This window comes from Glycine soja, chromosome 4, assembly GCF_004193775.1.
Source record: "Glycine soja cultivar W05 chromosome 4, ASM419377v2, whole genome shotgun sequence".
NCBI lineage: Eukaryota > Viridiplantae > Streptophyta > Magnoliopsida > Fabales > Fabaceae > Glycine > Glycine soja.
In genome coordinates this window covers 6,916,470-6,977,479 of record NC_041005.1, presented here as the reverse complement: position 1 = coordinate 6,977,479, position 61,010 = coordinate 6,916,470, and the positions used below count along the sequence as shown (strand labels likewise).

The window sequence follows — 61,010 nt, the reverse complement described above, 5'->3', positions numbered from 1 at the left end:
CACTTATTCCTATCTTTATTATTTTTACTCATACTTACAAATTGATAAGTATTTGATAAAGTGCAATAAAATCCCTACGGAAACGATACTCGGACTTCCGAGTTTTACTACTTAAGAGCGATTTGGTGCACTTGCCAAAGTCTCAACAATACTCCCCCAAAGGAATGGAGGAAAAAACTCATTGAGATGGAAGCATGGCTTGATACAAAATTCATGAAAGATGCGGATCCTTATAGAGTAATTAAAGAATTTTGTTGTCGGATGACGGGAACCCTGAAGGAGTGGTATCACAATCTAGAAGTCGTTCATCAAAACCAATTCCATGAATTGGGATCTACTATAGGTGTTTTAGGAGCTCTCCATCGGGAATTTATTGGAGAAAGGAAAATCATTGAAAGAAAGATCAGACATGAATTCTTTGAGATGAGGTGTTGTTCATTAAAAATAAAAGATTTGGACAAACACTTTCAAAGAATGAATCAAAGATTTTATCTTCTCAATGGTCTCAATGATCCTAGTCTAAAGAATACTTATGTGACTTCATTACTAGAAGAAATACAACCAGAGTTAAATAAAATAGTAGCAACTACCCAAATGGATTTTTCTACCATGTCCATGGGACAAATCCATCAATTCACTCTAGAGGTCATTGACAAATTATGTAGACAACACCAGTATCTCTATGATATCATGAACAGAAAAGTCAAGTATAGCAAAGCATGCAAAAAGCCTTACTTAGATATCAAATGCAAAGAGAAGTCTTGCCACTACTCACCAAAGAAAAAGAAAATTCTGCCAGGTGACACCAAGGGGAAAAAGAGGCTTGCCAACAAACTCCAAATACATTCTACCGGGATCAAATTCAAAAGAGATTTCAAGCCTTTTTCAAAAATTATGAGGCTTTTTCTCTTTAGCAGAAGCCCCACCAGAAGTTTGAGAGAGTTTAAACAAAAGATTTCTTCCTTATGTGCAGACAATCATGAAAATTTCAAGCATCCATATCCTTTATGGAAAAATAAAGAATACTTTGTTGATTTACCATTTAGATTAAATGAAGATATCACTCCAACAAAGGCAACCCATACAGGGATGTCACCTTCAGATCCACAGGCAGCCAGACAAGAATGCCAAGATTTGCTAAGGCAAGGATTGATTGAGCCAACCCAGTCAAATTGGGCATGCCAAGCCTTTTATGTAGAAAAAATAGCTGAAAAATTAAGAGGAAAGAAAAGGTTGGTCATTGACTATAAGCCCCTCAATCATTTTCTCAAAGATGATAAGTTTCCAATCCCAAAGGCTTTTTCTCTCCCTACCTTGATCAGAGAATCAAACTTATTTTCAAAGTTTGATTTAAAATCAGGTTTTTGGCAACTTGACCTAAAACCAAAAGATCGGTATAAGACGGCCTTTTGTATTCTAAATGCAAAGTACCAATGGACAGTCCTTCCATTTGGTCTAAAAGTAGCACCTTCTCTTTTCCAGAAAACCATGACCAAGATTTTTGAACCTATTCTGGAAAACACCCTTGTTTACATAGATGACATCCTTCTCTTCTCAAAAGATATTCTCTCATAAAAACTTGTTGAATCAATTTTTTGAGATAGCCAATCAGCATGGGATCATGCTCTCAGAGAAAAAGATCCAGCTAGCTCAATCCCAAATTGATTTATTAGGGATGCATTTTTTCAGAGGTACCTGTCAGCCTCAACCTCAAATAGCTCAAGAGCTGTTAAATTTTCTTGATGAATTCCTCACAGTCAAACAAATCCAGCAATTCTTGGGAATTGTAAATTATATCAGAGATTTTATCCCTAGAGCAGCTCAATATACTAGCTCATTGTCCAAACTCTTGAAGAAAAATTCTTCTCCATGGTCAGAAGAACAGACAATAGCAGTTAAGGAGCTCAAAAAGGTTGCTCAAAATCCTCCGGCCTTGAAGATTCCTGGGACAGATCAAAAGATATTACAGACTGATACAAGTGACCATTACTGGGAAGTTATTTTGATGGAATAAGAAGGGGAGAAGAATTATTACTATGGTCATGCCAGTGGACAATTCAAGGAAGCTGAGAAACATTATCATACTACATTCAAAGAGGCATTGGCGGTAAAAAAAAATGGAATCAAGAAATTTGATTTTCATCTGAGAGGACATCAATTTCAAGTACACAAGGATAATTCTTCATTTCTTAAATTTTGGAATTCAAAAACAAGATGTCATTAGATCCTCAAATCTTAAGGCTCAAGGATTGGTTCTCTAGATATGATTTTTCTGTGAAACACATAAAAAGGAAGAATAATTTGATCCTTGATTTTTTTATCCAGACCAAGCAAGACTGTTAAGGTGATAACTTCTACTCACTCCTTCCCGCTGATATTCATGGTAAAACCCCTAGCTAAAACAGCCAAAACCATTAGGGTTTTCCCTCCAGGGTTAGTTACCCATACTCCAACACAAATTCTTGAATATGCTAAGTCTCATTACTTCCATTTCCTTCATGAAACCATGAGATTCAAATACACGTGTAAATATTTGACCCTAAGATACCCTTTGGAGCTATATTTGAACTCTTCTGAGAGATTGGATGGAATTTGTGTGAACCAACCATATGGGCTATTTGGTGTAATACAGTTCAATACTCTATCCCTGTTGCCTTAAAGCCTCTGATGACATACCACATCTTGATAAATCCATATAAAGATGAATATTTTCTATGGACAATGTTAGAATGGTTTTCTCCTTTAGCTTGGTGGCGTATGAAGCTGAAACAGATTCTAGACATTGAAAGACAAAGAGGAATCTTAGAAGATCACATAGGAAATTTGGTTTCTATTGTGATTATTCACTGTCCTTATTTTATGGAACAAGGAAAACTTTGATCTAGAAATGAAGCTCAAATCTGGGGAACGTTTGAAGCATATCCCTTAGAAGAAAGCTATCGGAACTAGCTAGCGAGACATCTCTATGAGATTAACAATTATTCACGCAGACCTTTGGACCCAGATCTACCAAGTTCATCCCAAAGACCAAAGGATTGTTATCCTACTGATAGGATAATACTTCAGAATGTTAAGGACAGTCAAATTCGCATAGAGATTTATGTTCCAGATCCTGAGTTTCAAAAAGTAGAAGATTTAGTTGATGACAATTCTGCTTTAGAACAAGACTTGGAAGACTACAATGCTTAATTGATAGAGGAATTGTTACACAAAAAGCGATATTCTTATCGTCACCCAGTGTATGGAAGTCTCACCCGGTCAAAAGTGCAACTTTACAACTTGTCAATATCCACCAGATCTGATTAGTGGACTGCTAAAGGAATCTTGTATAAAGGTGTGCAGTAGAGAGAGTAACTTTCAAGATAAGAATGATCGTAATCATATCCTTCTCATCGTGTGCCACGTGTCTGCTTTACGTATCAACCTTATCTTAAGTCTACACAACCTTATCTTGCTTTTAGATTCTATGTTATCTTCTTTTGTAATAATCTTATCCTTCACGGGATAAGACTTTGTATGTTAGTGTTCGTCCTCCTCCTATATGAAGGGGACTAGTCTGTATGTTTAGGCACACTGAATCCAATAATACTCTCTTTTTACTAAAATGACTTTTCTCTAAACTTCATCTTCTCTGAAACTTTGAGTTATATAATGGTTATCATCTGAACCTCTCACCAGCTAGTATGCTCTACACTCGCCTATTCTGAGGATCTTGTGTACCAGAACACCGAATATTGATATCAATTGGAGGGGTTATCTTTATGGTTTATAGAAATCTTGATTCAAAGTTATCATGAGATTCTTAATGCCTTGGGAATGGCTCGAAAGCATAATGGATATACTGAGATAATATATATATATATATATATATATATATATATATATATATATATATATATATATATATATATATATATATATATATATATATATCATCTAGAAGCAATTCAACCAAATGGTATACTATTTTATTTTATATATTATATATAATTATAATTTATAATAAATAGATTTAAATACATAAATGAGATTTTGGATTTATATATAGTCAATTTAAATTGTGATAGGAAATTATTTTTAAATATTATTTTTTAAAATATTAAAATTTAATTTAAAGATAGTTGATTGACAGAATAGACAATTGAGAATTTTAGTTATATAGATTAAAAAAAGGTTATTTGAAATGGTTGAAAGAAATTTCTAAACTAATTATTGGGATACTGTGCAAAATGTGTCATTCAAAACAGAAAAGAAAGAAAATATTAAGAATATTTAATTGAGATAATAATAAAAAAGAGTAGATCGATTTGTGGGGACAATAATATTATAAATTATTTTTTAAAATATTTTAAATTGTGAAAATAATTTATAATTATAAAATAATTATACTAAGAAAAGTTAAAATGTTTGTGGGTTAATTGCCCCCACACTGTATTATAAGTGGATTTGTCCCTGATAATAATTATAATTATATTTATACATTTATTTTCTATTTCTTTTTATTTTTCACCCAAATTCTTTCTCTCGGCAGTGACCTATAAAATGTCATAATTGCTTACGTATTGAATAAACCAAGACCAAGTTCATCAAACTCTTGGTTGATATATATTATTAATTTAGTGTGATTAAAATTTCTAAACTTAAATGCTGGTTAAATTAAAGTTTGTAAATTGTGTTTGTATAAGCAATTCAAGTCTTACTTCTATAAAATCAAGTCTAAAGACAAAATTTTAATATGTAAATATACTTTTGAGAGTAAATAAATGTCACAAAACTGAATTTATTCATCAAAAATACGTTCAGTACCAAAAAATTACAGTGATTTCAACTCGTCATCAATTCAAACACAACATGTTAAAGATGAGGTGGAGACAGTAGCACATGCTCTTTTTTCTCGTATATACAGTATATTATAGAAGTATAGCCAATTTGGTTTGCTTCAGTGCTTGGTGGTTAGCAATTTGGGTCTTCATGGTTAATGCTCCCTTCTGCTCATAAAGATGCATGCCCTTGTCAATTCATGGAGATCGAACTCCGTCCCAAGGAGTTGTTGAAGTTAATAACTTTAATATTGATAATGATGCTTTTGTCAGTCATGGCAATAGAATAGAACAACTGATCTAGGTGCAGTTTTCACAGATTGAGTTGCATATCCAAATTTATCCCTACGTACCTAGTTTCTACCCCATTATGCGGAGGCGATGGGAGTGCATTGGACTCTAAATTTGGCCAAGGAGTGTTGTGTTTTCACAACCTGCACATTCTTTTCAAGCTTAGAAGAGAAAATGAATTCAAGATTCTTAGTAAACATAAACATACCCCCTCTTTTCTGCGTTTCCAATAGTAGAAAGGGACATAAATAAACAACCTAACACGATATTGAGCATTGACAAGAGTGAAAGCAAAATTCATGAGCCTGAAAAGAATAATCAACGATTAGCTCCGCCGCATTTAAGAATGAATTAAATTATTTAATGGTTTCAAACTAATTTATTGCATATTTAAATTATTTTAAAATACAAAATTATAATTTTTCAAAAAGCTTGAAGAAAAAGCATTATTTTGAAGGGGGGGGGGGGGGGAACTAAATTTATGGCGTCTGTGTATGTTATGATTCAATTACAATATTTTTTATGGTAAGAAAATTATATACACTATTAATGTATAATAATGTTAATATTAACGCATAATATTTATACTAATAAATTAATTTTGGTTGGACATGTACTACAAGAATAATATGCGTAACAACTCGTGTGTCTATATACAGTTAGACACTCACGTTTATCTTGTCGTATTTAATTTGGTATAAACATCAGATCACAAAGACCACATTCAATAATTGAACATTTTTATGTCATTAAAACAACTAAACATGAATTTAATTTAATGTATATGTACTATATAAAATAATTTATACATATCACTACCACTTGTCTCAATTCCTTTTCTCAAATCTAAAGCAGAAGCCATTGAAATATATATTTATTCATTCATTCCTGTCCACAAAGTCTACACAGGGTGCCAGATCTCAACTAAATCGTTGATCTTATTTTGGGGAAGATCATTTAACGATATATTATACATAAATAGACCTTTTCAAACATACATAACACGCAAAAAGAAAGATTATTATTAGATTAAATTAACTACAATAATGCAGCATTTTTTAAGAAGGGATGAAAGTCCAAGTTGTCAATCCTATTGTTTAGTTTTCTTGATCACGAGGAAGTGGAACATGAGATCGGTCAATGAAGAAAGTCTCATAGATGTAACCAGCAAGGCCACCACCAATGAGAGGCCCAACCCAGTAAACCCAATGATCGGTCCAGTTTCCAGCGACCAAGGCAGGCCCAAAAGACCTTGCTGGGTTCATAGAAGCAGCAGAGTAAGCCCCACCTGCGAGGATGTTGGCCCCAACCACAAACCCAACCAGCGTTGGCCCAAGCCCAGCAAGTGCTCCCTTCTTGGGATCCACCATGGTCGCATACACAGTGAACAACAAAGAAAACGTCAACACAATCTCCCAAACTACTCCTTGACCATACCCCACTCCACTGGCCAGCGTATGAACTGGAGTTGCCTGCAAAACAAACAATACACATTGATGCATACCCTAATATACAAATAAGAAGCTAGAAGGATGAGATTGAACGGAATACTGCAACTTAAGTATGTTAATTTAATTCAAATGGAGTTGTAGTGTAAGGATTTTTTTATACAGTTATCTGATGATAAATTAATTGTCCTATACAATAAGTCTACTGTACTTTGAAAATCATAATTATTTGTTCAAATTAAACTCATTTTATAGGACACATTTGATTTGATAAATCCAGAATATTTCATAGTAGAAATTTGAAAATTAATTTTTTGAATTATTAAGATTAATTTATTTAAGAGGTAACAATATTTCTCACTATTTCATATACACGAACCTAGAGATTGAAGTCTTGACTGCGAGCTGATTAAGGGTAAATTTGATTTGAAAAGTATTATATATTTTGATTTTTTAACATATAATTACAAAAAAAAAAAGGTCATTTTTTTAACGAATATTATTACCTGTCCTCCTGAGAGGTAGTAAAGGAGATAAGAAGCTGTTGCGGCTGCTACTAATTGATCAATCCAATAGAGCATGGAACGAAAGATGGTGATGTGACCACCGGCGAGGAGGCCAAGGGTGACGGCGGGGTTGAGGTGGCCACCGGAAATGTGGGCGGCGGAGATCATTACAGCCACCACAAGTGCATGTGCCACGGCCACAGCAAACAATCCCACTAGTGCATCCCCACCAAGCTTGTCTAAAATTAAGGAAAAAGAACATGATCCAAAACCAAGGTAAGTAAGTCATAATAAATTATTCTATAAGATGGTGATGTAATATATTAGAAGTAATTAAGAAGGTGATTAGTAGATAGATACCAACGACCATGGAAGAACCAACGCCAACAAAGACAAAGAGGAAGGTGGCTATGAATTCAACGATGAGGGCCTGAATGCAGTCTGGCTGAGTGGCCTCTCGGGTGCTTCCAAGTGCGATTTTGGCCATGGCTCCTCTGCTCAATTGCAGAATTAATCAATGACCAAAATTACTTGGTTCCCACATTGAACATAAGTGGTACCATATGTTGCCAATTTATATGCAATAATGCAAAGAAAAAAGCATATTCATAATCACCTTTCACATCTCAGAAATGCAAGTGGACTTGAATGCTATTGGACACCCCCGTTGACTAATAGCTTTATACGCTAACAAAAAGGATATTGATAATTATGTCCAACCTTTCATGACTCGTAATTCACAAGTGCAAGTGACCTGAATGCTACTAGCTAGGTTTGCACATGGTGTCCAGCCTTGACTAATACCATTTTTTTTTTACTAATACCAATTACTATTGTTAGACACATGAATGATGAGAAATGTTAATAAGATAAGCATTAAAAATACTACTTTCTAACACACTTTTTTAGATGTATTTTTTATTAACTGAAATTTTTTAAAATTCATAAATTTGTGTAGGTTTCATTCTTCTTTATGTGAGATAATTTATGTACAATAGCGTTTTTCTTTTGAAAATGCCGAATTCGAGACAACTATTTAAGTTTAAAAAAATCATACTAATTAATCTATTCTTTTCTAATAATTACTAAATTTAATTTAAAAGAAAAGGTTAAATAAGATTTTTTTTTATTTTAAAAGTATCTCATCTTTGAGTTTTACAAGTGATTTCATATTCGAGTCTAAGATATGTGATTAGATATCTAGCTCAATTACTCTATAAAAAAATGAATAATATAACTTAAGATAAAATGAATAATAAATTTTATTAAAAAATGATTGATAAGACTTTGACAACTCTAACAGGAGTATATACATTTATTAAAAGTATATAAAAAAAGTGATCATTTATTTGATAGCTCAAAGGAGTATACATTTTATAATAGTATATTTTTATCAAATTTAAAATATATAATGTAGGGGGAAAAATCTTTTCAGCCTCAGTACTTCTTCAGTAGCACATGAGACTCCATGAGCATTCCACCGGTTCAGCTTCATCCACATCAATTAACTATATTATTTTGTCCGATACCATGAAAGCCACTTTTTTTCTTGGAATAAACAAGGTACACTAGCAAACAAACAAAAAAAGAAAGGAAAATATAACTTAATAACACAGACAATAGAAACTCCCCCGTAACATCATGCATAAACATACAAGAATTTGGGTCCTTAATATAAAGAGTGTATTCAAGAATTTTCTCAATAAAAAAAGTATAGCTAGCACCCAGTTTTTTATTTGCACTGATGCTTACAGATGCAACTACATCTCTATGTGTAGAACTGGGGGAGTGAAACCAAATGAAACATACTCTAGTATACAATTATATATATAATATGTATCAAAAAATAAAAAATGATCAATCCTTTGAATCTATAAAAAAAAAAGATATATATTTTGTTTGTCATTCAATTCCTTACTCAAATCTCACTTTCTCGTTCCATTTTTAAAAGATTATAGAAATAATCATTTTAAATTTTTCAGTAAAAACATGTAAAATAAACTAATTTAAAGATGCCTTAACTTTTTTTCAATGCCAAAATTACAAACCACGAATCATGTTCAGCTACTGACATTTGGATTCGTACACATATACTAGTGTATATTTTGTAAAAGAAATATTATATTTAAAGAAATAAATATTATTTTTATTATTTTTTTATAAATTCAATTGAAATATTATTATTTTAAAATAAATTAAACTAATAATAATACACAAAAATATTATCAATTCTGACTGTGAGGGAGGGGACTAGGGTTAGAACTTAGCCAGTGGGCCATGTAAAAGGGACGTCGTAGCGTTCATCAACTCTCTACTTTACTTCAACATAAAAATAAAAAGTTAAAAACAAAAACTGTCGACTTAATAATTAGTATTTTCACATGATGATGACGATGGTGCCATGCCACTACTTTCTCTTCTGATCTGTCATTACATGGTCACTGTACCCACATCAATTTTTAATGGACGAGTTTTTCTTTAAAATAAAGAATAATCTTTTCTTAATTAAGAATTTCAATTCTCCAACGCCAGGGCATCACCCTTAATTAGGTCAACGGAATTACAGGCAAAGTTAATTTCAGATACAGGACCGGTCCTTAGGTCTTTTAGGCTCTTAAATATATTTAATATTAAAAAATCTTAATTAGTTTATTAGTAATATATTACAAGTGATTTTTTTATAAAAAAAAATAATATATATCGCGATTTAATTTTTAATAAATAATTACTTTATTATCATATTAATTTTTTTCGTAATTAATTAAAGTGCGTGTTATTAATAATTTATAAATGTTAGGATAAATCATAGTCATCAAAATATTGATCCGTAACATTATAATACCTATAATACTTTTCAAATATTAAAATTTTTATTTTCCTTTCTAAACTTGAAATGAAGACTGGATTGAAAAAAATATATAGCTTACCCCTTTATTATAAATGTTTCCACTTCAAATTCGTAGACATCAATAAGATTTATGTATCTAAAGTATTATCGGCTTAGGTGTTTGATAGACAATTACAATTTTTTTTTCTTTATTAAAAGGCTTCTTTTAGGTTTAGAGAAAAAAATATTTATAAATAATTATTAGTCTTCATTTGATCTTAAATGATATGAAATGTTCTAGCTGGAATAAGCTCTTTAGTCCCGCCAATGTTTTTGTTTAAGTACACCCAACTTATGGGATTGAGTAACATCTCATCATAAAGAAATCGACCAATTATCTCCTTAAGTCACTTTGCATAACAATCGTGGCCTAGGAGGCTTGTGTACTGGCTAAATTCAGGGCAGATACAAAGTTGTTACTACTATATTGTGACAAGGAAAGAACGTTAATCGATTTGAAAGCTTTTCCTCGAAATCATTGATCATAATTACTTCATATAAATTAAAAGGTTGAAGTTACATTTGGTGCTAGTAATGATATATGAGGACAAGCCGCATTAAGATTCTACTTTCCTCCCTAGACTTTGAGCCAAAAATAATCAAGGAAAAGCAGCACTGACGCATAAACTACGTACAGCACATTATTGAAATTACTTTGCCCCCTCGACTTTGAGCAAAAATAATATAGGAAAAGCAGCAGACACGTAAACTACGTACGGCACATTATTGAGATATCGTGTACATATTTGGTTTTTCATTTAAAAAATCTCAATTAGGATTTTTTTTTTTACTTATATGTAAAATTTAATTAAATAAAATATTGTTAACTTAAAAGCAAAAACTTTGCATGGTCAATCATCGTGGCGGGCTAAGTTTCTTCATTACTTCAAATTTATTAATTAGAAACTGATTTAGAAACCAAAATTATTCAGTCACCATATAAACTAATTTAGAGACAATAATATACTATTTACTTAGCTAATAATCCAGCACATAAAATGTTATGCGAATAGTATCACTCTTTATATAATATTGATAAAATTGTATTTTTGGTTCCCTTAGTTATTTTTAATTTCTATTTTAGTTTCCCTTTAAATTTATTCGTGAATTTAGTCCCCAAATTATGTTAAATCCTATAAATGTAGTTTACAAATTCAGATTTGAACGTTGATGGTTATAAGGAAACATTGACGGTCACGATCACGTTCTGATTGGACAATGAATAGAAAAATATTAAAGTTGATTCTTAGACATACATTTTCATGTCCAATCAGAACGTGACACATGACAGTTGACCTTTATTTGTAACAGTCAACGTTCAAATATGAGCTTGAAGACCACATTTACACGATTTGACATAATTAAGGGACTAAATTCATGAATAAATTTAAATGGAGACTAAAATCAAAATTGAAAACAATTAAGAAGACCAAAAAATACAATTTTGCCTATAATATTCAGCACAACATCCATCACTCTTTAAATTGTGGTCAAAACTCATTTATGTCAAAACTAAGATTTATGACCATAAATATTTGAAGTGGTTAGAATTTGAATATGTCGTATCTATTTAAAAATGACATGTTTATCCAGCTAAACATATTAAAATCTTGTAGCTGAAATTTAATTTTAACCCAAGATAAAAAATAAAAAAATGAAGGATGTTTACACTATCTTTTCATCCTATAATCTATTGTATATTTTGGGTGGGGGTTGTTATTGGCCCCAACCACATTACTTTTAGTCCCTATCAACATTCTCAAATTCCAAAGATATTTTTCCCAACAATGCACAATAGAAACACACTTCCACTACACTAGTGGAGGTACGAAAAACATTGTACTCTTTTTTTACATCCCACTAGTTTAGCGGATGTATGTTTTCATTGTGTAGCTAGGTGTGCAAAAAAATTGCACCTTAAAATCATAATTATATTGTACAAGTGGAGATCAATTAAGAAAGTATAACAAAAGTATGATTTTGTTACATAGTATATAATGGAATCAAACTTCCGTTGTGCAACAAAATCATTTTTTTTGGAAAAAGAAGCACAACAAAAATATGATTCTACTACATAAATTGTTATACAATGGAACAATGATTCCATTTTGTCGGAATTCATGTTACATTCTGTTGTTACAATTTCAATATAACAGAATCGTGATTCTGTTGTGTAACAATTTATGTGACACGACAAAAATTGTGATTCTGTTGATTTGCCAGAAAGGGTGAGGTGGGTGCCAATATGGGAGGAAAGAAGCAAAAGGGTATTTTAGTATTTTGCACATTCATGATAGGGGCCAAAAGTAATTTTGGAGGGTTTAATATCAATTCCCATTTTGGGTTCGAGCAAAGGATAATAGGCGAAAGAGTATTGCTGGTGCACCCAGCAAAGCTCTTAAATGGCAAAATTGCCCCTACTTGTTTTCCTTCTTACGGATCAAGGTGATCCATACGTTGATCCGTAAGACACTTACGGATTAACTTGATCCGTAAAGTGTCTTACGGATCAACGTACGGATCACCTTGATCCGTAAGAAGAAAAACAATTTATTAATTAGTTTGTTATATATAGAAATCTATTTTTTTAGTTGAGATTCTTGTAATTGAAAACGATTATGCAATACATGAATTCAAACAGTACATTAACTTCAACATAGTCAAACGAAATTAAATTTCCATAAAATACTACAACTAACTAACTTATGCTAATTTTGCGACAAGGACAACTCGTCTTCCATTTGCGGTAAAGGTTTACTGAAAACAGTTAAAATTTCTATTGGCCCAATCTTTTTCCAGTAGTTAGACTCAATGAGCACCTTCATCACGTCCTCGTTGGTTTTGAGTTCAATTATTTCAAATTTTATAACTTTTTCTGAATACTCATGGTGACTTGGTTTTCGAAAAAACAATCGCGTTACCATTTGTGTTTCATCAACACCATAAGGGGGAATCCCACGAGGCGCAACTTGTTTGATCAAATCCTTCAGTTCATCCATGGTACATCCGGTGGGAATGTCAAAGTTTTTGGGATTTTTTCCTGTGAACGAGTAACCTACAAACTCATTTTGGCGTGACATGTTCAACCTCCCATTGTAATATAGCAGGGCATCATGAGTAGGGGTCATAGTAGTTTCAAGTAAGTTTAAAATACCATCTGGGGTTCTAGCAATGCTACATAATAACTCAATCGGACCAACAAACGAAAATTCATGATTACACATTAACATTGTGTTAACATCAGCATCATCTTTCAGTTGCATACATTGAAACCGAAATTGATTACCTGCATACGTGAAAGGCTGCCGGTAGTAAATTTCATCCAAAAATTGCTTGTCGATTAGCTTAAGGGTATTGTGTATTCTGGTTTTTAACGTTTGAAAATCACACCCGTTAGGTACTCGAATGGGAACTGAAGTGAAAGCTTGGAAGGAAACACCACTGTCGTTGTGAACAATGGATCCATTTGGAAAAATAAAACCTAATGTGGAGTTCACAACTGTCTGACTGCTTGTCTCTCCCAAGAATGCCATAGTTTTTTGTAAGACTTGGGTTGATACTGAAACTTGTGCTTTCTTACAAGGTTAGGTTGTGCCATATATATAGATGAGTTTTAATATTAGTGCTGCATTTTTTAAAGATTGAAAATACGCATGCACATGCTTTCTGTATGTGTTGTCAACTACACGAATGACATGACATGCTTTAGCTTGCATCAGATCTGCATGTGTAGTCATGCTGTGCAGGGTCCTTTCATGCGCTTTATGTTAATGCAGACAACAATTTATCAAACACGGTTTTTCACAATGTGCAGTCAAGTCAGACAACGATATATCATACATGCTTTTTTAGAATTAAGTAATAATTTTGTTATGGACGTAACAAATAAATTACATGTTCAAAACGATCAGGCATTTATAAATTACATGTTCAATCATCATTTAAGTCAACATAGTCTCTCTTGAACATCATGAAGCTCTTGTAATGCTGCATTCTGCTAATATATGGATTTGGCCATGACTTCGCCTGCGGATGACAATTGCTAAATCATAACAATGATACAGGCGGTAAGGGACAACGTTCTTTTAAATAAACTTGTTGTGTATGCGAAAAAAAATGTTAACTCAATCCTACAAAAGTCATTGCATAATCATAAAAAAAAACACTTTATATCTACAATGTACCTCAACAAAATGATTGTCATACACATGACCGATACAAATTATACGATGCAATGAAGAATTTGTCAGCGGTTGACTTCTAAGGGGAAAGAATGTCATGCTTTGTTGTTTAGACAAGGATACAACGATTACGTTATACCTTGATGCAATGACATGTCCCATGTCCGTTATATCCATCCACTTATCCGTTGTCACTTGAATAAAACAAATATGCACGTCAAACTTAATTTCAAACTAAAGTCTTAAAAATCAAATTCATAAATTAAATACCTTGGTTAACCCATCAACAAGTAGTGACATCCTTAATTCCTCAAATCTCTCCGTGCCACCAAAGAGCTTGACATAGTCTTCTGAGAAATTGGCAAGTTCTTTAAGCAGATGGTTGCGGACCACCGACCAAGAGTCTTGACCCATACCTAATAAACTGGTAACCAATCGATATCCACAGTTACCATCACCTTTGACATCAACAATCTTATCAATGAAGTCGTGCATAAATGGCTGAAACTGGTCCAACATGGGCATCATCGTTCTTCGAATCGGTTGCTCAAAGGATGATGCAGAACGTCTCACGGACGAATTGCTATTTTGTTGTGATTCAAAGGCATCTACATACTCCCAGTAAGATGGATCGCGCTTTGTTGACCTTGGGTTCCTACTCGTAGTTTTCTTCGGTGCCCCCTTTGTGTTAACCTTTGCTGGAGGAGGACACATCGAATTCTGATCAGGGTGTGCAATTTCCCAAAGTTTACTTCTTAGAATAAACTTGCCACAAACATCAAGTTCTTCGAATTTTTGGTATATTGTTTCCATTACGTCCTTGATGCCCACCTCGAGCTCAGATAACCCTTGGTCTGAAAAACTGAGTCTCCTCCAGAACATATGAATTGAATCAAGTGGGATGCAACCACCAACATATTTGGATAGCTCACAAGCACAAGGAATACCAAGCGTGGTTCTCACCACGCAACCACAACTTGAGGGATTCTTGCCAGCATAGTGAATACGCTCAAATTCAGCAGCAATCTGATTTAAAGCATACCTTGAAACCATTCCAAGCAGCCTCCTGTATAAGGTTTTTTGGAACACATGTCCAACGACATGTGTACTTGTTTCAAATAATGCTTTAATATGTGTGTGCTGCAACGTAATCATGTTGTTCACGGCATCCCACACACTACATAAGTCTCCAATGCTATTTTGTAACAATCTTTTTAAATACGAGTGAGCAGATTCAGCCCTACATTTCAAATACACAAATAAAAATAAACATATACAATAATACAATTCCATAAATTTTTCAACGTTAATAGAAATAGTTGAACAATTTCATACCTGTTTATTGTTGTGTTTCCTAAGTGCATCACCTTATTAGTCCAGGCAGAAACAAATTTTTCCTTGTGTGGTATTATCCATGTTTCCTTGACATAGTCAACAAATATTGGCCAAGGTGCGCAAGCTACTTCGAACTTCTTCAGGTATTCATCAAACTGCTGTTCTAAAGGACAATCAGTCAGAGATTCCCAGCAATCCATGACATAATCCCAAGCATTTTTTTGCGCAATTAGTGATTTACATTTAGCCTTCACATTCTTGTTTATGTGAAAGATGCACAACAAATTTGTGCATTCAGGGAATACATCTTTCGCTGCATTCATCAATGTTTGGTCTCTGTCAGTGACAATAACTCCAGGGAGGGCATCACGCTTTAAAAAAAGGCCTCGAAAGCGTTGTAAAGCCCATACCAAATTATTAACGCGTTCACCCTCCACATATGCAAAACCGGCAGAGAATGTCATCCCAGTCGGTGTCATCCCAACAAAATCGAGCAATGGGAGTCTATACTAGTTTGTTTTGTAGGTGTTGTCTATCAAAAACACCAAATTGCATGCGTTGACTAACTTCACTGAATCAGGGTGACACCAAAAGATATCACGAACCACGTCTTCATCCTTTATTCTGTGCCAATAAATATATTGATCACGTTCAAGAAGCTTCATCAGATGTTGCATTTCAAGATCGCTTCCTCTTATGGAAGAACGGAATGCACTTCTTGCATTGTATATCTGTTTAATAGTCGTACAGCTATTGGCATTGTGTTCCTTCAGAGTTAGCAAAATGTTTCTTGGCTTCACCATGGACTTCGTCATATCAGCAATAAGTGTCTTTTCAGCTTTAGTCAATCGCCCCGCATATGGATGTCCAACTAATGACTTGGCCAATTCATGATTATGCACTCCACAAATCAACTTCACCATCCAACCTTCTCCTCCAGCCACTGGCTTGCAACGAAGCTTGAAGGGACACCCACATTTCCTAGTCCCAGTGTCTCTTCTGATAAATTCTTTTTTCCTACACTTATACTCGCCACTCCTTTCACAGCCAATTAACACAAATGTACTTCTTCCTCTACTACCTGTGTTTGTGTCCGACCTTAAAATCACCGCCACAAATCTGTTTTCATGAGCCACGGATCGAGCCCACCGCAAAACATCCTCTCGGCACTCAAACACCTACAAAAACCACATAATTTAAGTTTTCTACCAATATTCATTTTATTAAATATGTGACAAGCATTAACATTATAACCTGAGAAGTCTTGAACGCTTCCGAACAATCAACATGTGGTTCATTCGCACCACATGATTTTGCATTTTCATAATCCATATCCGCTCGTTCAGACATTATTTCATACATCCACTCATCTTCATCCATCTAACCAAATCAAACAAAAAATGACCATACAAAAAAATTAGTAATTTAAAATAAAAAAGGAAAATTAATGGAAAAACAGATGCAAAAATAGCAAATACCAAAAATAAGACACATACGGATCAAGTTGATCCGGAACTTACGGATCAACTTGATCCGGAAGTTACGGATCAAGTTAATCCGTAACAATCTTCCGGATCAAGTTGATCCGTAAGCTTTTTACGGATCAACTTGATCCGGAAGCCATCCGTACGTCCGCGACGCACAAACGCCATCTGCGTACCTTGTTTGCCGCCACCGACCACCGCAAAGCTTCACGCCGGAAACTTCACCTTCACCGCTGCACTCAACCTTGCTACCCCCACGAACCAGAGACAATGCCGCAGGAAAAAGTGGAAAACGAGAAGAAAGCTCTTTGAAAATGGAGTAAGAAGCTGTTCCGAAAAAAAATTTGGCATTTTAAGGAAGAAAGCTGATAGGGGCAATTTTGGCATTTTATATTTTTGCTGGGTGCACCAGCAAAAATGCTGGTGCACCTAGCAACACTCTAGGCGAAATCCCACGAAAGTCTGTAATTTGTAGCAGGCCAACAGTCCAATCCAACATGGACCAATAAAAAAAACAGTCCAATACAATGAAAGTCTGTAAATTGTGGCTCTTACATACCTGCACATGCAGAATGGATTTGGATATAGCAATAGCCAATAAGAAAATAGTACACCATATTACAACAACTCACATAGGAGAGACACAGATGTTGAAGGTGTACACTGTGACTTACTGAGAAAAGGAACAACATTATTTGATTAGCTATGTCATCATCCTTAATGTTACCAGCTGCTTCAATGCTGAGACCATGTACCACTTCATCATCATCATGTACTTCATCAAGAAGACTTGCTCTCTTTCACCTTGTCTCCACTGGTAGCATTGGTAAGCTAATGCACCTTTCTTGTCCATTTTACTCACAAAGACTGAAATAGCATTAGTTATAACTTGGTTCTCTGCTACATCATTTGGTTATTCAGCTCTCCCACAAGCTCAGTTATTTGGTGCAAAAGGACCAGAGTTGTTAAGAGTAGTAGAGGCTTCTGCTGCAGAAAAACTAGCCCAACCAGAGAAAGATTTGTTTGACTGGGTCAAAAATGACAACAGAAGGTTTCTCCATGTTGTGTACCGTGTTGGAGACTTGGAGAAGACTATAAAGTATGCTGTACTTTAATTTTGGAAATGATGCTTCACTGATACTTTAATATAAACGTGTGAAATCTAATTCAGTAGCGATGTGTGTAATTTGATTACATTGTTGTGGTGCATGCAGGTTTTACACTGAATGCCTTGGCATGAAGCTATTGAGACAACGTGATATACCTGAAGACAGATATTCTAATGCTTTTCTTGGATATGGGCCTGAAGATTCCAATTTTACAGTTGAACTTACCTACAGTGAGTTGAGATTTGAATGCCACTCTTTTCTGTATAATCATTATGTATATGCTTGTAACTTATCACAAAATTGCTTCTCATCATACTTGCTATTTCATGGAGATCGCAGATTATGGAGTGGATAACTATGACATTGGAAGTGGCTTTGGTCATTTTGGTGTTGCAGTTGAAGATGTAAGCCATTTTTTTAAAAGATAATAATCCATTATTGTGTACAACTGCAACTACATATATACAATGCAAAGCACAGAAACTGTTTGATTATCATTAATCCAATCTGGGTTTTGTCTTACTTGAATATGGAAGAGGAAGACCAACTTATATGCAACTGTTACTTTAAATACCTTATATTTTTTTGTTGCACTTGTTGAATGACTTTCAAGCATTTATCTCCAATTAATGAAGTCGTTAGTTAAGGTGTGTTAAAATTCTTTTGTTATGGTCGCAGAAAGAAATTCCTATAGGAAATTAGGAATTTAACAACTAAATGGCAGTTAAGAGCGACTTTTAGCGCAAAATCTCCATTTGTCGGTGTTCAGTGTTCATCTATACTGTACGATTTTTCTCAGACAATTAAGATTATTATTTATACCGCAAATTTGTAGATTTACAAAAGAGTAGATCTAGTAAAGGCAAAAGGAGGAAAGGTTACAAGGGAACCCGGGCCTGTTAAAGATGGCAGTGCAGTTATTGCTTTCATTGAAGATCCTGATGGTTATAAGTTTGAACTTTTGGAGAGAAGACCTACATCTGAACCCCTATGCCAAGTGATGCTTCGAGTAGGTGATCTTGATCGTGCCATAGCCTTTTATGAAAAAGTGAGTAGTTCTTAATGATCTTATCTGCTTATCGTGAAGGTTCCTTCATCACTGGTAGCTTAATGTTTTTCCTTGTCTTTGTTTGATTTCAAAGGCTGTTGGAATGAAACTTCTCCGCAAGAGGGACAACCCCGAGCAGAAGGTAACTTCTACTTGCAGCTATTTATCAGATGCATGACTATGTGTTCCTAACATTAAACCCACATTTTTATATGCCTATCCTAGATCCATTAAGAACGGGTCACCTATCATGTCATCCACGCGCTAAGTCCAATAATGTTGAGTGTGAGGAGTGTATTGGAAAAAAATCTAGTCCCACATGGACTAGATACTAGAGATAAGCCCAAAATAGAATATATATATTCTATAAATATCATGCTATGAGCTAACTTTTGGTGGTGAGTTAGGTCCAAACTCACATTCTAAAAATAACTGTTTAGATTTATTATGTTTATAATGTCTACATAAGAAAGCTTACCTTACAGTGTGATGTGCTCTGACTATATAGTTGGGCCAAATGACCTATTTGGCCCTTTAGTTGTGCATACCATCTTATTGGCCTACCTAAATCATGAACATGACATAGGTCTGTCCTGTTGGAATCTGTTTAGTATTTTTGAAGGCTAGGTATTAATGATTTCCATCAAGTGAAAATGGAGTTTTAGAAATTTAGTACCTGGTGAATATTTTGTGCTAATTCTTTATTTGGATTTTGTGAAATGCTTTTCGTGATAATTCTCTGCTATGCTTTCCTTCCATGTCCATCTATAGACGCTGCTTATCAATGATTGTGATTGTTTTCCAGTACACAGTAGCTTTTATGGGCTATGGTCCTGAAGACAAGAATACTGTTCTAGAACTGACATATAACTATGGTGTCACTAATTATGACAAAGGAAATGGTTATGCACAGGTAGATTCTATTCTTTTCTATTTTTAAGAGTAATTTTATGATTTTGTATGGCCTACATGAATGTTTTCTGCATGCCATTGTAAGAATGCAACTCATTGTGTTTGAACAGATTGCCATAGGCACAAATGATGTCTATAAGACTGCAGAAGCAATCAAATTATGTGGAGGGAAGATTATCCGTGAACCTGGGCCCTTGCCAGGTATCAACACCAAGATTGTAGCTTGCTTAGACCCTGATGGTTGGAAATTGGTATGACCTTTTAACCTTTTTGCTTGTATGTGTTTTATCATGTGCTTTAAGACTTTTCTCACTAAAAAGTTTGGTTTACATCTACTAGTGAAGTCATAAGCGTTTAGTTGATGAATTGATGGGTGGAACGTGTAATGCGTAATGAGATAGTAAAATTGTGCAAGGAATGACATGGATAAATTAGTGATTTTTGTACAACACCAAACTGGACACACATGGGGAAATTTAGAGTTTGATTTGTGCTTCAAATGTTCTGATATTGTTACCACAAATTTTTCCATACCTATCTACTTAGAGTTCTCTAATTGTTTACCTTGAAAGTTGAAATACTTCTTTCTTGTATAGCATAATGTACTAATGGAATCCTTCCTATTATGTTCAAATTCACATGAACCTCTATTTGTTTTATAACTTGACTTGTTTATTACCTCTTGCAGGCATTTGTTGATAATGTTGATTTTCTGAAGGAATTAGAGTGACAATAGGCATGGTTCTAGATGACTAGATCCTTTACATCTCCACTGAAATGGTAGTCTCAACAATTTTGTCAGTGAAATCTTACAGTGGCACTGTCAACTCTACTCCTTAATAAAGTAACCCCTCCAATCACTGTGTGAGGGAAAGGGAAAGAAAAAAAAAAGGCATATATACAGCAATCTCAATGTCAATCGTATTTTTTTTTATAATGTTACTTTGACACGGCAATTCAACATATACTGGATCCCCTCAAGCCAGAACTGTTTGTCTCCTTTACTTCCACATTCAAATTCTATTGTCCTGTCTGTTGTTTTTATTCCAAAATATGCCCTCTTTTCACTGATGTCTTCCTTCTCCCTTCCGGGCCAAGCTGGGATATCATTGCAAACTCCAGTGACTATATCTGCCATTTTAGGCCATAACATACCTTAACTTGGTTGACAGAGAGTGGCAATAATAAAATAAATAGGTGCTGTGTATGAAACTTGCTTACATTTCTTCTTTTTCGTGAATGTTCCTGCCATATGCTTGCTTTTCATTTTGACTACAACCTGTTGTCAGTTTGTATTAGTCCAAATAACTAGGTAATGGAGACAGTGACACAACCAATAATTATGATTTTCTCTGATCTATGAAGTGATTTTCAGAGTTAATAGTTGATTCTCTGTCTATGTATATAAAAATAGTTTTACATACATTACATTATTGCCATAATTCCATTTCTCAATTCTCACGAGGCTCCCACCATTGTGGAATCTGGGGAGGATCAGATAATTCAGCCTTACCAATTGAGCAGAGAGGCTACTTGGGCAGCCATCTTAACAAAAAATATTTCATTAAATAATATTAAGAAATTTACATATAACATGCAATACAAGTATGTAAAATGATGCCTTGAATCTCAGCTCATACTTTTATGTAGAAAAGATTTGTAGGAGTCTTTACTCTTTATTAGAAAAATATTGACTGATTGAGGCCTTTAACTTTATGAATACTATAGTTAACACATGCTTTGACTTGAAACAAATGTATAATTGATTGATATGACGAGATTATAGTAAGATGGCGATACCTAGTTTCTATGTTACTTCTAATTATAATTTTAAAGCTGCTACTGCATTCATTCCTATACATTGACAATGTATCCAAAATTAGTAAAATTTTCTGGTCAGCTATGCCCTTGTAATTAACTTAAAATTTATTGGAACTCATGCCTATGATTTGTTAATGGATATATGAAATGTCTTCTAGCAATTACCTGCAAATTTGAATTTATATTGAAAGACACTTGCTTCCAGTGAAGAGCTCCTGGTATTAACAATTAAAATAGCATGGTTACTGGCATTAGGAATGTAAGTTGCTTTAAACATTTGGCATTCTTCTTTTATTCTTTTCCATTTCAATGAAGCCACTATCACAAACATGTTAGTAAACATACCTTTTCTTGTACGTTTGAGAAGTTCTCCACCTCTAAAGACATAATCCAGTGCTGTCAAGATGTTTGCTTCTTTCCTTTCATCACACTTTTCCTCAACTAGAGGAATTGAAGTAGCTCCAGGCCCCTTCTGCAGCCTTGCCTTTAGAGTAGCCGCTCCTCGCAAGGCTGCCAACAGAGCATTTAGTTCATTATATTTTGTGTTAGTATTAGACGATATCTGTGTGAAATGAGCTCATAGATTGCACGTTTTATCCAAGCTTTTCTTACCATTAAGTTGCTCATTAAGTATATATATTGTTCTTTACATTTGTTTTCCATTTGAGCATAGGTTAATTTATGGATCAAGAAGACTTGGTAAAAACTGCAGATTGAGCAATCCACCTGAAGATTAAAACTGATTTGGTGTATGCCTTTTACATGAATCCTACCAACCTACTTATATCACTACCAAGTGAAGCTGTTTATAATTCAGTTTGGTCAAAGATTGAGAAATAAACTGTAAATTCTGATACCTGTGGCTGCTCCGGCTGTTAAAGTCATAATATCTCCATTGGTTTTTGCATTAATGGCAGAGTTGACTACTGTTAATATTTGGTCATGCTCAGCTCCCATATCTTCTGCAATCTCAATGCAGTGTGAGGCTACTAAAGCTGCTGCAGATGCAATTGCAGAAGAAGCTGGGGGAGGGTTCTTTTGGTTTGCATAAGGCATTTCAGGTGATGCTGTTGAAGCTGCAACTGCAGCAATAGCAGCAGCAACACCAGCCACAGATACTGCAGCGTGTAAATGAGCATTATGGGTTCTAATTTCCTGCTTTTTCCTCTCCTTTTGATCTTTCAACCACCTACCCATTGTCCTACCTCTTAGCAAGCTCCTGTAAAGCTGGTGAGCAATAATTTGCACCAATAATAAAATAAATGAAAAAAAATACTTAGTAATAGATTGAGTTGGTATTTGAGCATAACTGATGAAGATAATCATGAGGTTGATTGCAAGATACCCCATTTCTGAGCAAGTTTTGACTGGAAAGGAATTCTGGATTGAGTGCTTGGTGGAGTAAAAGTAAATCCTGTACATGACATATTGCTATGTTATTAATTTATACACACTAAGAATTCGCTCGCTGTACAAAACAAGGTTTGGTAATGGTGGCTTGCGAGTGTTTGTCATTGATGGTTCTCAGCTATTGGCATGAGGAAATTATCAACTTCACAACAAAAAGCAGTTAGTCATGAAAGCAGGCTAAGGCCAAATGATATGCTTCAAATTTGAAACTGAAAAATGGGCCAAATTGTTTCTTCTGCATATGATCATATTTATCACTATATAAGTTAACGTGAAGCAGTAAAGTACCTTCTTTTCATTACTGTCTTTTGGCAAAAATGGAGGGAAACACCCGTTAGATAACTGCACAAAAATCTTGCATCAGAAGTTCAGAACCAATATTAACTTACAAAAGCAATAGACACACACAGCAATAATAGATGCTTCTTTATATTGAAGAATCCTAGGACCAGAACAAAAGGGGTCTAGGTTATGGAAAAATTCTTTTCCGTGAAACTCCTTTGGAAGGCTTTGAATATCTCCTTTTTTTTCTATTTCCCCAATGCAGGTGTGTGTGTGGCATAGAAATAGAATATCTTTTAAGAGAACTAACATAGCTTTTGCATGATTGTCAGTTTACATGCTGCATTGCCAAGTAAGAAAAAACTAGCTAAAAGAAGTGCTAATGACCTAATACAAATAACTCTTAAATTAAACACAGCCAATGTTCTTACAGCTTTGGAAGCAGTGGAACTCTTGGTATCAAATTGGTGGCCTGAAGGGCACGAAAGTGGCATCTCTATACCGGTGGAGATTGTAACGTTGGTGCTGTGCAGTGCTTTGGAGAGTTCCATGGCTGAAAGACTCCATGATCTCGCAAGGAACTCCATAGATTCAGTTGGAGTATCAGGAGGGGGACAGGATGATGCAGGCCAATCTGCAGGAGCATTCTCATCTATGTTCTCCAGCTGATGAACTGAGCATATAGAGTTAGAGGCGCTTGGGCTCACTGAAATTGAAAAGGAGTTAGATTCTTTCATCAGAATGAAGCTTAATCATAAAATTTACAAAAAGCATGAAGTCTTTTTGGTCATATTCTGTCAAAGTTTCTATATACTCTCATATCATAACTTCTAGTGCCTGAAGAAGAAAATTCAGTAGTTGTCTTGAAATGAAAAGAAGTTTCTTCACTATACCAACCAACGAATGTTACCACTCACTTGTAAAGATTTACTAGGTGGAAATCACTCGAGTCAGGAGACACGGGAGGTGAAAAATCTCATGGCATGAGTGAGAATTGAAGACGCAAAGGTAAGATGCTGAGAGGACTAATGAGCAACAGTGAGATATTTAACAAGAAAATGTGACGTTGTTTCTAGGTGTTTTTTATTAAGGAAAATTAAAACAATGTAAAAGATTCTTAGTGCTGAGCAAAAGGACCCAATTTAAAGGCCACTCATTCTTGTCTCCAACTTAAGCTGTCTTTTGATTTCCATCTCTTAGTGGTTCATGCACAAAGAGTTAAGGACCTGTTTTTATGGCAGCGGAGTTCATCATTACTAGGATTCTGCTTTGTCACCACTATCACTTTCTAAAGTAGAGTTTTGGGACCCATATGTACATTGTTTCTTAATTTTGATAACTTGATAAACCTCAGTTTAGCATTGCAAACTGGATCCAGGTACTTGTTTTTATCGTATACAGGTCTGTGCTATTTTCACTGTTTTCCTTGACCATGGAGACAATGTTATTCTTTTGGTAAGTGTTCCCTCGTGGCTCCTGTCTTGTTAATTAAAGCAAACGACAAAGGGTGCTTTTCTTTCCTTCTTTACTATTTATTTTCTTTAATTTTGTTGCTGATTACTAAGATAAATACAGTTTAGTTTGATACAATTTGTCATTCTGACTTATCAATCAGTTGGCGATCCTTCAGGGGACCATTACGTGATAAACAAATTTAAAGTATGCCGATTGGCAATGAAAAGATGCAGCCACCAGCACCAAGTATAAGGCATCAAAGTTAACTCGCTCATTCCTTGATATAAGTCTGATTATATCTTTATCATTTCCTCAAAATTGAAAGAGACGTGCATACACCAGCGTATGCAGGGTCCTATATTAATTTAAAATGTATAATGTTTGTTTGTTGTCACACTTCTTTTAATCCTAACTACCACGGGAAGGTTAAGAAATTAGAATACTAACCCAAGTCCAAAGATTGGACTCCAACACCATTTCAACAAGAACAAAAATGGATCTGATTAGTTTCAAATAGCTATGAATAGGATTGACTTGTGAATAATTCCCTTGTTGGGATTGGGGTACAATGTGATTATATTGTATGCAAAACAAACTGTACAAAGGAAAAGACAACCGAATTTGTATACTGAATGTTTGAAAAACAAAAGATGAATAGGAAAAAAAAAAAGACGGGTACAATAAGAATGATTGTGGCTTCCCCTCACTCATACATGTTTGATTCATCATTATTAGGAGAGAAAAAACCTGCCAAACTCTCACATTTTAAGGCCCACCAACCAAATTACCCTGAACCTCGTGTGTAGACATCCACAGCATACCTCGTTCTTCAAAATCGTTCATACTCCCTTACTTTCCCTCTTTCCAAATCTTAAAATTGAGAGCATCCACCTCACTCCACAACAATGTATCTGCCAATACATTTGGTAATAGTGTCATGTGCAGGAAGCTTGTCATGTCAGTGTATCTTGCTTTTCATTACAGTCTAATGTTCCTCTGGTGGACAACATATGTACACGACATTTGCAAAAAAGAAAAAAAGCTGTAAGTGGCCTTCAAATCCTGTCCGAGAAACAAAACCTAGTCAGTGGCTAGGCCAAAAATATTCTACAATTATGACAAAATGTGATAGTCAAAATACAGCAATCAGTAACTAAAAAGCCGAGAGCCTGGTAATTATATAGCAGAGTTCAACTTCATATTATAGATAAGTGATTTTCTTACCTACTATTTGGCAGAAGAAATTCGGCGTAGTGAAGGAATCCAGCTGCTTGAAACACGGGCATTACTCCCAAATACACGACCAAGGTTTGAGGTTCCTGCGGGCCTTTCTGGTTTCGAGGCATTTACTGTAGAGGATTTGGGAGTGGCAGAGGAAGTAGATGGACTATTGTTCACACCCTGCAAAGATTTATGTCAATCAAATGAATTTCTTCAGCTAAACAAAATTCAAATTAAAAATCAGTATAATTGAACTAACTACTCTAACATACTGAAAGTAGCAATATCACCATATGTTAGTAATCCATAGAGGGTATGCTATTTATTTTTAAAATAGGGAATAGAAGCAAGAAAGCCAGTGGCAGGAATTTCATTACGGTGACTTACATGTTTCTCAATATGATTCTTGGCATCCAGATTCTGAACATTAGATGGCTTAGGCTGCACACGTGGTGCACTTGGACGTTCGAGATTGGCCAACATTTTTGTTACAGTAACATGAGCTGAATCATTGACTCCTGAAAAGGGAATGTAAAGCATAGGCATGAGAACGTGATCTATAGAGAGCATTCCTTCACTGTAGTGCAGGATTGTAAGACTATATCAGTTCAACGCTATTACAGCAACTAAAAGCTCCTTATCACAACAACAACAACAACGATAATAATAATAATAATAATAATAATAGAAACAGTTAATTGGGAAATATCTATCCATATTGAGGAGTATTGGCCACTATCTTTGCATATCAGAAGCTATTATGTTTTGCTTTCCAAGACAACAAAGTTCCAACAAAAATACCTCACTTAAAGTGTAAGCACCAATTATTTCTTTTTCTTTTAAATTTTTCCAAAAAGTGTTAAAAGCTTAAAATGTCACTTTAAATTTCAACTCAATCTACAAGAAAATACAAATCTCAGCATGCAAATCACAAACTTAGTAGAATACTGCCTTTCTTGGGAAAAAGTACATAATTCCTTTAACCACATGATACAAGATCTAAGTTACCTTTATGTTTTTCCACAACTACTGGTTCTAGACTGCTAGGCACTGCAGTTGAAGGCTGCACATTGTCACAACATACATAGTGAGTAAGAGGATAAAATCAAGAAAGTTAAATATGCAAGCCAAAAAGAAATCCATATAACTTAAAACATTCCAGTAAATGCAAGCAAGATAATAATATATATATATATAGAGAGAGAGAGAGAGAGAGAGAAAGAGAGAGCATATCAAATGAAAACTCTTATTACTGTGAGAAATGAGAACTATAAATATAGAATAGACCATTATATCATATTTGAATGGTCAAGATTAAAAGAAAAACAAAACACTTTTTAAGTAATCATGTGACCACTGACTAACTTATAATCTTGATCATCCCTTTATCATGTATGGTTGTATGGCTGAAATTTATAGTTATCATTTCTCACAATAAAAGAAGTTCTCACTTGATATGCCCTATAAAAGTCAAAGGTAATTGGTCACAGACTCGCAATAGGAGGGGGGGTAATTATTACATAGTCTGGGACTACTACATGTCCATGGAACTGATCAACCTCCACATGGCACATAGTCGAAATTTTCAGTTTATCAAGACCTCATATAATTTGATTATGTGTCGTAAAGATTGACCAGGACCATGGTGGTCTGTGACCATGCAATAATTTCTCCAAGGGAGATACATTATGGCAAGCAATTTATTCAAAATAACTATTAAAATAGTCCAAGTACTAACAGATGATTGATTTTGTTTCTTTGTCTGTTGCGCCTGCTGATATTTTAGGATGGTCCAGTCAAATATATAGTCAGAATCATATCCTGCTCATTGAATTCAGCCAAACAAAAATTGTTATATCAAAAGAGAAGATAAATAAATATAACTTGAGACTAGCAAAAACATGATAATAAAACTTTGAAACCCTAAGATTGGTAATGCATGATACAACTAAAATTATTTAATCCCATAAGGCCATAAATACTAACAAACATTAAGAATTAAATGAAACAATTCATAAAATTTGCACAGCCTGAAAAATTTGAATACATGATTTTGGAGGAAGAATAAAGGTTGAAAACAATAAACTATAAAAATTGGATAAATGGTTTTGTACTGAAGTAGGGCTGATCTCTAACCTATAGCTTTATACTCAATGAAGAATAACTCTGCCAAAATAAAGATACTTTGGCATAAAATGTAGCATAGCAAGAGGAAAGAGGAAGAAAGGTTAAATACTTGGTGGCATTCATTTAAGATATCATACTTCTGCATTTAATATCTAAAGCAATCAATCAATACAAGAAGTTTCATCTTTAAGAAACAATGGGCTATATTTCCCACTAGCAGAAAAAGTATTTGAAATCAAGAATATGATAAAACAGACAACCAATACCTTCTCTTTTGAACAAATCACGGAACAAGCGCTTCAAGTATCCATAATCTGGGTGTTGATCAAATGTTAAAGATTGGCAATAGTGAAAGTAACTAGCAAACTCCGCAGGATATGACTTGCAAAGCATCTAATATCAAGAAATCTGGAATCAGTAAACTTCTGAGTTACAGAAAACTTCAATAAGAAAATCTACAAGACAAGAACTAAAATTTGATTAACCCAATAATAGAAATTCTTTGAAGCTCTTAATTTACATACCCCAATGGGAGTTGATAATTTCTTCTCACAGATATTGTCATATTTTTCCTTTTTGGTGGCAGCTTTCAAACCCTGCCAAGGAAGGCTGAAATGCAAGAAACAGATAGTCAAGCCATATATTTACCTGAAAAACCTGTACCATCGATACTTTACATGCACCATTTTGTTTTTCAATGAGGATGCCTGGAAAGTTACAATGAATAGGAAGAAACTCACCTTCCTCTTAAAAAGTACATAAGAACATAGCCAAGAGACTCCAAATCATCCCGACGACTTTGCTCTGACAAAATAAAAACCAATTTGTGGGCAATTTGTAGGTTATAAGTTGCAGTTATACAGAGGGAAAAGTTCTTTCTACTGACCAATTCCCATGTGAGTGTTACAACTTGCATAACGTGCAGTTCCTGTTAAGCTTTTATTCTCTCTGGATGAGTTTATTAAGGTTAAAACAAATATTAGGCCATGAGATCCTTGCTAGTTAAACTAAAACTGGTAAAGCACAAGCAACACTGAGAATGAATCAATCAGAAGAATTCAGAAAAAGAATTATTTGAGATTCCACAGATCACAAGTTGGAAGGCTTCCCATTGCTAAAAAAAAATAATGTACTTTTACTTCAGAAATCAGAAAACAAAAGAATATCTATTTTAGTAAAATACACTGCAAGGATGGTAATATAGGCAATGGTTCTACCAGTTACAAAAAAGATCATGATGATTACCGGATTTTAACCATACAAATTTTGAACAAGAAAAATGAAGCAAGAAGAAAAACTGTATCACTTTAATTAACACAATATCATAAAAATAAGCTTGTATATACAGAAAATCAAAAGGCATCTAGGGAGACAGAAAAGCAATCAAATACATTTGTGACACTAGAAAACCTTACAACACAGGACACTGCCACACCTGGGAAAACATTGATTCATAACATGAAGAGATAAAAAAATATAAAATAAAACTGAACAGAACAGAACAGACCTGTAAGGAATATGTTTGTTTGTGTTAGGGTCCCTATATCTTTTTGCTAGTCCAAAATCAATAATATAAACCTGTAAATGTAACAAATTGCAGAAAACATATATAAGAAGCTGTAGGAATCAAAGGAATTATCAGAGAGGAAAACTGTCCAACTTAGTTAGCCATTAAATAGAAATAATTTTGAGGATATTACCTGATTTGATTTCCTCCCAAGACCCATAAGGAAGTTATCTGGTTTTATGTCTCTATGCAAAAATCCCTTGGAATGCATGCACTCTATTCTTGTCAGCTGTAGTCAAGTTAATGAAATCGACTTAATTTTCTATTATTGCGCTTTCATTGAAAACTTCCATGGATGCAAGCATTGACTAAAACATGTAGTTTTAAAGACAAAACTGATACAGCAACTTGTAGGAAACATAGCAATATCCAGAAGACAAATTAGAAGTCAGTATGGAAGAAATGCAGGTTCCTTGAAAACTGAGGCAAGCAATGCTGACATGAATAAGTGGTTACCATCTGATCGGCCAACATCAAAACTGTTTTTAATGAAAACTTCCTCCCACAGTAGACAAAAAAGTCTTCAAGACTCCGTCCCAGAAGATCAATAACTAGAACATTATTGTCTCCATCAGTGCCACACCACTTCATACTTGGAATACCACCTAAAATTCCAAGAGTAAGAAGAACAAAAGAATTAGCATTACGCTCGGAAAATGTTCTGAGAGCATTTAAATTATTGAGGTGCTTCTTTTATATAACTTACTTTCTCCTTGAAGAATACTATATAACTTTGCTTCATACAATAGCTGTGGATGTTTGGTCTTCTTGCTTTCCTACAACATTAGAACACAGCAACATAACTCACAATTAGACCATTGGTATATTTCTTGAATAATTGAATATGACATCTAACAAGCAAAGTTCTCTATTAAAACTTGACACAAGCTTTTATTCATTTTTATGCACTACGGACTATGCTTATTCCAAGTTTCCAACACTTATCCCTAACTCCATGTAATCAACCGCACATATCCAGCATCCGCATGCTGAGGAAGCGCACATGAAAAATAAAACTGAGACTAAAATTATGTAAATTAAGAACCTATTTTACATTTCCATTCACATTATTTTGGCATTTCTTGTTTCCAAGGATCTGTATAAGATACAATTAAAAAAATAAAAATACTTTTACAGTAATTTGTAAAAACAAAATTTCAACCTAAGCAGGTCCTAATATTCAACACAAACGAAATTTGAGTGGCACGGTAAAGGGGCGAGAACCCAGAAATAAAAGAAGACTAACCATCTTGATGGCGACAATCTCAGAGGTATCCATATTTGATGCTGGAAAAAAAAAAAAAAACAATAACCAATCAGCATATGTATACAACAGTACATAAATAGATACAAAACTGCAAAATTAACTATGCCTATCATGTTATAATTGTAATTATAATATACATGCATACTCCAATCAATTTCAAAAACAAAGGAGAAAGAAACATATGTGGTGTTGCTGACCAATATAAATTTCTCCGAACGAACCGCTTCCGATTTTCCGACCAATCTTAAACTTCCCGCCGATAACCCTCTCCATGTTCGCCGGTAACGGGTGCTGAAACGCGCTTTACAGAGACAGAGCGAGCACAACACAAAATGATGGAGACGAGGAATAGATGTATGATTAATGTTGGAATGTAGGGTTTGGTTTTTTTGTTTTGTTTTTAAAAGTAGGTTGCTGACCTGTCCAATCCAGCGAGCTCAGCTCAACATTCCTCTGTGCTGTTACCTAGCACAAGCAACCAATCCAGGTAACAGTTCCAACACATGTGTAATTTCAAAAAACACGGTTTCTTATTTTGTTTTGTGTTTGCCAAACACATTTTCAATATTTATAATGTTTTTTTAACTAGATTTGAAGTTTTTTTTTCACTAATAATTTATTTAGTTGGTGTTAAAAATCAATATTGAAAATTCTACACGGTTTTGAATTTTGTTGTTGTGAAAACGGAAAAAATGATAAACAAATAACCGACTACTACTCCTCTGATTCTCGCTAAGGAACATAAATTAATAATTTTTTCTTCCAGCTTTATCTGCATTGGATAAACGCAATCTGAGTCAGCAGGATCCAATAATTCAATTCCTCAATTAATGTGGTCGCTCCGTCCTTCTCTCCTTCTTGTTCATTCCTATGATAAAAGCCCTTTAAATATACTGTATTTTTTAATATTTGTTAAAAGTTAAAACTGATTAAAATTATAAAAAAAAAATATGAATAAGACTCATTAAATAAAAAATAAAACTTGCAAAATTTTATAATATTTAATAAATTTCAAATAATAATAAAGGATTTACTCCGTATTTGTTGCGGTAGGGAATTCAACCGGATAAGGCTGTCAATGGTCAGATACTCCAACTTCAAAGCCAAGAAAGGAAGGAAATTGATCCTATTTCAGTATTTCTATTACTGGTGTTTTTATTTTAATTCTTTTAAAAAAGAGTTTCAAAAGAAAAAATATACTGTATATCATATTTTGAGGTTTATACATGTTACAGCTCTTGATTACAATTATGCAGTTACAGATTTACAGAGAATGTTTTTAAAAAAATACACCGTCAAACACAATACACATTGAATTCCTTAATAAGAGGATAAAAAATATTTTATTTTCTGAAGAAAAAAAAAACTTACTTTAAACACAGTAATACCAAGTTTTGCAGTTATCAAATGATTTGTTAAAAAATTTGTTTCTTTTGTCATGTTGTATATCTTTTGGCCAGAATTATGATTAGTTATATAACATGTTATATTTATACTACTCTGCATTTAAAACAAATCATTTTAAATAATTTGATCATTGATTATATATAGATGAGGAGTTTTTCTAAGGCAGGGAGTTCTCCGAATATGCTTTTTTTTTTCTGAATCTTCAAATATGTTTTTCATACAGTAATAAATTAAAGATCTTGGAATGCAAACAAAAGAAAAAATAAACTAACTAATGAAAGTAATCAACGTCATGGAACTTTACAAGTAACTTCCAAAGCTCTAACCTACACAGATGTAATGATCCAATCCTTGGACAGCAGCACATATTATATTTATTTCAATGTCTCAGTAAACAAACTACGTTCAGCACTACCCATGATGTGAATGTCGACATGCTTATTATTTTTTATCATAAGTTTAAATCTTATGTTTTTTTAGCATAAAAAGATCATATTATCAATGATTAGAAATTAAGAGGGAGCGATCAAGTACGAATAATTAATATACTAATGTTAAAATTAAATTATTTAGATAATAAGTGTTCAATTTTAGGAGGAAAAAAAATTATTGATCAATATTTATTTATTTTTCTATCGAATTCTAAATTAATTAGAATTTATTTTTCATGATATATGAAAGGTTTAAGATAATAAAAAATTAAAAATCAATTAATATTATTTTGAAATAACTAATATAAAAATTAACGATCTCATCATACATAATAACTTATTATTAGATGGCAGTACATTATAATTAAGTTATTTTATTCTTTTGAGATATTTAATTATATATTTTAGGATGCAAGATTAATTAAAAAAAAAAACTAAAGTTATCTATCTTAAAAATGTTAAGTAATGGAATTCAAAATTTTCACATTATAACAAGAACAAAAAAAAGTTTGAAAAGAAAAAATATACTGTATATCATATTTTGAGGTTTAAACATGTTACAGCTCTTGATGACAATTTATGCAATTACAGTTTTACAGATAATGTTTTAAAACAATACATTTTCGAGAGCAAGATTTTTTTTTATTTGAGAATCTCGAGAGCAAATTGATGCAAGTGTGGTATGTGTAAATGAATTAAATATAATATTGCCCCACCAAAATAAAAAATATTTATTTATTACTATTTGTATTGACTTTACTTGAAGTTCGAGATGAAAATTTATTAATGCACTCGTTTAACTCAAAATATTACCCAACTTTCATTTGAATATATGATATTGATATTTTTTTGTTGGAAATATATGATATGACATATAACTGCGAAAAGGATTTTAAAGAACTGTCGAAAAAGAAACTGATGAGTGGTCAAAGAAAGTAGCTGCGTTTCTTTTGAGGAGATAGATAATAATAATGCATAATAATAGTACTATTTTTATTTAAAAAATTAAATTCAGAATTTAGAGTTTGTTCAGTAAAATATTTTAGTTACTTTATAATTTTTTATTAATTAAAATTTTTATTTAATATTTTGATAAATGATTTTTTTAATAATTTTTAGGATTTTTTTAGACTATTCAAAGTAGTATTTTATAAAAAGTTTTCTTATAATTTTTAGTTTTTTATATTTATTTCCCTTTTTTCTTTTGTTGTTGAATATTTATTAGATTTATTTTTTAATATTTTTTTATTTAAGTTAAAATTTCATGTTTATTTATATAATTTTATATTTTGCAACTAATTCAATAAATAATTTTATCAAGCATATTTGATTCAATAAAATAATTTTTAAAAGTTTTATCAAATATAATCTTAACAAGCACATTCAGGTCCAGTCATTTTCAGAGCAGAAAATTACTATTCTAACTAATTTTTGTTATTCACACCTCCTTACTTTTTCAAAAGCATGAAAAACAACACTATTGTCCTATCTTATTTTTCTACACCCAAACACTTCCCAGTCCCCTAACTCCTCACTTCCCAATACCTCACTTTCGGGTGTTGCTAGGTGCACCCAACATTATTGTTGGTGCACCCAGCATTTTAAACGAATGGACGAAAATGTCCTTCACTTAAAATATAAAACCTATACACCCAACACTGTTCACGCGTTCTGTACATTCCTCTTTCCTGTGTTGTTTGGTTGTTTTCGCGACGACGTTCGAGCTTCTTTTCCTTTCGGTGTTGTTTGCTTTCCTTGGAGGTTCATTTGCCGCGCATTGGGTGGTTCGTTGTCGGCATTGAGGACCTGCAATTCTGTTTTGTTGTTCCATCGCTGAGGTAAGCTTCGCGTCTCCATTAATGACTGCGTTTTCGTTTTTCTTTTGTGCGTTCGTACGGATCAACATGATCTGTAAGTGTTATATGATCCGTATAACGTATATAGATCAAGTTGATCCGTATGACTCATACAGATCAACTTGATCTGTATGACCTTTTTTAATTCAAATAAAAAATTAAAAATAGATATTTATGTTTTGAAAAATGTTTTTAAATAGATAGTTTATTTGTTAGTTTTGTTTTAAAAATAGGTATTGTTTGTGTTTTAAAAAATAATATGTATGATTGCATGGTGTTATGAAATAGTTATAAATTTTAATAGTAAATATATGAATTTTGTAGTTGTTTATTTTATTTCAATGAAAAATAGTCATATATTATTTAATTATGTAGTTGTTATTTTATTTATGAATTTTATATTTTAATTATGTAGTCATATATGCTGTTATGAAATAGTTATAAATGGTGTTATTTTATTTCAATGAAAAATAGTCATATATTATTTGTAGTTATAAATTTTGTAGTTGTTTATGTTTATTTTAATAGTAAATATTGAATTTGACCAAAAAATGCATGTGTCAAAATTCGCAGATTATGATTAGAACTAGAGGGTTAGGTCGTGCCTTAGGCAGGGTTATAGGTAGAGCCCTGGAAAAAGAGGATCATCATCATTCAAATGATGTTCTCTAGCGGCGAAGGCCTACAACATTCGCACGTAGGCAACGGAAAGTTGCTCCTATTGCTGGGGATGCTCCTGACGTGACTGAAGACGTACATGCACATGCTAAAAAAGTTGTTGATAATGCTGAGAGATTTTCAGGTGGGTCGCGTAACCCATTAGTGCTGACTGACTATGGTGACCATGTTGCAGTCATCGTATGGAATGGAGAGGTATTTAAATTTTTGAATTAAATTTATTTGTTAAGTATTTGTTATTATTTAAATTTGTCATGATATTTATTATTATTTTTATAAGTTGTTGAATCATTTAATTTTTTTTGTAGGAACGTCTTGAATTGAAATTATCCTCCCATGGAAGGAAGGTTCAGAAATTTGAGAGGTCTGCTCCTGAAATTGAAGGGCTAGTCGTTGCCACAGGATTAAGTCCTTTGATCGCATGTTCAGTGGACACTGGCGATCGAGGACTTATATCCGCTTTTGTGGAGAGGTGGCATAAGGAAACTAGCAGTTTTCATCTTCTTGTTGGAGAGTTGACCATCACCCTGGATGATGTGGTCTCTCTACTTCATCTTCCTATTATAGGCACATTCCACAGCTTTGAGATTCTGCATGTCGATGAAGCGATCTTCATGTTGGTGGAGTTACTGAAGTCTCCAGAGAGGAAGCTAGAGCTGAGAAAACATAATGTCAAGGGGCATACGTACATCTATCGTGGCTACGAGATATTTATCAGAGTAAATGTGAGGCCGGACATTAGACTGTTGCAGCTCGTGCCTATCTGTTGCATATGTTAGGTTGCAGTCTTTTTGCTAACAAGAGTGCAGTACATGTTCATGTTGTTTTTTATACGTTTTCTAAGACTTGAGTCAGAGTGGAAGCTATGCATGGGAAGCTTCCGCCATAGTTCATATGTATGATCATTTGAATGATGCTTGTAAGAGCGACAGCCGACAGCTTGCTGGTTATATCATCTTATTACAGGTAATTATTGTCAATTATTGTAATTTAATTGTTTTTAAAATGTTATTAATATGTTTTTAATATGTTAATTTGACATTTGTTTTATTTTGATCTAATCTTTGTAGTGTTGGATATATGAGTATTTTCCCTCTGTTGCTGAGTCTTTGAGTGATCCAGACTATGATGAGATGTCACCACGTGCCTGCCGGTGGATTGCTACGAAGGCTTCTTCAAAGTTATTACCAGCATCAACGTACCAGAAACGTCTAGATGGATTGACAATTGCTGATGTTTGATGGATGCCTTACGGTGACCACCGTGTAATGCGAGATTTTGATTTGATTTCATATTTTTCAGGTCATATACGATGGGATCCCATTGTCGTCAAACACCGACCATAAAGGGTGGTGCAACAATTTGGATATGTTCAGACCATTCCTCCATAGACTACGGGTTCAATGTTAGCATTTGAAGATATTGACGACAAGTGGATGCATTTCTCTGACTATCTTGCAGCAGTGGGGCATATTTGTGTTATGCCAGGACAATGTGCATCAGATTACATGCAGTGGTTCTTCATGATTTCTCATCCATTCATGACACCGGCACAGTCTACTGATTCGGCTAGACATCCACCTGTGACGCATGATGACACATATGTGGAGCCAAATATCCCTGAGGTCCTAGTGGCACCAACAACAGCACCGGCACATGCCCCTTCTAATGTGGAGCAGCCTAGACATGTAGTGGTAAATAATGTTGCATTAATGTTCTATTATATGTCATTTAGTTTAATTTTGAAATAATGTAATACTTTATCGATTGTTTTCAATATCATAGGAGGCTTGCCAAACAATCGCAGAAAGGTTGGACCGTTTGCTTAACCTAAGGATAGTCACTGCAGGCACAGAAATACACGAGGTCATGGAAGACTGCTTAAGGATCGCTAGGGATGTCACAACAGAGGGCAACGTTTATGTCAGGTCACGACGAAAGCGGCGCACGAATCAGTCATAGACGTCATCCATTTTATATTTTAATATTTGAACTATGTTTATAATTTTCTTGTATTTGACAACATTTTGGTTTTCCCAAACATTATGTAAATGTTAACTTATTTTGGTTTATAATTGTTAGTCTATGTTTATGCCTCTAAATATTAGGGTTAACGTTAACAAATTATTTTAAATTACATAACCGTTAAACGTATCAGGTAACCCTAGTAATGACGTCACAGTAAATTCATAAGTTCTACACCTTAAACAATTAAGTTTAACATAACAAAGCTACTGACAATTATGTGAATATGCAGCCTAACAATTATATATTAATGTAGGACATTACAAAGTCATTAGAAGCTAGATGTTCAGTCTACAGTTATGTCAACATAGTTTTTTTTCAACATCATCAAGTTTTTGTACTAATGCATTCTACTAATATATGGAGTTGGTCACTGCTTTGTTTGAGGATGACAATTCCTAGACCATAACAATGCTAGAGGCGGTAAAGGACAACGGTCTTTTAAATAAAGCTGTTGTACATGCACAAACAATTTTACGTTATTATAACACAAATGATTGCATAAATTTAAAAATAGGAGTATCTTGAATCTACCTGAACAAAATGATTGTCATAGACGTGACTGATACATATTATGCGATGCACAAAAGAATATGTTGGTAGTTGACTTCTAAGAGGAAAGAACGTCATGTTTTGTTGCAACGACAACGATACAAGAATTACATTATACCTTGATGCAATGATATATCTCATCTCGGTTATATCCATCCACTTATCCATAATAACCTGAATCAAACAAATATACACATCACATTTATTTAAAGTTAATTCTTAAAAAGCAAAACATAAATTACATATCATGGATAATCCATCAACAAGTAGGGACCTCCTTATTTCCTTTAATCTGTCTGTGCTACCAAAAAGTTTGATATAGTCATCTGACCATTTGCCAAGTTCTTTAAGCAAATGGTTGCACACCAAGGACCAAGAATCTTCTCTCATACCTAATAAAGCAGCAATCGCACGATATCCACAGTTACCGTCAGCTTTGGCATCCACAATGTTGTCAGTGAAATCGTGTATAAACGAATGAAATTGATCCAACATCGGCATGATCCTTCTTGGAATGGGCTGGTCAGAAGATGATGCACTACGCTTCACTGAAGAATTACTATTTTGCACAAAATGTAAAGCATGAACATACTTCCAGTAAGATGGATCACGCTTAGTTGATTTTTGATGTTTTTTGTGCGTAGTTCTCATGACACAACCACAACGAGAAGAATTCTTGCCAGCATAATGTACACACTCATACTCAGCAGCAATCTGATTTAAAGCATACCTTGAAACTATGCCAAGAAGCCTCTTGTATAAGGTAACTTTAAAAACATGTCCAACCACATGTGTACTTGTTTCAAAGGATGCTTTAATTTCTATGTGTTGTAGCGTGATCATGTTGTTCATGGCATCTCAAACACTACATAAGCCTCCAAGGCTATTCTTTAATACTTTTTTTAAAGCCCAATGACCAGATTCAACCCTACATTCGAAATACACAAAAAACAATATACAAATACAATAATTAAAATCCATCAATTCATCAACCCTAATAGAAAAAACTTGAACATTTTCATACATGTTTGTTGTTGTGTTTCCTAAGTGCATCACCTTATTCGTCCAGGCTGTAACAAATTTCTCCTTGTGAGGAATTATCCATGTTTCATTAACATAGTCAACAAACATTGGCTAGGGTGAACGAGCAATTTCAAAATTCTTAAGGCAATCATCGAATTGATGTTCCGAAGGGACAATCAATCAAACTTCCCCAAGCATCCATCACATACTCCCAAGCATTTTTTTGACCAATTAGGAATTTACATTTTGCCTTGACATTCTTGTCGTGTGAAACCTGCACAACAAGTTTGTACACTTAGGGAATACAGTTTTCACTACATTCATCAATGTTAGGTCTCTGTCAGTCACAATAACTCCAGGGAGGGCATCACATCTTAGAAAAAAAACTCGAAACCGTTCTAAAGTCCATACCACATTATTAAACCGTTCACCCTTCAGATATGCAACACCAGCAGAGAATGTCATCCCTATTAGTGTCACACCAACAAAGTCAAGTAATGAGAGTCTGTACCTATTTGTTTTCTAGTTACTATCTATCAAAAACACCAAATTACATGCATTGCATAACTTCGCTGCATCAGGGTGACACCAAAAGATATCACGTACCACATCTTCATCCTTTAATTTATGTCAATGAATATATTGATCCCGTTCAAGAAGCTTCATTAGATGTTGTATTTCAATATCACTTTCTTTAATGGAAGAACGGTATGCACTTTTTGCATTGTATATTTGTTTGATTGTTATACAACTATTGACATTGTGCTCCTTCAACGTTAGTAGAATGTTTCTTGGTTTGACCATTGACTTTGTCACATTAGCAATAATTGTTTTTTCATCCTTAGTCAATCGTCCAACGTATGGATGTCCAACTAATGACTTCGCCAATTCATGATTATGACTCCTACACATCAACTTCACCATCCAACCTTGCCCTCCAACCAGTGGTTTCCCACGAAGCTTGAAGGGACACCCAAATTTCCTACTTCCAGTATCTCTTCTAACAAAATCTTTCTTCCTAGACCTATATTGACCACTCATCTCACAACCAATTAACACAAATGAAGTCATTCCTCTAATATCAGTGTTTGTGTCTGACCTCATAATCACCACCATAAATCCGTTTTCATGAGCAACTGATCGAGCCCACTGCAAAACATCATCTCGGGTAACAAACACCTACAACGCAACCCACATAGTTTTAGTTTTCAAAGGGACATTCATTTTATCAATTTAATAACAATAATGAAGATTATTACCTGAGAAGTATTGAACGCATCCGAGCAATCAACATGTTGTTCATTCACACCACATTCTTGTTCATTTTCATCATCCATATCAACTTCTTCAGATATTATACTGTCATACATCCATTGATTTTTGTCCATCTTAATAACAAATTAAAAATTTTCACATGACAAACATACAACACCTAACCGCACTATACATATAATATCATACAAAACTCAACATAATCTTTTAATGCATACCATTTTATAAACACTACAATTCATAACCATATATATTAAAAACCAAAAACCTATATCAATCTACATACAAATTATTTCAAATACACATATAAACAAATAATTTTTTTTTACAAATTTACATACAAACATATTTGTAATTAAAAAAAATTAAAACTTTAAACAATTTTTACAAATTTCAAAATCTGTATACCATATGGATCAAATTGATCCGTATAAACCATACGGATTAAGTTGATCCATATAAACCTTATGGATCAAATTGATCCGTATGTTGAAATTAAACATACTAATCAACTCACTCAGGGAAACCAGCAACACCAACTCGGATACCTGGTGTACCTCCGACAACGAACCAATCACCGCAACGACCACCACCCACCGGTAACACTTTCACCTCCACCCAAGCGACACCTCACTCAACGACAAAAACCAACAGAGTAGAAAGCGAAGCGCAAATGCCACAAACCAATAAAAACAACTTAAAAAAGGAAGAAGATGTAGGGATAATTCTGGAATTACCAAAAAAATGTTGGATGCACAAGCAAGATGCACCTAACATCACCCCTCACTTTCCCTCTTTTATTATCTTCTTATCTTTTATACATTTTGTTATGTTTTTTATTTTTTATTATTTAACTATGATAAAGTTTATCCTTTTATTAATAATTAAACTGATTATGATAAAAATTATCATAAAGATAACACATGTTAACTTTTTAATAGTAATATAATTGATTGTAATATAAATTATCTTTTTAATTAAAATTTGAGTTGATGATGACATAAGTTACCTTTTTAATTTGTAATCAAATTAACTATGATATAAATTATTATGATATTTACTATCAATAAAAAATTATATAATAATTAATTTCATTACTGTTACATGCGATAACTTTTATCTAATTAATTCAATTTTAATTAAAAAATAATGATAATTTATATGATACTGATAAATGTTAAAAAAATGTAGATTATATTTTAATTCATTTAGTTTTATAAAAGATAATCTATATCATGGTTAATTTAGTTAGTTTAAAAAAATTAACTTATGATTACAATTAACTATAATTTTTTCATAAAAAATTAAAAAGATGGAAATGCACTTCCATTATGTAAGAGAGACTATAAAAAATACAATACTTTACACAAGACAATTATATTTTGATAAAAGGAAACACGTTTCAGGTATATAAAAGGAGGTGCAAAAAATTAAAAAAAAAATATATTTTTAGTTAACAAAATATATAATGAAATCACATTTGTATATTTTTTTACATTTTTTCTTATACAACGGAAATATATTTCTATGAAAAAGATATTTTGAAAAATAAAATGAAATCGTATTTCAATGGAAAGAATATTTTTGAAAAATATAATTCAAAGCACACAGAGGGTGATAGCAAAATTAGGGATGAGAATAAATCGATAAAAATACCCTTAGATTAAATTAGATATAAGACATCTTGCCAGCGTTCCAAACGAACGCTAAACAGCCAAAGTGTCTCAGTGGTGCTTAGGTTAATGTTAATAATAATTATTGGGCTCAACCCAAAAGAGATATTTCAATTATTAGAGTTGCTTCTAACTGATAAGATAAATGAGTCATTTTGTTACTAGTAAGAATCGTTAGCTTGTTTTCTCAATACTTGAGAAAAACTTGATTACATAATATTTTCAGATAATATATATATAACAAAGTGTACAACTAGTATTGCGTGAAAAACAATATTTGGTGGACTCATTTGTCATTTGATTTAAACAATTCACTATAGTATAAATTCAATGTTAAATAATAAATGTCTTGTGCTTGATTAATAATAGAGGTTTGGCTAACTTGTTCTACACTATATTTTTATGCATATGTCCATGAATAAACAAACTAGCATGTTTAACCCTACATATTTTAAGGGTGGAAGGGAAATAAAATAAAAGTTATAAGATGTTCTATCTTTTAAGATATGGGTGATCCAAATGGCTCGTGACCTCTCCTTTACCTCGTTTGTGGTGGAGTCTGAGTGCTTGCAACTGGTACAAGCTTGGTCGCTTGGACAACTCAGCATAACACTTGAAAGTCTTATTTCCATGACATCATAGAGGATCGCAAGATTCTTTGTAGAGATATCCATTGCTTTAAGCTTTTGTTTGTTAAAAGGCAAGGTAGTAGGGTAGCCCATACCTTGACCCAGTTAGCCTTTTCTCATTAGGATTCTATGTGGATTGAACATGCCCATCCCCAAGTGGAAGTCGTGATTCTCTCTTATCTAATTGTTGTTGATTCTTGTGAATGAATTGTGTATATTTCACTTAAAAAAACATGTTTAACCTTACATTCTAAACAAGTTTATATCTTTAAGGCTTGTGTGTGGCTTTTGCATTGACAACACATAGTAATAATAACTATTTTGAAAACTATTAAAAATTTGTAAGGACTAAGGTTAATAAAAAAAATTCTGGAATCATTAAAATAAAATTTGTTATATCTTTAAAAATACTATATTTGTACTAACGAGTATGCTAATCTATATTTTTTTTTATCATTTTACTTTTACTCATTTCACATTTCATTTTTCATACATTGCTTTAATAATTTTAAACTTAAATATGATTTTAGTATGTGAAAAATATGATCATTTTGACTTTGATCCTTTAAATTAATTTTCTTTATCCTTTCTTTTTGAAGAAAAGATTGTTTTATCTTGGTACCTATAAAATTTAATATTTTTTTTATTTTAGTTATTATTGTGAAGTAACAATATTAACTAAGGACATAATAAAAAAAGTTATTAACTTATTATATCATTAAAGAATCTAATAAAACCACCACATAATACCATTGTTTGAATAAATAAAAATTTAAAAATATAATTTACTAAAAGAAATATAAATAATTGTCTTGTTAGATTCATTTTCGACAAAAGAAGTTATTGAACTATTAACATCATAATTATTTTTTTCCCGAATAATATCACATTTATGTTTTTAGTTAATGTTTTTACTTGAAAAGAAGGACTAATTAAAAAAATGTTAAATTTTGTAGGATCAAATTCAAATATATATTTTTTTGAGATAAAAATTATATTTAGGCAATTATTTTGTAATAATTGTTGGCTCATGGCTGAGTATGTTTCCCACGCAAATGGATATGGAGGAGGAGTTTATCCTTTGATTTAAAAATTGTCACCTCGTGTCCCTCGAGTCATAAACCGACATTTAAAAACGTGGAAAACAATCATTACTATTATTATTGCATCTGTCGCGACCCAAGTCAAAGTACTTTATTTCTTCATCTCCCTCACACCATTCCTTGAAGCAGCTCAGTTCATCAGGCTTTTGGATTAATTACAAAATTTCTTCCCTATGGCAACGAACAAGGCATTTGAGAAAAGAATGCTGGGTTTTCATTTTGAGGTAACGAGGCACATAGATTACGCCATGCAGCTGGATGTCGGAGCCACCTCTGTGCATGTGATCCGTGTCTGTTCAGCAGTTACGATTTTCAAGCTCGTTTTTGACGATTTTCTTGCTCGTTCATGTGCTGTGTGGTGCCGGTGGCTCCATTGCCACCCTTTTGTTCATGGTAAGTAGTAATTCCCTTCCTTCTTTTACTTCCTTTACGTGAAATAATAATGAAACTATAGATCGATGGTTGGTGTTCTCTGTCTCTGTTTAAGGAAAGAATTTTAGGACATTGAGTTTTGGTTTTCTACTCATACATTTTTGGTAGTAATTATGAAGATGATTATTTTGATTTTGTTTTGCCTAGTTTATGTTAACAGTGAAAACAAAATTCATAAGAATCTATCATAAAATAAATTATAATAACTATTATAAAAAAATAATTATTACTTCTTGTGCTTTAATTTTCATGTTGAATTAATTATTCTCTAATAAAGTGGATAACTCACTTTAGAGGTAATCTAGGAAAATAGTCCTGGTTTTTTGAACAAGTGATTGATTCGAGAGATACTAAATTTTTAAAAAAATATATAGTTGTGAGGAGAAAACCTCATTATAGATTTAGGAAAGCTAATCAGTCAGATTTTTTGACAAAGATTAATTATTGATAAAATTAATAAATATTTCGTACCAATAATATAATAATATAAATAAAGTATTGAGAGGTTTAAATAATGTTATTGTACACAAAAACAGATAATAGAATAAATAATCTCATTCATTGGTAGAAAATTCAATGAGTGATATTACATATCTTCATTAATTTTTCCATTATCTTGTACCATATTCTCCCAATTTTACTTCTGAGCCAAAATCCTCTTGTCTTTTGTTAAAATTGCAATGCATATAAATCTTCCTCTTACTTAAGCAAAAACTCTTTGTTTTCAAAGTCTACCTCCAGAGTTAAAGCTTCCTATTATCTGTTCCCCTTAATTCCTCAATAAAGACTATATCATATGAGATAAAAAAAACATACAATTAAAGATAATATTTTTGTATGTCTTTGATAAGCACATCCAAGATTAGACTAAACATGTATGGAGTTTTTCTTTTGATAGGAAAATAGAACTTCTATTAATAACAAAACGACCATCAGAAATGGCCCATCAACATTAAACTAGATACAAAGAAAGAAGTATTTGTAGCACAACAATAAGGTGCAAGCAAGTATGATCAAGTAGCACAAACCTAATCAAAAACAAGATTGAACTTACAACTGAGCCTTGATGTAATTTTGTCCCAATAAGAAAGTTCTTAGTTTTATTTCTTGGAATTCTCACATTACTAGATATCCCCTTCATATTTTTTTTATAATCATTGTTAATTGTTAATTTTTTGTTAAAATGTTAGTGGGTGAATTCGTATCCATGATCTCTTCCCTCTTTTCTTTCTTCAACCCTTATATCTTTTTTCTCAACCACCAAGTCAATCTTATAATGTTGTTATCCCTTCATACATGTCTTGTATAACTTGTATATAAGTCAAGTGCATGCCTTTTTTCTCCAAAATTTTCTATAACAATTCTATTGGTACACAGTCATAAACTTTTTCCATGTTGACAAATGAATAAACTCGAGCTCAAGTCAAAAGATTGAAACTTATAAGAGCACCCACATTGGGGCCCAGGGAAGCAACTTTAGAGGATCTAACACCTTGCTTCCGAAGCAATCCCTACTACAATAATTCCTAAATTATTGCTTCCAAGGAAACAATTGTTTTTTCTAAATCAATGTTGCTATGCAATAAAAAACTAAGGGAAATAGATCTATTATCCATTGGAAAATTTTTGTATATGAGTAGAGGTGAACAAATTTAACTGTTAGATCAAGCATTCACTTGTAGTTGTTGGAAAAAAAATATAGTTGTTAGAGTTGTTGAATATAAATAGAGTGCAAAGATCATGTTTTTCCTTAAAGTAAGATGAATGTCTCGCTGACTCATGACTATATGTTTCGAAGAACGCAATTGTGGGGACAAACCAAAAACTTGCAACTTTTTCGTCAAGAATTACGAAAAATTACAATAGGATGTCTGAACAACATTGATAGCCGAAAGATACGTCAACGCTAAAACATCGATGGCAAAAGGTCAATAAAATCTGTCAAAAAAAATTAATGTGCTACAAACAAGTTTGTCAAAGGAAGAAGAGTGGTAGCTCCAAGACAACAAGATGCAGATGCGATTTATTTGGAGTGAATAGGCAATTTAGTCCCTGAGATTGTACCCATTTTGCATATTAGTCCCTAACTTAATATTAAATTCAAAATAGTCTCTATCTTTGCATAAGTGTTGCAAAATAGTCCTTCCGTTAAATTTTAAAGTATCGTCGTTAGTGAGGTCAATTTTAGTGCCACGTGGACTATCCACGTGGCACTAAAGGATGACGTGGCATGACACGTGGACGTGCCTGATGCCACGTCATTTGATGATAACAAAAACGAGTAAATAGATAATTTAGTCCCTGACTTTGTACCCCTATTGCATATTAGTCCCTAACTTAATGAAAAATTCAAAATAGTCCCTATCTTTTGCATAAGTGTTGCAAAATAGTTCCTAACTTAAAAGATGCTAGAAATCATGCTTAAAGTGTCCATGCATTGCAAAGGTTGTGCCTAGCACGATTTCTGGCAGCGAAGATTCCTCCTTGGATTCCTTGTCATCTTTTGATTCCTCTGGTTTTTTCTCTTCTTCTTTCTTTTCTTCTTCATTTGCTTTTTTCTCTTCCACTTTGTTTTCCTCTGGTTTTTTCTCTTCCTATTCAAAACACACAAAAAAATCAGAACCCAAAATGATACATTGATGGTAATTGAAGAAAAAAAAAAGAAAAAAAGAGAATGGTTATGCAGACCTCGCCCATTGGTGTTGACAGCTACAGAGATAAGTTGTTGCTGTGGATTTTTGGTTCTTTTTATTTGTGCAAGTGTGTGTGAGTTCTTTTTCGTATATATGCCTCAATTGGTTCAAAACCATTAAATTTGAAGAAGTCACTCATTCTATCATCATCAAATGACGTGACACTAAAATTGACCTTACTAACAACATTACTTTAAAATTTAACAAAAGGACTATTTTGCAATACTTATGTAAAAGATAGGACTATTTTGAATTTTTCATTAAGTTAGGGACTAATATGCAACAGGGGTACAAAGTCAGGGACTAAATTGCCTATTTACTCGTTTTGTTATCATCAAATGACGTGGCATCAGGCACGTCCACGTGTCATGCCACGTCATCCTTTAGTGCCACGTGGCACTAAAATTGATCTCACTAACGGCGTTACTTTAAAATTTAACGGAAGGACTATTTTGCAACACTTATGCAAAAATAGGGACTATTTTGAATTTAATATTAAGTTAGGGACTAATATGCAAAATAGGTACAATTCCAGGGACTAAATTGCCTATTCACTCGATTTATTTGTGAGAAGAGTGGTAAAACTAGTTGTTGTAACTCTCTCTATATATTCCTTCTAATCTTGTAAGATTTTCGCACATATGAATTATGCAAAACTTGTATAAGATTTTCAGAAAACTATTACTCTGCGATGTTGCTAAAGATGGACTATATCAATTCATCTCTTGAGGCTCTTGAAGATGAATTCATTGATGATTTTCTAAGTGATGAGTATGAATAACATTACATGAGGTTGGTGATGGAAAGGTGACAACAGCAAGCCACTATGAGAAGTAGGTGTACACGAAAATACATTGATAGAGATTGTGAAGAAGGGCAAGAAAGATTATTCAATGACTACTTCTCCAATGATGCGGTATACACAGATGAACAATTTTAATGAAAATTTAGAATGCAAAAGGATGTTTTCCTTCGCATTGTACAAGCACTTGGTAAGCAAGATCTATATTTTCAACAACAGGTTGATGCAACGGGGAGGATGGATTTTTCTCTGTTGTAGAAATACATGATTTTTATTCGCATATTGGCATATGGATCATCGACTGATAATATCGATTATTATGTTCGAATTGGAGGAACCATGACTTTACTAGGATTGGATAAGTTTGTAAAGGGTATCCACATTATTTTTGGAGTTGAGTACTTAAGAAGACCCAACAATAATGGCATCCAATACCTAATGCAAATATGTGAGATTCGTGGTTTTCAAAGTATGTTAGGTAGCATTGATTATCTACATTGGAAATAGAAAACTTGTCTAGTAGCATGGAAAGGTCAATATTGTCATGGTGATGGCCCACCCACAATCATGCTTAAAGTTGTGGTGTCACAATACTTACGGATTTGACATGCATATCTTGGGGTTGAGGGTTCAAACAACAACATCAATGTGCTCAACGAATCTTGTGTTTAAAGACGTTATGGAGGGAGAAGCCCCTATTGTACAATTTGCAATTAATGAAATCCAATATAACATGGGGTACTTTCTGACATATGGTATTTATCTAGATTGGACGACGCTTGTGAAGACCATCCTAAGGCCACAAGGTCATAAAAGAAAATTGTTTACTCAATATCAAGAAGCAACAAGAAAGGATCGCATTTGAAGTACTTCAATCTGGTTCGCAATTATACGTGGTCTTGTGTGTGGTTGGAGCATGAACACATATCAAGCATATATTATATGTATGTATGCATCATATTACATAACATGATTGTGAAAGATGAACCACACACATATAATGAGAATATTGACCGCCAATATAAATATCCCACTAATAATGTGTTGATAATTGACATACATATTGGTCTTCATCCAGTCCTTAATCATACTTGCTTAGGAGAAGAGAAGTTCATGATCCAAGACATCATCAACAATTTCAAGCGGATTTTATGGAACATATTTGAGAACGTTTTAGGTGTGATAATCAATAAAATTAATTATTATTTTAATTATGTAACTCTTATTATTTTAATTATGTCTATGTTGCACTATCTGGAAGAAGTCAAATACTTTCATCATTTAAAATAAAATATAACTTAATTATGTTTATATTTATAGAAGTTTTTTTAATTTTAAAAGTTTAATTAATTTATAAATAATATACATATAAATTAATAAAGAAGTTATTAATAAAATATAATGATAAAAATTTTATGACAGGATTCATTGAAAGCAGCAAAAGAAAATTACTTTATTATAGAAATTTATTCTTTAGAGTTACTATTGAGAAAAATAAAAATAAAAAATATCTACATAAATAACTTTTACGAGTTACTGTTGTGTGGATGGTATCCTTGTATCTTGATAGCGAGCCAAATGTACGGTAACGTAGCTAACAAAAAAAATTATATAACTCTTGCCGACATGGTACCTTAAAACATTGCATATGACCTTTATCAAAAGAAAAATATATTTCATATGACAAACTCTTGCACACATTAGGCATCTGAACCCGCCCCCGATAATTTTTAAATGCCTAAAATCAATACAATTTTCAAAGAAAAACAATTATCATCATTAAAATCAACCACATTCAATCGTCCTGAAAATAAATGATGAAAAACAGTACATCTCATGTGTCATCCTGGATTAGATCCCCTGCATTGTCAAAATGAACTGCAGCATGTTCAGTTATAAATCTCATCCTTAAAATTTATTAAATTAGATAAAATTTTCATTTAATAAAATGTTAAGTGTATGTTTGATAGAATGAAATAAAAATAAATGAAAGTAAAAAAAAAATTGAATTAAAGTATGGCACTCTGAAATTTCACTGTTTATTTAATTCATTTTTTATTCTCTTTTGTCTCTATCAAACAAACTTTTTTATTCGCTCTCTGCATTTCGCTTCATCTGCACATAATGTAACAAACGGGTCTATCATCACTGGAGTTATATTTAAAATTTTGTTTTAAATATTTTTTTAGTTATTGTAATTTAAGGTTTTTCTTTTTGTTTTTGTAAAATTATTTTTTTATTTTTAGTTCTTATAAATTATGTTTGTTTTATTTTTTATTCTTATGACATTTTAAATAATATTTTTTTATTATTTAAAGTGTTATTTAAAATACTTTAATGATTAAAAATAAAAAAATAATTTTGCAAGAATGAAAATAAAAAAATGTATCTAAACCTTATAATTTAAAATAAAAATAAAAATAAAATATATTTTATTTCATTTCATTTCATTCTTTGTTAAATAATTTAAAACATATTTATTTTCTTCTACTTTATTCTTTTTCTCTCTCCCTTTTTTAATCAATTTAATCACGAGGTAAGACATCGCCTTTCCATCTTTAGAAGGGATGGATATGAAATCCCTCACGCAAAGTTTTAAATAGCATAGGTGATTATTCACCAACAACAAAAAAAATGTATATGTTACTGTCTAGCAATTAGCAATTAGCAATTAGCAATTAATTAAATATGGCGGGATTCCTAATTGTAGCCATGTCATGTGATACAGTCCACACCTTCAAAAAGCAGTAATATTTATATTTTATTTTTGGGTGAGTAAAGGCTAATATTTGTATGCTGCAAATGTTTTGTCGGCCAACTCGGGCGGGCCCCATAAGAGTAAGAGAGTGTAGATTAAGTTAAATGTGTAGAAGGTGTTATTCAAAAGATTTTTACTAAATAGAAGAACCCCTTTATATATACTTTAACTTATTCTTATCTGTCCGATAAGATCAGGTTTTGTATAAGTTTGTATGATTATTTAGTTTACAAAAAATCATAGACATGGTTGTTTTCTAGCAAAAATAAATAGGTACTATTATTTTTAACTTCAAAATTAGAACAAGGTAGTTCTAAAAGAACATAAAAACTTGTTAGACTAATCAGAGACAAAGTTATTCATTCATTCAGAAGCTTTATAAAAAGGTGTACGGTGTCTAACACGCTATACTATAGAATCATTTTGTTTAATAAAGTTCTGTACGAATGATTGCTTCTTTGTTTTTAGAACTAATTGGTCTATGCTTTAATAAGAAAATTAATTGAAACTAACTGTTAATTCTTTTGGTATGCAGAAAGGAACAACTACCAGTTTAAGATCATAACAATGCAGAATATCAACAGAGCAGAGCAGAAGTGTATTCCTTAAGCAAGCTTACAAACGCTGGAAAGGGTGCTTCTTGCATCATTGCATTTACTATTAAGGTGCGAAAAAGTTACCAGCGTCTCAACCTTTCATAACTTTACTCACATTTTATGTCAGAGTTATTCTTTGTAAAATGAGGTTAAATAATTTCATCGTATATCATAATTAAAATACGTGTCCTTTTGTATCCATTTACTTTATCTCAGTAAACCTATTAAAACACGAGTCTAAATATATAAACATTATTCTTAATTATGTTCGTTCATTTAACATAGTTTTCATGATTAATTAAAATTTATTGAAATCATGAAATTAGATTCGCATAAATTTGTAATTTTCAATAGGCAAATGTTAAGTAACTTAAAATAAAAAGATTTTTACTGAGATGAATAAAATTGAATTATCTTTCATTTTTTTTTCACTTTCCTTTTAATTTTTTAACTAATGTTAGCCAGACCTTTTCAATAAAATCAAAGTCATAATCAATAATGTGTCGAACATGTAGAGAAAGTTGTTTAATCCTACAGTAAGTTAGAGAGTTCCACACACTTTTTTTTTCCTATCTCAGAGAAGTCCATGTAACGTGTATGGTTTTTCAAGAAAGGAGACATAGCTGAGTGGTCCACTTCCACTTATTTGGTGTTACATAGGATATGGTACACACTGCTGTGTGCTCTTCAATTCACTCCAGCACAACCTCCTCCTGTTGTGTCTCTTGCAATGGAAGGTCTCTCAGAAATGGAAAGCGTGATAGAAGAACCCCTTTTGAGCAAGCAGAATTCCAATGCCAAGGGTGGCTTCAGAACCTTACCTTTCATCATAGGTAATATGGTACAACTTTTTTTCAGATATGTGTGACAATGAATCTGTTTCACATTTGTTAAAACCTTATCTATTTGTATGCTAATAAATGTTCTTGTGGCAGCAAATGAGGCCTTTGAGAGACTGGCTAGCCTCGGGCTTATGCCTAACATGATATTGTACTTGACAAGAGAGTATGGCATGCAGACGGCAGGAGCCACTAATTTTCTCTTACTATGGTCTGCTGCCTCAAATTTCACCCCTTTCGTTGGTGCTGTCCTTTCAGACTCCTATGTGGGTCGATATTCCATGATTGCTTTTGGATCTATTGCAAGTCTACTGGTAATTTTCTTTCTTTTCTCTTGTAATGAAGGTTTTAAATTGTGGTCACAGTTGCAGTTTTGTCACAATTTTTAGCATTGCGAGAAATTGGAAGGAAATGTGACTGATGCGGCCGCAATTACGATTCTGATACATTGTTTGTCACTTTTTAGTCACTGGTTTTGGGAATGTTTGGATGAACACCTCTATAAGCACTTATAAGAGAAGAAATAGGAAGAAAAAAATTAAAGAAGTTTCTCCATAAGCTAAAATTAGTTTACGGAAAAGCTTATTTCATGTTTCCTTCTTATTTTCTTTTCTACAAGTGCTTGTATAGAAATTTATCTAAACTTCTTCATCTCCATTGCTCGGCTTAGAAGCTTTTGTTTTGATTTGTTTTGTTAATTTTGTATGCTAATATCATCCATGACCTGAAATGATAAGTAATTACCAGTACTGTGTCGATATACATAAAATCAGTAATTAAAATTGGTTTTTGGCCCTTATTTGTGTTGGGGTTGTGCAGGGGATGGTTCTTCTATGGTTAACAACTTTGATTCCTTTGTCAAAGCCACTTTGTAACCAATTTACCAACAGCTGCAATAACTCTCCTACAACAATTCACCTTTTGATCTTGCATTCTTCTTTTGCCCTCATGTCCATTGGAGCTGGAGGCATAAGATCATCCTCCTTGGCCTTTGGTGTTGATCAGTTGAGTAAGAGGGACAAAAATGCAGGAATCAAAGAGAGCTACTTCAGCTGGTACTATGCTATTGTTGCAATGTCATCACTGATAGGTTTAACTGTTGTTGTCTATATTCAAGATAACATGGGGTGGGCAGTGGGGTTTGGAATTCCCGTTATCCTAATGTTTGTAGCAACTGTATCATTTTTCTTAGCTTCTCCATTTTATGTAATGGTGGAGGTTAAAAGGAACATGCTAAGTGGGTTAGCTCAAGTCCTTGTAGCCTCTTACAAAAATAGACTTCTGCAGTTACCACAGGAGACCGAGAATGGTATCTACCACCTAGAAAAGGATTCCGATCTCCTAATGCCAACTGAAAAATTAAGGTATGATTTGTTTCTTTTGTTCAGTTTATCATGCTTTGGAATTTTTATATCTTCAAATTGTTATAACTTATAAGCATAGCTACTTATTGCATCAAAATTAGATTACATCTTTCAATCATTACTGAAACACACCATTTGGACAACCGGACAACCAGCACAGTTGTTAATTAAGTTTTTACATGTAAGCTTGGAAGTCCTCTACTTTTTATTGGAGTTTCTATAAGTTGGATTGCTATTTTTAACTGAGAATGTTTACAATATTGGTCCGGAGGATCATGTACGTAGTAGTTGCTAGCTAATCACTTGGATGGTCCTGTAAAATATTTTTATGTAATAAATTGAGAGCAAAGGCTTGATTAAGTTATTTTGTTTGCTAGGTTTCTGAACAAAGCATGCTTGATTAGAAATTCCTTACAAGATCTAACACCAGAGGGAAGAGCTTTGAATCCATGGAACCTTTGCACAGTAGACCAAGTGGAAGAACTGAAGGCACTTATCAAGATAGTCCCAATTTGGTCAACAGGAATCATGATGGGTGTGAACATCAGTCAGGGTTCCTTACTGGTACTAGAGGCGTCCTCCATGGACCGCCACATTACGTCAAACTTCGAAATTCCTTCAGGCTCCTTTGTGACATTTATGATTGTATCTCTAGTACTTTGGGTTATAATCTATGACCGAATTTTAGTCCCTGTGGCATCAAAGATAAAAGGGTCCCCAGCATGCATAGGAGCAAAACAAAAAATGGGAATTGGTCTTTTAACTGGTTGCATAGCAATTGCATCCCTAGCAGTTGTAGAGGATATTAGACGCAAAATTGCTATTGAGAAAGGCTATGAAGATCAACCACAAGCTGTAGTGAACATGTCTGCTTTGTGGCTCTTACCGCGCCAAATCCTTAATGGATTGGCTGAGGCCTTAGGTGTAGTAGGACAGAATGAGTTTTTCCTCACCGAGCTACCTCAATCTATGTCTAGCCTAGCGTCCACTCTTAATGGCCTTGGCTCTTCTGTGGCAAATTTGGTTGCAAGTTTCATTCTCAGTGTTGTTGACAATGTCACTGGAGGTGGAGGACATGAAAGCTGGCTTTCAAGCAACATAAACAAGGGTCATTATGACTACTACTATACTTTGATTTGTGCTTTGTGCTTTGTAAATTTTGTATATTTTCTCTACTGTAGTAAATCTTATGGTCCTTGTAAGAATAGAGGAAAGTAGAACTTTAGATCTTATGATCCTTGTAAGGATAGAGAAAAATAGAACTTTAGATCTTATTTATGGTTTGCAGATGGATACAGATGATGTTAGTAGTACCTGATCATTATATATTTAATGTTACTTTTATAATTTTTATACATTGCTAAGTATCTCACACATATCATGTCATGTATCCTGTCTGTGCATCATAAATGTATACTCGGAAGTTTATACTGAAAGAAATTTATAACATATCTACGTCATGTAAATGGATATTAATTATCACGTGAGAGAGAAATAAGAAGAGGGATTCATTTTTGTGAATTTTTGTTGGGGAATAAGAAACCAAGAGATAATGTGAGAATGGTTCCCATATATCTTTATATTTATTTAAAATAATTCTCACAATATTTAGTAAGAGTCGATTTGTGTATAGAAATGATTCTTACACATTAGTTACGTCATTCCTTTCAAATAGTAAATCCAGTTAAAAATAGTTCTTAACTTTATTAACTCGCATCAGCACCACTACTTCCGGATCAAAATATAAGCAAAAGAAATTTAAAAATATAAGTAAATTTTAACCAATTTTTTTTTATTTAATGATAATATTTTTAAACTTTTCTTTATTTAATTAGAATTTTATTTATAACAACTTTTTTTTTGTCCAATGAATTAATATAAATGACACTTCAAAAAATAAATTAATTTTTTTTTAGATTATTAAAATTAAATTATGTTAATTAATTTTATTAAATGTGAGTTAATTTTCTTTTTATATTTCAGTTGGGAAAAAATATTATTACTAGAGATGCTTTATTGGGCCCACTGATGCACTTTTCATGCATGTTTATTGGGCCCACTTGGGTTTGAAATTTTCTTTCTTTCCATTCCGGCTATATTTACGGATTTCCATCAGTTTATACGTTTTTTCTTTTTTCATTTTTCTGGTCTGAATGAGAGCTTAGGTTTGCATCAATCACGTTCTGAATTGGAGTGGTGTGACAGCAGAAATCCTATTTTGATTCTCTTTGTTCTACGCCATTACCCTGCGAACTGTATCCATGTTTACTGTGTTGCATTTCCCCCCTAACTTCATGGCCTACGATGTTATAAAAATTAGATCAATTTTTGAAGTAATAAAAGTATTGTTTTATGATTTATTGTTTTTTTAATATAAACGACAAATATCATTTATTAAAGATAATTTTGTCTGTACACAAAAAAAAATTAAATAAAGTACACCAAAAAAAATTGTCTGAGTCGACAAACAAATTCATTTTGTGAGAAACTTTTTAAAAATACAAAACTAAAAAATGAGGTATTACTTTAAGGATAATCAAATATGTATTATCTGAATCAATTATTTTTCAATTCAATTATCGGTGCAATCATGATTTAAAACCTTGATAGAATAAAAATATTTAATATACATTTTAAGAATATATAATATTATAATATATATAATATGTTATTGTATAATGTTATATATATATATATATATATCATCTTATAAGTTTTGTGAAATAAAAATAGATAATAAGAGACTAAATAATAATTTATAAATAAACACCACGCACAGACATTTCTAGTATTGGATATTCATTTAAATTAAAATATTTTTCTGTTGAATAAAAAATAAAAAATATAGCAAGGGGTTCAAATTACTACATTAGTAGTTTTCAGAAAATATTACAATAAAAAAATAACATTGGGTTCCAAGTGTTTTTCATTATATTGATAATATAATAATATCATCATTGTGTGTTAGTATTTTCATTTATTAATCAATTGTCAATATCTAGAAGTACAATATTAAAATAATAATTAAAAATGATATAAACAATGTAATGTTAAAATAAACAATGTAATATAAAAAATATAACAAAAAATAAAATAAACCTAACTTCCATTATTCCACGATAAATTAAGGATAAAAAAATAAAATATAATAAACTAAAAACTAGAATCTAAAATATTACTTGAAGTAGAGTATTTTTTTATCTTTACTTGGAGTAGAGTAAAAAAAAGAAAAAAAACTATACATTAATTATACATCATAAATTTATTAACTTTTATGATAATTATTTTAAAAGTCATACAAATAATTAATATTATAAATTCATAAAAAATACTATAATTTTTTTAGCCTAAAATATATTTGGGATCCCTATAAAATTTGAATTAATATTTTGGTTTTCAATTTTTTTGTATTAATTTGATCTCTATTAAAATAAAAGGTATTTTTTATAATCCTCATGGATAATTTCGTTAGATAATTCTCTTATGTGACTAATAAATTTAATTAATTTCTCTCTCTATCTTCCCTTCCGGAGTGCACTCAAAATACACTAAAATTCATTATTATTTCATATTCTCTTTTAATCTCATCAAAAGTATGAGAAAATCACCCATGAAGTGACCAAAAATTACCAATTTTAGTGATTTTTAGCCACAAAAAATTATTACATTTATTTTGGGAGGTTTTAATTGTCACAAATTTGCTCAATTAATTTATAATCAAATTTCACATGTAAATTCGTTAGTTACATTGGATTCCAGTTTAACGAAATTACCGCTGATTATGCAAAAGATGTTTTATTTTTACATGAATCAAATTAATTGAAAATTTTTAAGAGAATCAAATTAATATTTTTAAAATTTTCCAGTAACTCTAAACATATTTTACCCCCTTTTTTTATTTGGTGAACATATTCAAATTAAAATAGAGTGCAAACAGACAATTAAGTTGGATCAGTTACGAGACAATCAAACAACATCCAAATAAATCTAGTAGGAGTTTTTTCCGATAAGCAACAGCAATCTAGTAGGAGTGGGTTACGTATGCTTTTGTTTAATTACAAGCCGAATCACACTGTTTTTGTATATTATCGTATATATATTAGTTATATATGTAGATGGAGCCGAATAAGTACTTATTTTTATATAATTAAATGGTAATAAATTAATATTTTTGAATTTATAAATTATATGTTAAGTTTATGGTGAATAATTTAAATTTTTATATAAAGTGATTTTTGACTATTATAATTCCTAAAAAAATGGGTTAATTTAAAAGGATAAGAGATTAGGAAAATCAAGTATACAAATTAAAAAAAAAACTTTAAAAAAAGACAATTTGAATTTAACAAACACTTCACTTATCATATTTATCACTTTTTTACTTTTAATTTTTCTTCTTTACACCTTAATTCATGAGTCAAAATAACGAAATACAATACATGTCCGGTTGCTGAATCATGGATGGATCATTTTTATCAGTTTTGAAAAGTTGAGACACCGAGATCAGACTCGATATGGATAAGTTTCATATATATTTTTTTAATTTATCCAATATAATCCGTTAAATCGATTTAATTTGATTTTTCTAATGGATCAATTTGGGTTAGTTGACTCAATGATCAGATCCCATTTTATAATCCTTGTGTAAAGCATGCATTCCATGCATATTCGTTAAGAATACACAACTAATTTAATTATGAGACCGAGATTTCATTTAATTAATATATAGATATTTTTAAAACCAAGAAATTTAAACTTTGGTAAAAGGTGATTCGGTAGTACGTAGGACAGTCCTTAAGTTAATATATAGATATTTTTAAAACCAAGCATATATAAGATTTGCTAAAGTCCATTCAAAAATGTGAAAAATTAAATTAAAGATATACATCTTAGATTAATTGAGCAATTGACACATCAAATAAGTGACATGAGGTAGGGCAGGGTTCTAGTTTTTATTATAATACTAGTGAACCATGATGTGAATGCCATTTTCAGAATAAATTAACTAAAGACAATGATTATTTAGTATGTTGAGAGAGAAACAAGTTGTTTTGGCTTCTAATATCAATTGCCACTTAGGGTTTCGGTCGCTTGTGCAATAAGCTAGTACCTGGGATCAACCGGAACCTAGAAGACATGTTGCCTTACTTCCGGAACGCCATCAACAGGAAAAATCTCCTCTGGTTGATATATACCATATATTGTTTACTAGTTGGTTGTCAAATCTTCTTCCTGCACTTAAGTTCCAATATAAAGTAACTTAATAGCTAGTGTTACCTTTAATTTTAAAACTAGGAAAAAGTCTTTCGAAGTTTGGTCTGGGAAAAGTTATTGTCGCCATTTAGACCAATGCACAGATTCTTATTACTCCGAAACAACGTACGGTGAAGTTGTCTACATGGGCTCCATATACGGAATATTATAAAAAGACGACAACATTACATGGACCACCACTTAGAGTGGAGTGACAAGAGCTTCACGAACTCAATGACCACAGTGACAGAGTTGGTGGCAGCTATTGATAAGAAGGTATCAGCCTCATTGGACTCGGCGGAGCCACCACCGGCCAAGTCGGGGAGAGCCCTAATAGCAATGAAGGGTACCCTTTGTTGATAGCAAATAAGAGCCACTGACGCACTTTCCATGTCTACTGGGCTCACATCAAATTCGTTGTAGATGAAAGACCTGTATGCTGCATTGTCAAGGTAGATGCTTTGGCTAATACCTCTATTCACAAGCTCCAGCTTCGGTGTCATTGTTAAGCATGTCTTCGAGTTTATGCACGACTCTAGCTCCAAGTCATTAATTGTTGTTATATAAAAATATACTCCATTAATGATAGTACTATAAAACAAAAACTAGAACCCTATTGGAACTTCACTGTCAAACCTTTTTTTTTTTTATAAGCAAGTATCAAATTTTTATACTTAGATCACTTAATACTCCCTAAATTCCAAATTTAATGATTATTTTTATTACCAGAAATCAATTGATGTTTTAACACTTTAAAAAAATCAATATTAATTTATGTTTTCAGTTTTAAATGAAATATTAAAACATTTATTATGCTCTAATAAATATTGTGATCTTGATATACTAATCAATGCATTTATTAAAGTTAAAAAAGAAAATTAAAAATATTTTTACTAAAAATTAGTCCCTAATAAATACTGTGTCTTAAAATTCTTTTTTCTTTGTAGATTAATAAAAATTTAGACAAAATTATCTTTCTAAAAAATGGATTAATTAAATTGAACAAATGGATTAATTAAATTTGTATTCTAAAAAAACTATTAGGTAGTGACAAGCACAAAAGCATGTTGAGCATTTTCTTTGATTCATAAAAATTGAATTAAAATATCAAAATATTTATAACAAATGCACGCGTGGAAAAAAGGCCATTGATCCTACTGATTAAATGTCTTTCAATTAAAATATCAAAACTATTAAGTAGTACTCTGATCTTTCTTGGTGCCAATTTGATTAAATGATGATAGACATGGAAAAAGGCCATTGATGCTACTGATGAATTTTTTATAAGCTTTAAAGCCTAGTTTGCTTCTGGACCTTTAATGAGTTTGGCTTGTCATCGATAGATTGAAGACAGTAGTGTACTTGTTACCTTCCAAAATTGAAACATGCTATATGTGACAAAGTAATAGTCTGATCTTTCAGTTTTGATGTTTTTCAACTATATGTATTGCCAACTATACGTATTGGTGGGCAGGAATTGGTATTTTCCACTCGGGTTGAAGATCAGCTGACAATTAGAACCTTTTCAAATCTCCAAAAAAGTTTTTGTTCATTTTATACAAAGATATGTGCCTAGAGTTTTGGTTGAAAGTTGTTTCTATGTATGCGATCTTTAACGGAGCTTACATCTTATATTTCATAAAAAATGATTTTTGATAATATATGTTGTCATTTGATCCAAGTAGTCAACCCCACCTATGAGATAAGGCTTGGTTATTGTTGTATGTCGTTGTATTTCATACTTCCGATATTTGTAATATATTTTCTGTAACTCTAATTATTTAGTAAAATTCCAGTACTCATGTAATACCTACTCTTTGGATAGTTATCATTTAACCTGTCAACTGCTCATGATATTAATTTGTGCATATAGTTTCATTTTGTTTAGTTCGTTATTTTCAACTATTTTGATATTAATAAGTATTCTGTTTGATTTTATTATTAATTGGCTGTTTGATTCGTTACTTTCAACTGTCATGATATTAATAAGTATTCTGTTTGATTTCATTATTAATTGGCAAGTGTCAATGGTCTTCTTTTCTATGGGGAAGGTATGCTACTATAAGATTGTGAATTAGGATAAGGTATATGTTTCACGCACTCACAAATTGTGATATGACAAAAAATGAGAATTAAGTGCATAAAAAGAGTAGTAATAACGGGATGGTATGATAGAAAATTAAAAAATAATTCGATTTTTAACTAAAAACAGTTAAAAACCGTCTTAAAAAAAATACATTTTTCTCAGATGATTTTTTACATAACTATCATCAATTCTCAATACAATTCGAATTTATTTTAAATCCGTCTTTAAATGTCGCTTTTATAATAGTGACTTTATCTATTGAGCATTTTCTGAACCCACACACTTTGAATGTCATTTTCAGAAATTGAAATTATGCATTTAATAAGTGTAGCGCAAAAATATAATATTGTACTGGCTTATATCTATA

General features: G+C 32.5%; 7 protein-coding genes across 11 annotated transcripts; 2 read left to right on the top strand and 5 right to left on the bottom strand.

Moving 5' to 3' along the window:
- Positions 1–5,958: 5,958 nt before the first annotated feature.
- Positions 5,959–7,621, bottom strand: LOC114409116 (aquaporin TIP4-1-like). Its single transcript, XM_028372434.1, has 3 exons — positions 7,426–7,621; positions 7,066–7,304; positions 5,959–6,583 (listed from the first exon to the last, which is right to left on the bottom strand). The coding sequence occupies exons 1-3, from the start codon at positions 7,550–7,552 to the stop codon at positions 6,209–6,211; spliced, it is 741 nt and encodes a 246-aa protein (XP_028228235.1). The 5' UTR covers positions 7,553–7,621; the 3' UTR covers positions 5,959–6,208.
- Positions 7,622–13,391: 5,770 nt separating this feature from the next.
- Positions 13,392–16,867, bottom strand: LOC114409115. The gene is made up of 6 exons (XM_028372433.1): positions 16,723–16,867; positions 16,618–16,646; positions 16,118–16,566; positions 14,404–14,537; positions 14,130–14,355; positions 13,392–14,046 (listed from the first exon to the last, which is right to left on the bottom strand). Exons 1-6 carry the CDS (start codon positions 16,846–16,848, stop codon positions 14,000–14,002), a joined length of 1,011 nt encoding a protein of 336 aa, XP_028228234.1. The 5' UTR covers positions 16,849–16,867; the 3' UTR covers positions 13,392–13,999.
- A 700-nt stretch (positions 16,868–17,567) lies between these two features.
- LOC114409114 (lactoylglutathione lyase GLX1-like) lies at positions 17,568–21,395 on the top strand. Its single transcript, XM_028372432.1, has 9 exons — positions 17,568–17,778; positions 17,874–18,051; positions 18,167–18,291; positions 18,401–18,465; positions 18,897–19,109; positions 19,204–19,251; positions 19,915–20,022; positions 20,132–20,272; positions 20,710–21,395. The coding sequence occupies exons 1-9, from the start codon at positions 17,658–17,660 to the stop codon at positions 20,749–20,751; spliced, it is 1,041 nt and encodes a 346-aa protein (XP_028228233.1). The 5' UTR covers positions 17,568–17,657; the 3' UTR covers positions 20,752–21,395.
- LOC114409113 (VAN3-binding protein-like) lies at positions 20,672–24,894 on the bottom strand. 3 transcript variants are annotated; one of them, XM_028372430.1, is made up of 9 exons: positions 24,349–24,894; positions 23,966–24,240; positions 23,541–23,594; positions 23,153–23,256; positions 22,700–23,061; positions 22,188–22,352; positions 22,008–22,057; positions 21,243–21,300; positions 20,672–21,152 (listed from the first exon to the last, which is right to left on the bottom strand). In XM_028372430.1, coding segments are annotated over exons 1-9 (1,269 nt in total). In that variant the 5' UTR covers positions 24,350–24,894; the 3' UTR covers positions 20,672–20,952. The 3 variants fall into 3 exon arrangements, with proteins under 3 accessions (XP_028228231.1, XP_028228230.1, XP_028228232.1); XM_028372429.1 differs by having other exon boundaries at positions 24,452–24,880; XM_028372431.1 differs by having other exon boundaries at positions 22,700–23,069; positions 23,188–23,256; positions 24,452–24,871.
- A 598-nt stretch (positions 24,895–25,492) lies between these two features.
- On the bottom strand, positions 25,493–31,703 carry LOC114409112 (casein kinase 1-like protein 4). Of its 2 annotated transcripts, none has more exons than XM_028372427.1 (15): positions 31,369–31,703; positions 31,151–31,191; positions 30,611–30,680; positions 30,361–30,509; positions 30,038–30,133; positions 29,845–29,915; positions 29,224–29,285; positions 29,078–29,141; positions 28,862–28,946; positions 28,604–28,730; positions 27,949–28,031; positions 27,219–27,273; positions 26,598–26,728; positions 26,214–26,390; positions 25,493–25,985 (listed from the first exon to the last, which is right to left on the bottom strand). In XM_028372427.1, exons 1-14 carry the CDS (start codon positions 31,442–31,444, stop codon positions 26,217–26,219), a joined length of 1,284 nt encoding a protein of 427 aa, XP_028228228.1. In that variant the 5' UTR covers positions 31,445–31,703; the 3' UTR covers positions 25,493–25,985; positions 26,214–26,216. The 2 variants fall into 2 exon arrangements, with proteins under 2 accessions (XP_028228228.1, XP_028228227.1); XM_028372426.1 differs by having other exon boundaries at positions 25,493–26,051; positions 31,369–31,701.
- Positions 31,704–37,672: 5,969 nt separating this feature from the next.
- Positions 37,673–42,762, bottom strand: LOC114408339. Its single transcript, XM_028371362.1, has 7 exons — positions 42,631–42,762; positions 40,073–40,322; positions 39,555–39,610; positions 39,387–39,417; positions 38,385–38,668; positions 38,239–38,294; positions 37,673–37,745 (listed from the first exon to the last, which is right to left on the bottom strand). Exons 1-7 carry the CDS (start codon positions 42,760–42,762, stop codon positions 37,673–37,675), a joined length of 882 nt encoding a protein of 293 aa, XP_028227163.1.
- Positions 42,763–43,887: 1,125 nt separating this feature from the next.
- LOC114409110 (protein NRT1/ PTR FAMILY 1.2-like) lies at positions 43,888–54,661 on the top strand. 2 transcript variants are annotated; one of them, XM_028372424.1, is made up of 6 exons: positions 43,888–44,213; positions 51,041–51,170; positions 51,762–51,934; positions 52,037–52,254; positions 52,760–53,304; positions 53,682–54,661. In XM_028372424.1, the coding sequence occupies exons 3-6, from the start codon at positions 51,832–51,834 to the stop codon at positions 54,520–54,522; spliced, it is 1,707 nt and encodes a 568-aa protein (XP_028228225.1). In that variant the 5' UTR covers positions 43,888–44,213; positions 51,041–51,170; positions 51,762–51,831; the 3' UTR covers positions 54,523–54,661. The 2 variants fall into 2 exon arrangements, with proteins under 2 accessions (XP_028228225.1, XP_028228224.1); XM_028372423.1 differs by having other exon boundaries at positions 51,680–51,934.
- The last annotated feature ends 6,349 nt before the right edge of the window (positions 54,662–61,010 follow it).

What these genes read in the sequence shown, in the direction of transcription:
- LOC114409116 (XM_028372434.1), bottom strand. Translation starts at nt 7,552, where the DNA reads ATGGCCAAAATCGCACTTGGAAGCACCCGAGAGGCCACTCAGCCAGAC. An exon ending in TGGTTCTTCCATGGTCGTTG is followed by an intron (nt 7,305 to 7,425) that starts GTATCTATCTAC and finishes CCTTAATTTTAG; the next exon opens with ACAAGCTTGGTGGGGATGCA. An exon ending in ACTACCTCTCAGGAGGACAG is followed by an intron (nt 6,584 to 7,065) that starts GTAATAATATTC and finishes TTTGTTTTGCAG; the next exon opens with GCAACTCCAGTTCATACGCT.
- LOC114409115 (XM_028372433.1), bottom strand. Translation starts at nt 16,848, where the DNA reads ATGGATGAAGATGAGTGGATGTATGAAATAATGTCTGAACGAGCGGAT. An exon ending in TCTGATGAAGCTTCTTGAAC is followed by an intron (nt 14,538 to 16,117) that starts GTGATCAATATA and finishes GTATGGGTCAAG; the next exon opens with ACTCTTGGTCGGTGGTCCGC. An exon ending in TCATTTTGTTGAGGTACATT is followed by an intron (nt 14,047 to 14,129) that starts GTAGATATAAAG and finishes ATACACAACAAG; the next exon opens with TTTATTTAAAAGAACGTTGT.
- LOC114409114 (XM_028372432.1), top strand. Translation starts at nt 17,658, where the DNA reads ATGTCATCATCCTTAATGTTACCAGCTGCTTCAATGCTGAGACCATGT. An exon ending in TTGGTGTTGCAGTTGAAGAT is followed by an intron (nt 18,466 to 18,896) that starts GTAAGCCATTTT and finishes GCAAATTTGTAG; the next exon opens with ATTTACAAAAGAGTAGATCT. An exon ending in CCATAGCCTTTTATGAAAAA is followed by an intron (nt 19,110 to 19,203) that starts GTGAGTAGTTCT and finishes TTGATTTCAAAG; the next exon opens with GCTGTTGGAATGAAACTTCT.
- LOC114409113 (XM_028372430.1), bottom strand. An exon ending in AACAGCCGGAGCAGCCACAG is followed by an intron (nt 22,353 to 22,699) that starts GTATCAGAATTT and finishes CTCTGTTGGCAG; the next exon opens with CCTTGCGAGGAGCGGCTACT. An exon ending in TCTCAAACGTACAAGAAAAG is followed by an intron (nt 22,058 to 22,187) that starts GTATGTTTACTA and finishes TGTTAATACCAG; the next exon opens with GAGCTCTTCACTGGAAGCAA.
- LOC114409112 (XM_028372427.1), bottom strand. Translation starts at nt 31,444, where the DNA reads ATGGAGAGGGTTATCGGCGGGAAGTTTAAGATTGGTCGGAAAATCGGA. An exon ending in GTTCGGAGAAATTTATATTG is followed by an intron (nt 31,192 to 31,368) that starts GTCAGCAACACC and finishes TTTTTTTTCCAG; the next exon opens with CATCAAATATGGATACCTCT. An exon ending in AGATTGTCGCCATCAAGATG is followed by an intron (nt 30,681 to 31,150) that starts GTTAGTCTTCTT and finishes CTAATGTTGTAG; the next exon opens with GAAAGCAAGAAGACCAAACA.
- LOC114408339 (XM_028371362.1), bottom strand. Translation starts at nt 42,762, where the DNA reads ATGGATATCTCTACAAAGAATCTTGCGATCCTCTATGATGTCATGGAA. An exon ending in CAGACTCCACCACAAACGAG is followed by an intron (nt 40,323 to 42,630) that starts GTAAAGGAGAGG and finishes GTTGCGTTGTAG; the next exon opens with GTGTTTGTTACCCGAGATGA. An exon ending in GTGAACGGTTTAATAATGTG is followed by an intron (nt 39,418 to 39,554) that starts GTATGGACTTTA and finishes CTTGTTGTGCAG; the next exon opens with GTTTCACACGACAAGAATGT.
- LOC114409110 (XM_028372424.1), top strand. Translation starts at nt 51,832, where the DNA reads ATGGAAGGTCTCTCAGAAATGGAAAGCGTGATAGAAGAACCCCTTTTG. An exon ending in AACCTTACCTTTCATCATAG is followed by an intron (nt 51,935 to 52,036) that starts GTAATATGGTAC and finishes TTCTTGTGGCAG; the next exon opens with CAAATGAGGCCTTTGAGAGA. An exon ending in GATCTATTGCAAGTCTACTG is followed by an intron (nt 52,255 to 52,759) that starts GTAATTTTCTTT and finishes GGGGTTGTGCAG; the next exon opens with GGGATGGTTCTTCTATGGTT.